The following is a 72,089-nucleotide window of genomic DNA, read 5'->3' on the forward strand; positions in this document are numbered from 1 at the left end:
GATCAAGTTTTTAATGATGACATGCAAGAGATCTGTCATGCATCGCTATGATCATTGATCACCTGAAGAAGCTATCCATTTTCCTTTCTTTCTGTGCCCACAAATGTTTGCATACAGTATATTGGTAAAGTTACCAGTTGTTAGCTAGCTAGGTAATGAGGGAACACATATGACTGAACAAGGTGTAAAACAAATCCCAGGTAGCATATTTGGTTCCTTGGAAGTTGTGGAAATTTATGTTTTTGGTTTCATGTTGGTTGTGTGAACTAAGTCATGTTTTGGGAACAATCATTTTTAGGTTGCAGGGAGGTTCTGAGAACATTTTACTCTGGTTCCTTGACATTTTTGTTGGGAGCTTTTATTCATTAAATAAACGACAGGTTATTTGGAGGTTTTTAAAGAACTTCGTTAAAACCTTCACTGAATGTTTCAATAAGACTTTTAATAACACTACTAACTTATTTGGGGTAAACTTCGTTTACTCCAAGCACACATGGAAATTAATTTCCTTTTGCATAATCATGCAAACACATTTTTTTTTATTGTGACATGGGATCATTGACATTCAAACCTATAATCTTCTGTTCTCTATCCATGGAATTAGTCCACTGCGCCACCGGAACGGAGCTAGTTTTTTATGCATACATAGCAGTTAATTTTTGTCTATTCAGATGGGCCCAATTTCAAAGGAATCAAGCACATTCAGATCAGGTGTGGCCAATTAGTGGGTGCAGTCAACACACCAGATCACACTTAACAAGATAGAGGCTAGAGAGAGTTCTGTTGATGCTGAGAACGAAATGTATATGTTTTTAAATATCATTCTTAGAATGTTCTCTGAATATTACTACATTTTTCTTGTGGTTTTTATGTAAAGAGTTCTTAACGTTCTCGGAAACTATTTTAGAACATGACAAATAGAACTATGAGGAAACCTGTAGGAAACGGTATGCTGAAGTACTGACATTTCCACAGAAGAACATTGTTTCTAAGTGTTCTCTGAACTATTTGAGAACATTCCCAATGTCAAACCAAATTGGTCACACTTTAGATTCCTGGATGTCTATTTCCCCCATCCCCTTCATTCTGCTACAGACTACACATGGCTTTCATCAGCTGAGGCAGTGCAGAAGTGTGTGTGTTGTGTGTGTGCGGATAGTGTTAATTGCAAACACCTGAGTGACAAGCTTGGCTTGAGTCTTAAAGCTGCTAGGCTGTCACTTTGGGTGAGTATAAAAGTGTCACGATACTCAGTGCCTGCTTTCACTGCAGTGACACACATTTGACTCCTGACCCCCACATTACATGACAATGCCTTTATATATTTTTGCACACTCTCATTCATTCACAATGATTTACAGTAAGTACCCTAAGCCCACATTTAAATAAAGATACTAAAGCAACTATATTAAACCTTCACCATAAAGTGTTATACCTACAGGAGACCATAGAGGGCGGTGGAGCGCAATGCTGAGTGGGGAGCTCTATGGTGAAGACATAGCTGCAGAGACAGAAATACAGAAACACACACACACACACACACACACACACACACACACACAGACAGACAGACAGACAGACAGAAGACAGACAGACAGACAGACAGACAGACAGATAGACAGACAGACAGACAGACAGACAGACAGACAGACAGACAGACAAGGGACAGACAGACAAGGGACAGACAGACAGACAGACAGACAGACAGACAAGGGACAGACAGACAAACACACATGGGACAGACAGACAGACAGACAGACAGACAGACAGACAAGGGACAGACAGACAAACACACATGGGACAGACAGACAGACAGACAGACAGACAGACAGTCTGTGCTCTGGTCTTAGAGATCGTTAGGTTTCAGGTGGCGAGCGTGGGTGCTAAAGGGAGAGGGGCTCGGCTTACAGCGCCGTGCAGAGAGAGCTGCCTATCGGCCCCTCAAAGAACTGGGGACAGACAGACACACTGACTCACACACATACAGGGGGGCTCGAATGTACACACACACACACACTCACGCAAGCACTGAAGCACTCACACACACAGGCACGCAGACACACACCACACCTGCATGCACACAGACCACACACATGCAACACACACACACGTACACACACTGTACACAATCACACAGACATACACAAGCACACAAACACACATGCATACATACTGTACACATACAAGCACAAACAGTATACATGTGTTGTCTCTATGTATGTGGGAACAGACTGGGAAAGCAGAGGACACCAAACTCAACCAACCCTATGCTAATTGGCTGAACTCAACAAACCCCATGCTAATTAGCTGACAAACATCCATCTGAAATAAACACATCAGCTGAACAATTAACTTAACAGCCCGGGACAAAGACAGTCTAATTGTTAAGAGATGTTTCAAACGTGTCTATGGGCTGTTTGTCTGCATTTAATACTCTTGCATTTTGCTAATGCTAAGAATTTACAAACACCCCATCCTTTGGGGTAAAATAGAGAAAAAATAAAGATCTTTGAATAGATTTCGGAGAATAGCTGTGGTTACATTTCATTCCGAAACCCGACCAACCACAGGGAAACCACGTTGATTACACAGTCATTTTGTGTAATGACCTGTGCAATAAAACGAGACATCTGATATAATATGATATTGACATAATTAAATGAAAACCATGAGTAATCACTAGGGGAGGGAATGAGCTATTTCAGAGCACATTACTTTTACAAGACCAGGTTACTCGCTACACTTATTCTCCAGGTGGTACGATCATTGAACCCATTGAGATGATGCACTGCATATAGGAAGTAAAATACTACAAACACATGTCCTTTACCACATTCTGCTTTCCCTCAGCTAATTGAGTACATACTGAAGAACAGGCCTCCAACAAACACTCTCACGCATACACACACACACATGCACACACAAACACGCACACACGCACGCATGCACGCACACACAATGAACAGGCCCCCAACAAATACTCTCACGCATACACACACACACATGCACACACAAACACGCACACATTCACGCATGCACGCACACACAATGAACAGGCCTCCAACAAACACTCTCACGCATACACACACACACATGCACACACAAACACGCACACATTCACGCATGCACGCACACACACACACACACACACAATGAACAGGCCCCCAACAAATACTCTCGCGCATACACACACACACATGCACACACAAACACGCACACACGCACGCATGCACGCACACACACACACACACACACAATGAAGAGGCCCCCAACAAATACTCTCGCGCATACACACACACACATGCACACACAAACACACACACATGCACACACAAACACGCACACACGCACGCACACACACACACACACACACACACAATGAAGAGGCCCCCAACAAATACTCTCGCGCATACACACACACACATGCACACAAAAACACGCACGCACGCACGCACGCACGCACACACACACACACACAATGAACAGGCCCCCAACGAATACTCTCGCGCATACACACACACACATGCACACACAAACACGCACACACGCACACACGCACGCACGCACACACACACACACACACACAATGAACAGGCCCCCAACAAATACTCTCTCTCTCTCTCGCTCTCTCTCTCTCACACACACACACACACACACACACACACACACACACACACACACACACACACACACACACACACACACACACACACACACACACACACACACACACACACACAGACAGACAGACAGACAGACAGACAGACAGACAGACAGACAGACAGACAGACAGACAGACAGACAGACAGACAGACAGACAGACAGACAGACAGACAGACAGACAGACAGACAGACAGACACACACACACACACACACACACACACACACACACACACACTTTCACACACAACAAACAACAGAGAGGAACAACAATGGTCCAATTGACTGACCAGCTGACCAGCCAGGGAAGAAGTATGGAGCAGAGCCACAAGTGGACCTGGAATGTTTTGAATGTGCTCCAGAAATTCAGGCATGCAAACTTTTCCACCTGCTCTGGAAGCCAGCGATTCACACAGGGACAATAGAGACAAGGCTGGCCACAGAGGAGACAAGAGCAATGCAACTCATGGAGACAGCTAGAGAAAAGACACACGCAAACACACGCACGCACGCACGCACGCACGCACACAGACACACACACACACACACACACACAGACACACACACACACACACACACACACACACACACACACACACACACACACACACACACACACACACACACACACACACACACACACACACACACACACACACACACACACACACACACACACACACACACACACACACACACATACCTCCTATCTCACTCTTCCTCTAAGCTAGGGGATTTCTCTGTCATGGTGAATTAGGAGCCAGCTCTGTACTTCACAAGTTAATAGGAAAAAAAAAACTCTCGATTAGATAAGTAACAATAACAACTTTAAAGGTTCACATTTGATCAATCTGGGTAACAAGTCTTTGAGTAGAGGAAGCATGCATGGCAAATGCTGAAAGCTGAATTTCCCCGAGAACGGGGAAGGGTCAGCATTCCTCATAAGTTACGATTACAGAAACGCATGAATAGCAGACGACTGGTTGTGTACATATGCCAGTCTGTGTGTGTGCCTACGTGTGTGTGTGCCTACGTGTGTGTGTGCCTACGTGTTTGTGTGTATTGCACTGTTTTTCACCCTCCGGACTATCACAGGCCGTGTAATGCACACCACACGCCAAACGTGGCCAAACTTGGCGCATCGCCGGAACGTCTATTAATGTTAGCAGGTCCCACTGGCACTAAGCAACAGAGCTCACCCTGTCCTGTCCTGTCCTGGCCATCCCATAGACATAGACCAATCTGAGGGGTATTTATCACACTCTCCCTCTGAGCCTGTCCCAGTCTGGGTCTACAGGCTTAGGGACACTAATCCTTTACAAAAGGCATCCATCCACTGAATACACACTTGAGGAAAACTTGGGATGCTGTATACAACTATCAATATCAACTGGTGGTCGAGAGCGTAAAGCTCAATGCACTCTTCTGGATTCCTTTTATACATAGCCAACCCAGCAACAACTGACACTAGTGTAAAACAGTCCAGTGTGTGTTTGCAATAATGCAATGTTCATGTGTTGCGTGCGTAGAGGCTTTGATAACCGTGATATAGCCATGAACCCAATAGGAGAGAAGAGAGAGACGTACCTGGTGGGCAGGAACACTCTTGCGGGACGTCCCTTGCCGTGCGCAGTTTGGGCATCACTTCACTCACTCTCTAGGGAGAGAGAGAGGGCGAGAGATAGGGCGAGAGAGAGGGCGAGAGAGAGAGAGAGAGAGAGAGAGAGAGAGAGAGAGAGAGAGAGAGAGAGAGAGAGAGAGAGAGAGAGAGAGAGAGAGATATAAGGCTCTGAAACAATGCAAACTGCGTGTGCAGTAGCAATAACCATAAATTCACCATAAAAGGTTTAGTAAATCCAAACTTGATCTGGAAACATTCATTTATCTGAGTTAGAGGGGAAAGTGAAGCCCAGGAGAAATGTTTTGGGACTAACATTATGGAGAAGATTACTGCACATTCCAGTTGGTTTGACTCAAGTCAGTCTCCCGTCGATAGTTTTAAGAGGGCCATATAAAGCAACCACTATGCAATGAGACACACTAGTGAATTTTGTGGGTTTCTAACAAGCAGTATAAGCAGTAAGATAAACTTAAATAACTTAACGTATTGTTATAAATGGACATTAACCACTATAAGCAATACATCAATCATTATGTAGCACCTTGGTAACATGAATATAATACTGTAAAAATGATAAAGTGATGTAATTATAATTTTACCAGTTCAGGTAAATAATGTACAAAAACCTAACCAGTTTTTCAATGACCTGTCCATAGTTATTTTTTATCAAGAGGGGACTTTTTGGGAGATAGCCTACAACATATTTTCCCAAAGAGATATGGCGAAATACTCTCACAGCACAAACAGACAGTTTGTGTAAAAGCCAGCTTGTGTATCACCAAGCTTTACATCACTTATCTTTCATCAGGCGATACCTGATAATATCTAGAGACAGAAGGAATCGCACAGCGGTGCCTTGACCATTAGAGTCAGTCGCTTGGGGAATCAACATCTTCAGACATGAGTCAAATACTGTCATTACGCGCAACATTACGCACGGCATTTAGTCTACTCCGGCTACATATTATGGAGACCCAAGCAGGAAGCTGCATGAATCAAAAATAAAGAGAAATACACTATGATATATATACAGTGTTACATTTTAAATGTCCCCCCCTCCCCCCCAAAAAACGGTGTGTAGCTAGCTACCTCTTGCAGGAGCGTCTCGATAGAACTCCTTAGTGCCGGTAGTACAGTCCCATCCTCGCGCGTGAAGGCGCTCTCCGGAGGGTTAAACACTGTGTTTTTCTCCAACTCCAGCGCATCCAGTCGGTTCTCCAGTTGGTAAGTCTTGAAGCTCATGAGCAGGCAGATGGCTATGGAGCTCAGGGACAATATGAAACACACCACCGTAGGGAAACCGACCAGACAGCGCAGGAGAAGAGACCTGGGCGCGCATGGACGGAGTGCTGCCTTGCTCTCCCCGTTATCCTCCGTTGAGTCCATAACTTTAAATTCCGGTATGAAACAAATGGTCTTGATGAATTTCTGAATAAAAAAATGTTTAATGATGAAATACGCGCATTTAGTAACTAAACTACGTCAGACTTTGCTGTGTGCTGCTGCTACACATTCAACTCACCCCAACACGGTTTCCTAAATTAGCCTTGGAACAAGAGGCTGAAATGCTGAGCGCGTTGCGCGCGGTTTGCATATGGCAGGGTGCAATCTGGATGCGCACGAGATAAATTGAGTCCTCGATCCCAGATCCTTTTGTTCCTGCGCTAGAGAGTATGTGGATGGGATGTGGATTCAGTCAACAGTCAAATTTCTTTCAACAAAAAAAAGTTGCATGTTCGGCAAATTGAGATGCGCCCGCCCGGTTGACCATGTGGGGGAGGGAGATACAGTCGACAGAGGGAAAGAAATGTTGGCTGTAGATCGACAACTTCCGTGAAAGCGTGACGTTATAAGGCTGTGAATGTGTATAGACTATAGCCTGGATATGTTTTGAGTTACTTTGATTGGGCTCAATCTCGGGCAGTCAACATTGAATTATAGTTTGAGGTGATCGTTTTACTACAGGGGTTTGAGACTTGGATTACAACCTCTAAATGATATTTGGCCCCACAGCCGTAATTTGGCCCCAGAGAGTCATGTTTTCTGTCCTTGGTGTTGAAATCAAATCAGTTTAATAATAGATCTGCCAGTCAAGTAGCCTACGCCTCGGTTGTTTACTCTCTGAATAAGATCTCATCTACTTTATCCACACTATAATACTGTAGTCGAGGCTATTTAATTACTCTTCAAATTCGTCAACATGAAGTATCAAGATGATGCTGTTGAGTGTCATGGGTGTTGAGTGTCATGCCGGGTAGACTCTCTCTATCGAGAACCTAAATTGACCTATATTTTAAACAATTTAAAATACAATTGTTTTCGTGTTTGCACAGTATTTAGCTCACTGCAGTTCCTCAACCTGGTTCCTGAACTTGTCTGCCTTACCTGACCGCCGATTCATCCAATTGCGTTATTCTAACATATTAAAACAGTTGCCTATATATCAACGGAAATATATAATCTAATAGATATATATCGATGGAAAATGTATGACACTCACCAAGTCTTCAGTTAAAGTGTGATAGGCCTGGGCCGTGAGATGTCGATTATTGCGCAGCAAAGCACAGGTTGTGGCACAGCTCTCTACTGCCACCTACTGCTCATCATAGCTTAGGTGTCACTCCACCAAACCATTAGGATTTGGACTTTTTTTAAACTTTTTACCCCAAATAAATCATATTTTCTGAACACCTCACGACATGAAGTACATATTTAATCTCCAAGAAAACATATTTTCCCATCTCAGGCATCAAAGGCTATTATTATCGGCCATTTTCTTTTGATATGTACACCACTTGTCTTCAACCCTCTTATGGACACTATGGAAGTTGTCTGACAAATATTATAAAAACACTTGTAATAAAATCAAAATTTCCCTATGAATCATAAGTCCCTAAAACTAATTAAATAATTTCAAATTTAACATGTATATAAAATCTCACATTTTTGCTATACTAAATCCTGAAATGGACACCGTGTCAGCGGCCTTATCATTTTTTATCAAAAGTATGGTTTCATTCCAGAATTTGAACAAAAATTATCATGATTGGTCTAAACATTTCAGACTGAGCTGAACAATCATTAAATTCATACTTCCTAACCTTTGTATAACAAAGTAGAAACAGGGTCTTGAAACAGGGTTGAGACCTGGGTAACAGGGTTGAAGATGCGGTCTGGCCAACGCATTACCGGGGGCAAACTTACCACCCTCCAGGACACCTACAGCACCCCATGTCACAAGAAGGCCAAAAAGATCATCAAGGACAACAATCACCCGAGCCACTGCCTGTTCACCCCGCTATCATCCAGAAGACGAGGTCAGTACAGGTGCATCAAAGCTGGGCCCGAGAGACTGAAAAACAGCTTCTATCTCAAGGCAATCAGGCTGTTAAACAGCCATCACGAGCACATTAGAGGCTGCTGCCTATAGGCATAGACTAGAAATCACTGGCCACTTTAAGGAATGGAACACTAGTCACTTTGATAATGTTTACATATCTTGCGTTACTCATCTCATATGTATACTGTATTCTATACTATTCTACGGTATCTTAGTCTGTTCCGCTCTGACATCGCCCTTCCACATGTATATAGTCTTAATTCATTCCTACATAGATTTGTGTGTGTTGAGTATATGCTGTGTAATATGTTAGGTATTACTTGTTAGATATTACTGCACTGTCGCAGCTAGAAGCACAAGCATTTCACTACACTCGCAATAACATCTGCTAATCAAGTGTATGTGACCAATAAAAATGTATTTGATTTGATTTTGATGGTAAATTGGTTTTGTTTACTCTCAAAATTAATTTGTATTTCATAAATATAACCATGTAGTGAGGACAATAGATATGAATTTGAATCAAACTGAGTTTAATTAACCAAACTTCATTAAAACATTTTTTTTTTAGCTAAACATAACAGACATGAATAACATTGAAGAGACTCTGTTAAAACACCACAGGCTGGGTTCCCACTGGGTACACATCGTATTGGCAGGCTGAGGCTTTGGGGTATATTGTATTGTATTGTATTGTATTGTATTGTATTGTATTGTATTGTTGTGTGTGTGTGTGTGTGTGTGTGTGTGTGTGTGTGTGTGTGTGTGTGTGTGTGTGTGTGTGTGTGTGTGTGTGTGTGTGTGTGTGTGTGGACATGAAGACACTCCGGGGAGACGGCTGCTGTGCTATTTGTTACTATTTGGCTACCTGCCAGACTTTCTTGCTTTCAATAACCGTTTAATCAAACTCTGCATTTAACAAGTTGACCAAATTCTTAGTTTTGTCCTCACACAACTTTTTTCATTCAACTTTTTTACACCGGACCTTCTATGTGGGCCTGGATCTGCAGGACTTCCTCCGGCCGAAAAAAGCTAACTAACATTATGCCTTCTCATTGCAGTCGCTGTACACATAATGTACATAACTATCACATTATGGTGAGAATAGCCAAGATGTAAGCCCAGACGCAATCGTTAGGCAAGGGCAATTGAAGTGTAGGAAAGTATTATACTGGGCCAACAGTAAATACAGGTAGTAGTGTTAAGCACAGTCTCCGCAGCCAGACAATTTTCTCATGGCTTCTGGAAAGAAATTCTGTCGGCATGCTAAACCGGTGTTGCTCATTCTGTCTCAGTCTCCAATATCTATGCTGCAATAGTCTATGTGCAGAGGGGCTATGGTCAGTCTGTCTTATCTGGTGTCTCTTGCTCTTTCTCCCCTCCCGGTGGACCTAAGCCCTAGGACCATGCCTCGGGACTACCTGGCCTGACGATTCCTGGCTGTTCCATCCCCAGTCCACCTGGTTTTGCTGCTGCTCCAGTTTCTGCTGTTCTGTCTGTGGCAATGGAACCCTGACCTGTTCACCGGACGTGCTACCTTGTCGTGCTGCTGCTCCAGTTTCAATTGTTCTGTCTGCGGCTATGGAACCCTGACCTATTCACCTGATGTGCTACCTTGTCGCGTTGCTCCCCCAGTTTCCGCTGTTCTGCCTGCGGCTATGGAACCCTGACCTGTCTCCCGGACCTGCTGTTTCGACCATCCCCCCCTCCCTCTCTACCGCACCTGTTGTCTCAACCTCTAAATACTCAGCTTTGAAAAGCCATCTGACATTTACTCACGAGGTGCTCACCTGTTGCACCCTCTACAACCACTGTGATTGCTATTTGACTCTGCTGGTCATCTATGAACATTTGAAAATCTTGAAGAATGAGCCTGGTTCGTCTCTAGGTTTCTTCCTAGGTTCCTGCCTTTCTAGGGAGTATTTCCTAGCCACCGTGCTTCTACATCTGCATTGCTTGCTCATTGAGGTTTTCAGGCTAAGTTGTGTATAAGCACGTTTCGACATCTGCTGAAGTAAAAAGGGCTAATAAATACATTTTATTGATTGAATGGCACCCTGGAGCAGGTCTTACAGGTAACTAGATACTTTGGTGTGTGTGTGTGCCTCTTGCTTCATGGTGTTTATCCCAAAAGTCTGGCCGACACCACTTTCAAGATCTCTACGTGGCAGGATGTCACAGTCTGTGGGGGTGGAATGATTTCAAGAACATCATCAAACAGGTACCAGTGGATGTCATCACGAGCAGGCCAGAAGAATCTGTTTGATCCAACGCGATACACTGTACTTAGACATGCGTTTCATCGTGTTAAGTATGATGCCTGGATATTGTTCTTCGTCGTATCCGAGCCTACACCACAGCCCAAGCAGCCCTGGACTTTCCCACTGGATTTCCTTCAATGGCTTGTGGCCTTCCTTCACTGTCTGGCGCAGCAGTTGGCACATTCTTGCTGAAACAAAGGTTGTGTGTTGAAGCACTTGCAGTCGGGTTGCTTCTGTGTTGAGCACATATAGCTGACATCACAATATATCAGATGTCATATCCACATACAGTCTTCGGAAAGTATTCAGAACCCATGACTTTATCCACACACAGTTAGGTTACAGCCTTATTCTAAATGAATTAAATCATTTTTTCCCCCTCGTCAATCTACACAGAGTACCCCATAACGACAGAGCAAAAACAGGTTTAGACATTTTTGCAAATGTATTCAAAAAGAAAAACGGAAATATCACATTTACGTTAGTATTCAGACCCTTTACTCATTACTTTGTTGAAGCACCTTTGGCAGAGATTTCAGCCTCGAGTATTCTTGGGTATCACGCTACAAGCAAATACACCTGTATTTGGGGAGTTTCTCCCATTCTTCTCTGCAGATCCTCCCAAGCTCTGTCAGGTTGGATGGGGAGCGTTGCTGCACAGCTGTTTTCATGTCTCTCAAGAGATGTTCGATCAGGTTCAAGTCTGGGCCACTCAAGAACATTCAGAGACTTGTCATGAAGTCACTGCTGCGGTGTCTCGGCTGTGTGCTTAGGGTCATTGTCCTGTTGAAAGGTGAACCGTTGCCCCAGTCTGAGGTCCTAAACGCTCTGGAGCAGGTTTTCATCAATGATCTTCGTTCTTTGCTCTGTTCATCTTTACCTCGATCCTGACTAGTCTTCTAGTCCCTGCCGCTGAAAAACATCCCCACAGCATGACGCCTCCACCACCATGCTTCACCGTAAGGATGGTGCTAGGTTTCCTCCAGACGTGATACTTGGCATTCAGGCCAAAGAGTTCCATCTTGGTTTCATCAGACCAGATAATCTTGTTTCTCATGGTCTGAGAGAATTTAGGTGCCTCCAAGTGGGCTGTCATGTTCCTTTTACTGAAGAGTGGCTTCCGTCTGGCCACTCTAACATAAAGGCCTGATTGGTGTAGTGCTGCAGAGATGGTTGTCCTTCTGGAAGGTTCTCCCATCTCCACAGAGGAACTCTGGAGCTCTGTCAGAGTGACCATCGAGTTCTTGGTCACCTCCCTGACAAAGGCCCTTCTCCTCCGACTGCTCAGTTTGGCTGGGTGGCCAGCTCTAGAAAGAATCACGGTGGTTCCAAACTTCTTCCATTTAAGAACGATGGAGTCCTCTGTGTTCTTGGGGACCTTAAATGCTGCAGAAATGTTTTGGTACCCCTAGACACAATCCTGTCTCTGAGCTTTACAGACAATTCATTTGACCTCATGACTTGGTTTTTGCTCTGACATGCAATGTCAACTGTGGGACCTGATATAGACAGGTGTGTGCCTTTCCAAATCATGTCCAATCAATTTCATTTACCACAGGTCGACTCCAATGAAGTTGTAGAAAGGTCTCAAGGATGACTATTGGAAACAGGATGCACCTGAGCTCAATTTCAAGTCTCATAGCAAAGGTTGTGAATACTTATAGAAATAAGGTATTTCTGTTTTTGAAAAAATGTCTAAAAACCTATTTTTGCTTTGCATTATGGAGTATTGTGTGTAGATTGATGAGGATATTGTCACAGGCCGGCTAGTAGCCTGTGACAAAAATGAGGGGACACAAACAACAGGTATAGGCCAATTAAAAAGGTTCTTTATTCTAAACCAAAACTATTAAATTTAAACTAATAAAAAGGAATGAGGTGTGGAAGTATCATAATGTAAGGTGTATGTAAAGTGCATGGATGCGTTATTCTGTGTGTGTGAATATGACTGAGTGAAAACTATGTAAAACTACAAAGGAACAAACAAATCAGGATCATACCTGGAGGAGCAGAGCGAGAGAGAAGTGATTAGTGAAGCAAGTTTAAATACCCTGAGCCCAGGTGGCTCCAATCACTAACGACCCTCCTCTGCCTGCAGGAGGAACCGCCCCTGCAATGCAGAGGAGGAGCCGTGACAATATGTTGGGGGTATAATCCATTTTAGAAAAAGGCTCTAAAATGTGGGAAAAGTCAAGGGTCTGAATAATTTCCAAAGGCACTCTATATACATATTTTCAGGACAATTTACTTAGACTGAGATGTGATGATCTAAGCATAAATGTATATTGACAAGAATAAAAATGCTTTTTCCAGTGACGTCACTCTAATAATCAGGGCCGGTCCTTGCCTTTCTGCCGCCGCCGCAAGAATAGAATAGTCCCAGTAAGCAAAATTACATTCCAGACGTTGAAGTTAGGTTCAATTTAGGTTCTGAAAGAAAGATGAAAAGGTATTTTCCATATGTTTAAAATACATAATGTCCAGGATGTTGAAAAGGCCTCTTTTTCGGACTTTGAAAATATGTCTTTTTTGGATGTTGAAATTTTTTGTTCTGAATTAAAGTTGAAAAGAAGGGAATTTATAGACATCTATGCTTGGGCCAAATCCAGGCTGTTCCAGACTGGACAACATCTAAAACAAACACAGACTGCACCAAAAACAGACATCCAAAAGGCGTTGGTCCGGGCTTGCTGAGGTGTAGCCTACAGTGTTGCCTGACATTTTATTTTAAGGATGCCCATCTACATGATAAGCCTACCGTCTGTAAAACACACAAAAAAAAGACATTGGCTCATGCTTAATGTGGTGTAGCCTACTATGTTGGCCTGCAATATTTAATTTTTTCGCTCTGATCAGCTTGTCAAAAAGGTACAGATACAAACTTGAAACCACTGATCATGACAATAGGGTTCAAATCCTGGACAGTGTGATTGTCCATTCCATATTGTCCATTTACCTTTGACCTGTCCTGTTTTTAGAATATGTTGTTTGTTAACATGACTTGACTTTTTTTTTTTTGATTGAGCGCCATTTAAACTAGGCTATTAGATCGGAGAAACAGTTTAGCTCGGAAAGTACTGCCCTCGTCAATCTAACGTCACAGGCGGCAGCCTAATCCTGCTAATAAACCTATTCATGACGACTACTGTACATATTCTTAACATGGACAACATTGCAGTCAATATATGCACGTGGTTATGAGAATGAAGATAACAATAATAATGAACTTGAATAACTGGATAACTTCACAAAGTGACAAACTCAACCGTGTCAGTCTCACAGCCCGGTTTTGGCTCAAATACCCACTGATGTCACTTCCGGTTGATATCGCATAAGGATAAATTCACAATTTTTATGGGGGCGTTGGCGTAACTGGGTTGAGGGTAGACTGAGTTATGCAACTAAATATTGTGATTTTAATCAATAATCCCACATTTATTTGGCAACATTTATGGGATTATGTGCACATTATTAGTAATATCCGAAATACAAATTCAGTGAAGGCCATGAGAAAATGATTGGTGTCAGTGTAAAACAAGATAGTTTCTGATATTAAAGATGACATTTATGTAACGTTTCTTACACTTCATTGCAGGGGACATTTTAAAACCAGAACCTGGAACTGGAGCAGCGGTTCCCAACCTAAGGATCCTGAGTTTCCTGGGGGGGTCCCAAGGCCTTATTGATTTGAGGGATTAGGGGTCCTTGGGGGGAAAAGGTTGAGAACCCCTGAACTAGACACACTGCTGTGCACAGGGTTATCTTTGTTGTTGCACATTATCAGTGGGGTCCAGAATTATTGGATCCCTTGATAAAGATTAGCAAAAAAAACTGTATAAAATATTGTATGCAATTTTTTTTTTGGGGGGGGGGGGGAATTCTAATATTTTATACTAATACAATTGCTCAGAGAGAGATCATGTTTAAGATGTAATAATAAAAATCTAAAAAAAGAGGTCAAAATGATTGGATCATGTTTTCAATACTCCTGCACACTCCCCTTGCGAGGATAAAAAATATGAGATTGGAGAACACATTGGGAGGGATCCTCCATACAGAAATCTTCCAGATCCTTGATATCCGTCATCTGCGCTTTACAGATTGTCCTCAATTCAACTCACAGGTTTTCCAGTCCAGAGGCTGACATGGCCATTGCAAAATGTTGATTTTGTGGTCAATTAACCATTTCTTTGTGGATGCATTGTTGGGATTGTTGCCTTGCTGGAAGATTTACTTGTGGCCAAGGTTCAGCCTCCTCGCAGAGGCAACCAGATTTTTAGCAAAAATGTATTGTTTCTTCATGAAGATCCAGCACCATATTTTACAGCAGGGATGAGATATTTTCTGACAACGCATTGTTCTTTCAGAGGCAGAACCCACCATTGGTGTGCGTGACCAAAGAGCTCTATTTTCATGTCATCTGACCATAGAGCTCTTTGGCTACGCACACCAATGTTGGGTTTGGCCTTCAAAATTACACATATGCAGAAAATACCTCATATGAATAAGATTTTAGCAAACAGCTGAGTTTGGTTCACTCACAATGAGAGGGTACTGGAGTATTGAAAACATGGGATGCAATTATTTTGACACCCATCTATGAAAATTCTGGACCCCACTAGATACTTTCATATTTCAGAAGTTTTTATTAAGAAATGTACACAGCGATATTCCAAAAGTTACAAATCCAGCCAAATTGAAAAAAGGGACTTGAACAAAAATTGTACAACTCAATAATGCATCAGATTAATAAGTACAAACAGTTGCTACTACAATACAATAAATTAACACTAACTAGCATGACAGCGATGGACTTTGTGACATCGGCTGATGTAAAAAGGGCTTTATAAATACATTTGATTGACTATGGAGCCACGTGGGCAGACTGATACAGTCATTGCTAAACAATCTCTCTCGGAGAGTCAGAAAGTATTGCCACGGCGATAATCAATCATCATGGTTGTCATGGCGATGGCCATTGCCCCAACTGTTGTCACAGTGACAGCTAGGGTCAGGTTGGGGTGGAAGGTCAGTTTTTGGTGGCCTTGAGTAGGCAGGTGAAGAAGGGGTGTCTGAGAGCCTGGTCCAGGGAGAGGCGTTTAGTCGGGTCATACTCCAGCATCTTCTGGACCAAGTCAAACAGCTGCTCGTGGTCTGCACTCTGGGCCGTCATGTATTGCTGAGAGAAGAAGACAGAGGAGATGGTTAGATTCATCGATATCAGCCAACACAGGACACACCAACACTCGATTCAGATGGCTTTATAAAATTCGCAATACAAAATAGGTTCCCCCATAATGCAAGAGGCTCCCCTTACCTTGAGTGGTTTGCAGTGTTTCCTCACATATCTGCCAGAAGAGCTGTGTGCGTCCCAGTCCAGCTTGTAACGATGGACGTACCGACGCTTCCTGGTTTTCTGCAGGAGGTGTACAGGTATGGGGCCAAGGACCCTCTCCATCATAGCCAGGTGTTCTTTACTTTCGTGGGTCTGGAGGAGAGAAGAGAGACATGGAGATGAGGCTACATCTAGGACACACTGATCTACCCTTGCATAGAAAGAAGCCTGAACACCTTAAGATGAATGTACGATTTAGAAGGCATTCTAGTATGACGCTGTTGATGTGACAGCAGATAGTCACCCACCTGGAAGAGAGTTGACCCCAGGTAGTACTCTATGAGGATACAGCCCAGACTCCACACGTCACAGGCATGGTCCCAGCCCAAACCTACACACCGAGAGAGAAAAGCACTATATCACTAACAGAGAAACGAAGGATGCAAGAGCCCCATGTGGCCCCATTGATTGTGTATTATTCTGTGTTTTAAACTATGTACTTTGTCCTTCTAAGCAAATGACCAAATTACTTTCCCCTGGTGGGATAATAAAGTTGATCTAATCATGACTTGGCGTTGTGGCAGAGTGGCAAAGTTGATATCTTACCCAGAATGACCTCTGGGGCGCGGTAGTGGCGTGTGGACACTACGGAGGTGTGGTGGTCGTGTTCATACGTGGCATTGCCAAAATCAACCACCTTCACATCCGGGTTCTTCAACGTCCTCTTGTCACGTCTCTGTAGGGCAGAGACGAGCCAAGACAAATATTCCTTTGAGTTAGTCAGACAGTACACAAAGTCAAGTCATGTAAGGCTTGACAACCAAATCAGTGAACTTCAGCTAATTTAAGGTGAGTCAGTGTTTTGTCAATAGGAGAGCAGGTAGATAAGACTCGTACCATTTTGGCATTGTACTCGATGTCGTACTTCGAGTCCACAAACAGAATGTTCTCCGGTTTCAGGTCAGTGTGTGTCAGCTTGTTCTTATGCAGGACTAAAACAAACAAAACACAATCAACACAGGCAGGAAAGTAGACAACACTCATTTCTATTACACCATACAATTGAATACACTCGTACAAGGGATGTGCATCTTTTCCTTTCAAGACAACTCGATAAGCATCTAGATAAATGCAGCCTTTGTTTTTTGTTCTCCCACTTTGGTTCTGAAACCACTATCACCCACGAATGAACTTGTAATTTTTGCAGAATAACTTCTTTGGGGTAGGGGGCAGTATTTTTAAGTCCGGATGAAAAGCATGCCCAGAGTAAACTGCCTGCTACAATGCCATAAAAGCTAGAATATGCATATTATTAGTAGATTTGGATAGAAAACACTCTGAAGTTTCTAAAACTGTTTGAATGATGTTTGAGTATAACAGAACTCATATGTCAGGCAAAAACCTGAGAAAGAATCCAACCAGGAAGTTGGAAATCTGAGGTTGGTCGATTTTTAACTCAGCTCCTATTGAAGATAGTGGGATATTGGTAATGTTGCACTTCCTAAGGCTTCCACTAGATGTCAACAGTCTTTAGAACCTTGTCTGATGCTTCTACTGTAAAGTGGGGGCGAATGAGAGGATTGAGTAAGGTCTATCATGACATGAACATGTGCTGACCATGCGCGTTCATGTGAGACTGAGCTCTGTTCCATCGTACTTCTGAAGACAAATTAATTCTCCGGTTGGAACATTATTGAAGAACTATGTTAAAAACATCGTAAAGATTGATTCAATACTTCGTTTGTCATGTTTTTACAGACTGCAATATTACTTTCCGCTGGACTTGCCCACGCGTCGTGAGTTTGGAAAGTGTACTGAACGCTAGAACAACAAGGAGGAATTTGGACATAAATGGACATTATCGAACAAAACAAACATTTATTGTGGAACTGGGATTCCTGGGAGTGCATTCTGATGAAGATCATCAAAGGTAAGTGAATGTTTATAATGTTTTTTCGGACTTATGTTGACTGCACAATATGGCGGATATATTTGTGTCTTGATTGGGCTGAGCGCAGACTCAGATTATTGCATTGTGTGCTTTTTCCGTAAAGCTTTTTTGAAATCTGACACAGCGGTTGCATTAAGGAGAAGTGCATCTAAAACTCCATGCATAACAGCTGTATCTTTTAGCAATGTTTATTATGAGTATTCCTGTAAATTGATGTGGCTCTCTGCAAAATCAAAGGATGTTTTGGAACTTCTGAACGTAACGCGCCAATGTAAACTCAGATTTTTGGATATATGAACATTACCGAACAAAACATACATGTATTGTGTAACATGAAGTCCTATGAGTGTCATCTGATGAAGATCATCAAATGTTAGTGATTAATTTTATCTCTATTTCTGCTTTTTGTAACTCCTCTCTTTGGCTGGAAAAATGGCTGTGTTATTCTGTGAATAGGCACTCACCTAACATAATCGTTTGCTTTGCTTCGTCGTAAAGCCTTTTTGAAATCGGACACTGTGGCTGGATTTACAACAAGTGTATCTTTAAAATGGTGTAAAATACATGTATGTTTGAGGAATTTTAATTATGGGATTTCTGTTGATTTGAATTTGGCGCCCTGCAGTTTCACTGGCTGTTGAAGAGGTGGGACACTACCGTCTCACGTACGTACCCTAGAGAGGTTAAGTGTTTGAGCTAGTAATGTATCAATATTAATCATTTACAAATGAGCTATGAGAAAGCCAATGAATATACAGCACAACTTTGGATTTCAACCCCATCTCAAAATCAAATATAAAAAAATACTGGTGAAAGCAAAACTAACAAAACTATTGCTGATGGTGAACCTGAACAATCAAAATAAAATATATTTTAAGTCCCATTCAGCAGGTATAGCCAGATGAGTCATCTCCGGTAGTTTACTTCTATTCCGGCAAAATATTTTTCAACAGTTGTCACACTTGTTGTTTGGCATGAAAAATGACTTGTAGATCAATGACTGTCAACGCAGTCACATGCAGTTCGTCACTGAAGGAGAGAACTTATATCAGTTGTCACAAAATATTAGGTATTTTCAGAAGGTAGAAAAAATGTAATATGATTGGTTACGGGTGATGCGTAACGTTTGAATTGATTTTCTGACTGAGGCATGCTACATTTGGATCCGTTTGGGGTCTGCTGCGTATCTGTGAATCGTTACATTCCTAAGTCGAATAACAATCTCTGTAGTCAACACTATTTACAATGTCTGCCTCTCAAATGACAGCCATATTCCCCCCAAAAATGCACCGCATAGAGAAAAATGGGGTGCAATTCGGGACACGCACAATAGTTCAGCTGTGACATTTAGCAGTGGTCTCATCCAGAGTGGATGGTGGTTACTACCACAGAAATCCTATTCACTGACTACTCCCAATACGTTCTAAAATGTCATTTTATGGTAACTACTCACATCGTACGGCTCTGATGATCTGGTAGGCCATGATTCTGATGTGTTCTACGGGGAACGGCTGGAAGTTGTTCTGCTTAAGGAAGTCGTAGGTACTGAGCCCTAGCAGCTCAAACGATATACACACGTGGCCATGGTGGTCGAACCAGTCCAGCATCCTCACACACGCACTAAGACGGAAAGGGGGAGGAGAGAGTGGGGAAGGACAGAGACAAAAGAGGGACTTACATTTACATTTTTGTCATTTAGCAGACATTATTCAGGATGACTTAAGGCAGCTAGCTAGGTAAGATAATGTCTGATACTGATGACAAACACCGATATTTGATATTTAAAGTGAGATATTTTAGCGATAGTCCATAATTAAAGTGTAAGCCTGGCAGATAGCCTCCTACTGCTGTGTAGTCTACTGCTGCATGTGTGACTGCTTCTCATCCTCGTAATGCAGGGCCAACCTGATTTCTGCTAATGTATGTGGCTTGTTCTAACTGTGTGTGAGACCTACTATCTCCGGTCACAGTCCAGAGAGTTCATCTGCTCCAGCACCTCCACCTCAGCCATGGCCGCCTCGCGGTAGCGGTCAATGTTTTTAATGATCTTCAGTGCCATGCGAGCACCACTTCTGGAATCACAGACAACACAAACATCCAACAGTTAAGTCTAGAGAAGGGAGGGGCTTTCAAACAAGAAAGTGAAAACAGAGATTGAGTTTGTGAGAGCATACTGTACACATTCGAGCGGGTCATTCATCTCGGCTCGAGGGAGGTGCTCAAAAGTCAACAAAGAGAGAAGGGCGGGGGGGCAGAAAGAGTAGCACAGTCACCGTGACATCCAGACGTTTCCAGTGAGCGACTTACTTAGAGTGATCGATGCATTCCACGACTTTCCCAAAGGCTCCTTCTCCTAGAGTGGACACAATCTCATCTACAGGGAATAAAGAGTACTAGTTAGAACCAGAGGAGTGACGACTGGCATCCACTACCATGACACCTGATCTGCCACAAAATGGCTGCCGCTAGCACTGATTTGACCTAAGCTGCTTTGTTTGATATGGATTTAGCATTATACTGTCTGCAACTAGAACAGAACAGGGCTCCAAGCCAACAGTACATAAGACACAGTACACACATCACACTAATAATGATGTTATGTAGCAAGGTGTAATACTAATCAACATTTAACAATACAGGGATACACCCTACCCGCCCAAATACAATACATGCCTACAATAGAATGGGTATTTTGCAACAGTACGCCATATCAAAACCAAACTGTAACAACAAAAGAGATATAGATAGTTGACAGAGAAAAAAGGGGAATATATTCTATACATCTCGCTCTCAGCATGTCTCCCCTGTGATAGATCAGGTGACCCTCGTCATCATCCACAACACTCCTGGATCTTTTCCTGCTCCTGCGATGATGGCTCCTCTGTTGTCCCATCACGACCATCACCACCATCATCAACCATCAACCACCATCATCATCGACCCAGAGAACATCAGGCCAGGCCACCACAACCGGACGGAACGTGCCATTCATTCATTCAGCGGGCGGAGAGGGGGGAATCGGACGTGGGGGAGAGATTCGGATGGATCGGCCCATTCAGAGTGGGTGGGTAGTAGCGAACCAGGCAGCGCCAGCGGACCACAGCGGGAGCAGCACATTCAAATTCAGCCCCACCAGAGAAAGGCATAGGGGGCGTCACCACATAGTGGGTGTTACAGAAGAGAAACACGGCAACAAGAATGTTCATGTGAGAGACTTTCTCAAAGTAAACGGTACAAAAAAAATGATAAGCTATCACAGTGTTGAATAGGCTAATATGAATTTGTCTCCTTCAAGTTACAGTTCTTGGTTCTGACTGTGAATGATACATATAAAGCTTCCCTTGACTATTCTTATTGAAACCTCGTAAAGGTGTTTGCTCCTAGTCTTAAAAGTTATGCCTAGATGATCTTCACTGAATTTTGGTACTAACATAGGATCCAGTCTTTTTTACTGTGGGTGTGGTACATACGGCGAGAGATACACACACACAATGCTAACACCATTAATAACCATATTAAGAAGGAAAATGAGAGAGAGTGGGATGTTCTCATACCGAGTAAGAGGAGCGTAGGTGAGAAGGGCTGCGTCTCCGCCCTCGGCGGCTACTGCGTCTGCTGCGGCCGCTCTGACCAGATGACTTGCTGTAGTGGTGCCACTCCTTGTCCCTCTCGCGGTCTCCGTATCTATCCCTGGAGGCGCCCCTGCTGTCCACGTCGTAGCCCATCTCCAGGCTGGCTACTCTGGTCCCATTGTCCTTAGACTCTAGCCTCTGCTGGATCAGGCTGCGCTGGATCAGGCTGCGGGTCTCCAGGTAATGCCTGAAAGGGAGAAACACAGCTTAGCGACTGACTCCTCCTCCTCCTGCCTACTTAGTCACTGCTTGGTTCCAATGGCTTCACCGACACCCGATCCCAAGGGGCTTTACAAGTATTAGGAACAAGCTGATTTACGACTACAGGGTGCTACATCATGATTCCAGTGTTCTTGGTGTGAAAGCCTAGAAGTTTGGCATTCGAGCATATGGTAGATTCATAGTTCTAGGGGTAAACTGACGCAATAAACTGGACAGACAATGTCTCACAAGAGCTGTCAGAACAGATCATGACATGTAGGGCAGCAGGTAGCCTAGCGGTTAGTTACCGAAAGGTAGGTAGTTCGAATCCCCAAGGCGAAAAATGTATGGTTCTGCCCTTGCGCAAGGCAGTTAACACTCCACAACAACATCTCGTCGATTTAGGATTGGGTTAAAAGCGGAAGTCAAGTTTTGGTTGGACCTCGTGTGCAATTGACAAAAATAAATGTTACCCTTTCATTTTAAAACCTTTCACATGTATCTATCATAAATATGAGATGCCAGCTGAATGTATATATTAATGCACAACCCCCTCCCCCACTCCAATGTGCACACTGGAAAGCACAGGTGTCCACTACGACAGTTATTGATGTGGCTTAGTGAGGAATCCGTGAAGCCCTTTCAGGAGAAGCTTTGAGGAATGCGGTCTGAAGCAGACCTTCAGAGCCATGATGGCACCCTGGTGGGTGTCAGGTCTCTTCCAGGAAAAGGTCTGCGTCGCTGGGAGACTTATTATTAGAGCTGCCCTGCCCTTTCCTCCTGCCCTGGAAACTTCCACCGTGAACTTCGCTCACATAACATACAGCTCAGGGACAGACACAGGAACTGGAAAGGTTTTTTACCTTCCAGCAACAAAAAAAAAAAAACATTGAAAGTGTCCAATGACTTCCCATAAGAAGAGTTACAACTTTGAAAATATAAAGAACAGGGTTCATACACATTTTAACAAATGGAATTCCATGACTAAGGAATATTTCAGGATATTGGCAGAGGCCCTTTATCTACTTCCCCAAAGTCAGAAACCATTTTTTTAATTATACAGCTGAAGTCGGAAGTTTACATACATCTTATCCAAATACATTTAAATTCAGTTTCACTATTCCTAACATTTAATCCTAGGAAAAATTCCCTGTCTTAGGTCAGTTAGGATCACCACTATTTTAAGAATGTAAAATGTCAGAATAATAGTAGAGAGAATGATTTATTTCAGCTTTAGTTTCTTTCATCACATTCCCAGTGGGTGAGAAGTTTACATACTCTCAATTAGTATTTGGTAGCATTGCCTTTATATTGTTTAACCTGGGTCAAACGTTACAGGTAGCCTTCCACAAGCTTCCCACAATAAGTTGGGTGAGTTTTGTCCCATTCCTGCTGACAGAGCTGGTGTAACTGAGTCCGGTTTGTAGGCCTCCTTGCTCGCACACGCTTTTTCAGTTCCGTACACAAATGTTCTATAGGATTGAGGTCAGGGCTTTGTGATGGCCACTCCAATACCTTGACTTTGTTGTGCTTAAGCCATTTTGCCACAACTTTGGAAGTATGCTTGGGGTCATTGCCCATTTGGAAGACCCATTTGCGACCAAGCTTCCTGACTGATGCCTTGAGATGTTGCTTCAATATATCCACATCATTTGCCACTTTATGTTTACACTTTATGTTTACATACCCTACAGTACTCATCTCATAGGTATATACCGTACTCTATACCATCTACTGCACCTTGCCTATGCCGTCTGTACCATCACTCATTCATATATCTTTATGTACATATTAGTAGTTGCGGAATTGTTAGGTTAGATTACTTGTTGTTATTACTGCATTGTCGGAACCAGAAGCACAAGCATTTCGCTACACTCGCATTAACATCTGCTAACCATGTGTATGTGACTAATAAATTTGATTTGATTTGATCATTTTCCTTCCTCGTGAAGCCATCTATTTTGTGACGTGCACCAGTCCCTCCTGCAGCAAAGTACCCCCAAAACATGATGCTGCCACCCCCGTGCTTCACGGTTGGGATGGTGTTTCATCAGACCAGAGGACATTTCTCCAAAAAGTACAATCTTTGTCCCCATGTGCAGTTGCAAACTATAGTCTGGCTTTTTTATAGTGGTTTTGGAGTATTGGGTATTGGTTATGTCGATATAGGACTTGTTTTACTGTGGATATAGATACTTTTGTACCCGTTTCCTCCAGCATCTTCACAAGGTCCTTTGCTGTTCTTCTGATAGGGATTTTGACTTTTTGCACCAAAGTACGTTCATCTCTAGGAGACAGAACACGTCTCCTTCCTGAGTGGTATGATGGCTGCGTGGTCCCACGGTGTTCATACTTGCGTACTATTGTTTTTACAGATTAACTTGGTACCTTCAGGTGTTTGGAAATTCCTCCCAAGGATGAACCAGATAATTTCTTCCCCTGAGGTCTTGGCTGATTTCATTTTCCCATGATGTCAAGCAAAGAGGCACTGAGCTTGAAGGTAGGCCTATAAATACATCCACAGGCACACTTCCAATTGACTCAAATTATGTCAATTGGCCTATCAGAAGCCTCTAAAGCCATGACATCATTTTCTGGAATTTTCCAAGCTGTTTAAAGGCACAGTCAACTTAGTGTATGTAAACTTCTGACCCACTGGAATTGTAATACAGTGAAATAATCTGTCTGTAAACAATTGTTGGAAAATTACTTCTGTCATGCAAAGTAAATGTCCTAACCGACTTGCCAAAACCATAGTTTCAAAACGAGTCTTAATGACACCAACCTAAGTGTATATAAACTTGACTTCAACTATACATATACGCACACACACACACTCAAAAGTTTGGGGTCACTTGGAAATGTCCTTGTTTTCCATGAAAAAATACATGAAATGAGTTGCAAAATTAATAGGAAACATAGTCAAGACATTGACACGGTTACAAATACTGATTTTTAATTCAAATAATAGTGTCCTTCAAACCTTGCTTTCGTCAAAGAATCCTCCATTTGCAGCAATTAAAGTCATGCAGACCTTCGGCATTCTAGTTGTCAATTTGTTGAGGTAATCTGAAGAGATTTCACCCCATGCTTCCAGAAGCACCTCCCACAAGTTGGATTGGCTTGATGGGCACTTCTTACGTACCATACGATCAAGCTGCTCCCACAACAGCTCAATAGGGTTGAGATTGGGTGACTGTGTTGACCACTCCATTTTTGACAATACCAGCTGACTGCTTCTTCCCTAAATAGTTATAGCATAGTTTGGTGCTGTGCTTTTGGTCATTGTCCTATTGTAGGAGGAAATTGGCTCCAATTAAGCGCCATCCACAGGGTATGGCATGGTGTTGCAAAATGGAGTGATGGATCTTAACTTCTTTGGGGTAGGGTGCAGTATTTTCACATCCGGATGAAAAGCATGCCCAGAAAATCCAACCAGGAAGTGGAAAATCTGAGGTTGGTCGATTTTTAACTCAGCTCCTATTGAAGATACAGTGGGATATTGGTAATGTTGCACTTCCTAAGGCTTCCACTAGATGTCAACAGTCTTTAGAACCTTGTCTGATGCCTCTACTGTGAATTCGGGCCGAAGCAGAGAGGAATGAGTCAGAGGTCTGCCAGCAGCCACGAGCTGACCATGCGCGTTCACATGAGAGTTTGCTCCCATTCCATTTGCTTTTCTGAAGACAAAGGAATACTCCGTTTGGAATATTATTGAAGAATTATGTTAAAAACATCCTAAAGATTGATTCAATACATCGATTGACATGTTTCTACTGACTGTTACGGAACTTTTTGACCTTTCGTCTGCTTTTAGTGAACGCGCTTCGTGACTTCGGATTTGTTCACCAAACGCGCTAACAAAAGTAACTGTTTGGACATAAATGGACATTACCGAAAAAAACGAACATTTCTTGTGGAAGTGGGAGTCCTGGGAGTGCATTCCGACGAAGATCAGCAAAGGTAAGTGAAGATTTATAATGCTTTTATGACTTTTATTGACTGCATAATATGGCGGCTATATTTGTGTCTTGATTGGGCTCTGAGCGCCGACCTCAGATTATTGCATGGTTTTTGCTTTTTCCGTAAAGCTTTTTTGAAATCTGACACAGGAGTGCATCTAAAATTCCTGGTGTTTGGCTCAATGAGTTCAGCTGGGAGGAGAGAGTGGAGAGCCGAAAGCATCTAAAATTCCATGCATAACACTTGTATCTTTTAGCAATGTTTATTATGAGTATTCCTGTAAATTGATGTGGCTCTCTGCAAAATCAAAGGATGTTTTGGAACTTCTGAACGTAAGGCGCCAATGTAAACTCAGATTTTTGGATATAAATATGAACTTTACCGAACAAAACATACATGTATTGTGTAACATGAGTGTCATCCGATGAAAATCATCAAAGGTTAGTGATTAATTTTATCTCTTTATGCTTTTTGTAACTCCTCTCTTTGGCTGAAAAAATGGCTGTGTTATTCTGTGAATAGTCACTCACCTAACATAATCGTTTGGTTTGCTTTCGTCGTAACGCCTCTTTTTAAATCGGACGCTGTGGCTGGATTTACAACAAGTGTATCTTTAAAATGGTGTAAAATACATGTATGTTTGAGGAATTTTAATTATGGGATTTCTGTTGTTTTGAATTTGGCGCCCTGCAGTTTCACTGGCTGTTGACGAGGTGGGACGCTAACGTCTCACGTACCCTAGAGAGGTTAAAGGCTCCTTTACCCTGTACAAATCTCCCACACTACCACCAAAGCACCCCCAGACCATCACGTTGCCTCCACCATGCTTGACAGATGGTGTCAAGCACTCCTCCAGCATTTTTTTTTGTTTGAGTCTCACGAATGTTCTTCTTTGTGATCCGAACAGCTCAAACATAGATTCGTCGGTCTATAACACTTTTTTCCAATGTTCCTCTGTCCGGTGTCTGTGTTCTTTTGTTAATCCTAATCTTTTCTTTTTATTGGCCAGTCTGAGATATTGCTTTTTCTTTGCAGCTCTGCCTAGAAAGCCAGCATTCCGGAGTCACCTCTTCACTGTTGACGTGGAGACTGGTGTTTTACGGGTACTATTTAATGAAGCTGCCAGTTGAGGACTTGTTTGAGAAACGGATGCCGCACTATACACTAATGTATTTGTCCTCTTGCTCAGTTGTGCACCGGGGCCTCCCACTCCTCTTTCTATTCTGGTTAGAACCAGTTTGCGCTGTTCTGTGAAGGGAATAGTACACAGCGTTGTACGAGATCTTCAGTTTCTTGGCAATTTCTGGCATGGAATAGCCTTCATTTCTCAGAACAAGAATAGACTGACGAGTTTCAGAAGGTCTTTATTTCTGGCCATATTGAGCCTGTAATCGAACCCACAAATGCTGATGCTCCAGATACTCAACTTGTCTAAATAGTCTAAAGAAGGACAGCTACTTTGAAGCAAGGCATGCCTCATAATGTAAAATAAAACATTAAGAGTTCAAACAATTAAGTATGTTTTCAAAATGCATACACCCTGAACAGGTGCGCTTCAATCAATTTTTGGAGAGAAAATAGATATATTTTTTAAATCATACACACCAAAACAATACACAATGGCATTTAGAATTGTTGTGCAATGAATGGGCTTATAAAAGCATCAATTACTCCAGCATCAACCAGCTGAGGAGCTTCAGGAGAAATCATGCTCAAAATCAGCTCTGTATGCAGTGCGCATGTTATAGTTGTGTTGGATGAACCAAATTAACCTACAGACCGATAAGCATGATAGTCAAATGCATCAAGGTTACACCAAGAACATTGAAGGACTGATGATAAACACGCAGTCGACAATTTTCTAGGTGTAACAGTTGGTATAATGGGTCAATTCCATAAAGAACATTTTTCATTCCTGGATTGAGGTACATTTCCTGAGCCATATCGCTTGTCTCAATGTAAACTGGATTGCCTTCTGACCACAGTGCAGGTCAGTTGAAACAAGGGTGATGGGATTTAAAAAAAATGTAACCTGGCAAGTCGGTATGGTCAGTATTTCTAGTAAGTAAAAAGGAGAGATCTAGTTAGGGGTTGCTTGTGGATAGGTGGAGCATCTGATAGTTCTGTTGGCGACTACAGTGATGTGATGACAGAAGGGGTCACAATATTTACCCTTCATTTGTTTCGAGGTTAAGTCTTCGAGATTTGTTCTCCCTTTCACTGCTGTACGAATCATCTTGCCTCTGTCGCTTTCGGCTCTCCACTCTCTCCTCCCAGCTGAACTCATTGAGCCAAACACCAGGGGAACGCATTCGCCTTGACTGCCGCATCTGCCACACAAGTGATGCATTTTCACATTAGATACATAGCTAGCTAACGTTAAAGCTAGCAACATGGCTAGCTGCCAACTAACGTCGAAAATAATTCAAATCTAAATATAGCTAACGTGAAATTAGCTAGCAAGCTAAATATTCTTATACATGCAATATAGTGAATTCAACCATACAATAGGAGTCTATTGAAATTATTATTTTGCAAGCATTGTCTAGGTAAGTTAGCTAGATAAACATGGTCAATCTATTCTCTTTGTTGCCACTGACTGGCGACGTCTTTGTTCTATATTGCTAACAAGCTACAGTCGTTAGCTTTCTAGCTAACGGTAACTAAAGTTAACTAATAACAAAAATAAGTTAAACGTAACGTTATCTGGCTAGACTTCAGATAACGTTAACAATAGCAGAGACAAACTGTAGCGTCAACACAAAAAAACGATCGTCAATATTGATATTCGGGTAAAAAAAGAAGTAGGGATAGCCAGTTATAGTAACGCTTTAGCTAGCTAGCTTCCTGGTTCGTCGACGAAACGTGGAGGCTAGCAAACGGCTTAACATTGAACGGATTATATATGGTTTCCGTTCATCTAAGACACATTACATAATCTGTCCTCACCTTATCTAACGATTGATGTATCCCAAAATACGAATTAATAGGTAAAAAAAAAATGTATTTTTCAGTAGCTACTTCTGTACACTGCACAAACTAACCTCCCTACAAAATGGCGAACTCCGCTGCTGGAACTTTCCATGCGTAACTAAATAATTTACGTCAGAAGCTGTACTACGCCCAATGCTGGGAATTTTGGAGATTGTAGTTTTTTAAGAAAACGTTTCCTGTAGGCATTGAGGAAGCGGATGTAGGTTTCCCCTTTTATCTGTGCAGCAGGCCTGAAATCCAAACCATTCCTCACCTCAGTAGGCCCATTCTGATGAAGGTGTCCCACGCAGAAACGTAAGCCTGTTTGTTTGTCCCGTAAATAAACTCAGACACCGACATCCATGCAGACACCCAGTGTTCGTATTTCGTTATTTTCCCTTCCTGGATAGTCACCTGTTGAACTGTCCTGGGCTAAGTAATAAACGTTTTTAGATTATCAAGTCAAACAGTATTTCCTGATTCTCTTTCCCCCTCCAAGCACGGTGGGGTACGCTGACAAACTTTTATCGAGAGCATCCTGTCGGGCTGTACGGCAACTACACCGCCCTCAACTGCAAGGCTCTCCAGAGGGTGGTGTGGTCTGCACAACGCGTCACCGGGGGCAAACTACCTGCCCTCCATGACACCTACAGCACCCACTGTCACAGGAAGGCCAAAATTATAATCAAGTACAACAACCACTGCCTGTTCACACCGCTATCACCCAGAAGGTGAGGTCAGTACAGGTGCATCAAAGCTGGGACCGAGAGATTGAGAAACAGATTCTATCTCAAGGCCATCAGACTGCTAAACAGCTATCACTAACTCAGAGAGGCTGCTGCCTACATTGAGACCATATCACTGGACACTTTAATAAATGGATCACTAGTCACTTTAAACAATGCCACTTTAAATAATGCCACTTTAATGTTTACATTAGAGGTCGACCGATTAATCGGAATGACCGATTTGAGGTTTTCATAACAATCTGAAATCAGTATTTTTTTTTTTACACCTTTATTTAACTAGGCAAGTCAGTTAAGAACACATTCTTATTTTCAATGACGGCCTAGGAACAGTGGGTTAACTGCCTTGTTCAGGGGCAGAACGACAGATTTTTTACTTGTCAGCTCGGGGATTCAATCTGCAACCTTACGGTTAACTAGCCCAACGCTCTAACCACCTGCCTCTTATTGCACTACTGCGAATGCAGTAAGTTGCTAGCTAGCATTAAACTTCTCTTATAAAAAACAATCAATCAATCATAATCACTAGTTAACTACACATCGTTGATGATATTACTAGTTTATCTAGCGTGTCCTGCGTTGCATATAATCGATGCGGTGCATATTTAGCTAAAAGAAATCCAGGTTAGCAGGCAATATTAACCAGGTGAAATTGTGTCACTTCTCTTGCGTTCATTGCACGCAGAGACAGGGTATATGCAACGGTTTGGGCCGCCTGGCTCGTTGCGAACTAATTTGCCAGAATTTTACGTAATTATGACATAACACATTGAAGGTTGTGCAATGTAACAGGAATATTTAGACTTATGGATGCCACCCGTTAGATAAAATACGGAACGGTTCCGTATTTCACTGAAAGAATAAATGTTTTGTTTTTGAGATGATAGTTTCCGGATTCTACCATATTAATGACCTAAGGCTTGTATTTCTGTGTGTTATTATGTTATAATTAAGTCTATGATTTGATAGAGCAGTCTGACTGAGCGATGGTAGGCACCAGCAGGCTCGTAAGCATTCATTCAAACAGCACTTTCGTGCGTTTTGCCAGCAGCTCTGCTGTTTATGACTTCAAGCCTATCAACTCCCGAGATTAGGCTGATGTAACCGATGTGAAATGGCTAGCTAGTTAGCGGGGTGCGCGCTAATAGCGTTTCAAACGTCACTCGCTCTGAGACTTGGAGTAGTTGTTCCCCTTGCTCTGCATGGGTAACGCTGCTTCGAGGGTGGCTGTTGTCGATGTGTTCCTTGTTCGAGCCCAGGTAGGAGCGAGGAGAGAGACGGAAGCTATACTGTTACACTGGCAATACTAAAGTGCCTATAAGAACATCCAATTGTCAAAGGTATATCAAATACAAATGGTAGAGAGAAATAGTCTTATAATTCCTAGAATAACTACAACCTAAAACTTCTTACCTGGGAATATTGAAGACTCATGTTAAAAGGAACCACCAGCTTTCATATGTTCTCATGTTCTGAGCAAGGAACTTAAACGTTAGCTTTCTTACATGGCACATATTGCACTTTTACTTTCTTCTCCAACACTTTGTTTTTGCATTATTTAAACCAAATTGAACATGATTCATTATTTATTTGAGACTAAATTGATTTTATTGATGTATTATATTAAGTTAAAATAAGTGTTCATTCAGTATTGTTGTAATTGTCATTATTACAAATAAATTTAAAAAAAATCGGCCAATTAATCGGTATTGACAATTTTTTGGTACTCCAATAATCGGTATCGGCTTGAAAAATCATAATCGGTCGACCTCTAGTTTACATATCTTACATTACTCAGATCACATGTATATACTGTATTTCATACCATCTATTGCACCTTGCCTATGCCGCTCGGCCATCGCTCATCCATATACTTATATGTACATATTCTCATTCACCCCTTTAGATTTGTGTGTATTAGGTAGTTGTTGGGGAATTTGTTAGATTACTTGTTAGATATTACTGCACTGTCGGAACTAGAAGCACAAGCATTTCGCTACACTCACATCAACATCTGCTAACCATGTGTATGTGACCAAAACAATTTGATTTGATTTAATTATTTCCTGTATGCATATCAGAAAACATTTTGATCTAGTCTAGTAACTACTAAAATGGTTCCATCAAAACATGCCTCCCCTAGCCCTTGATCATGACTCTCAGTTCCATTACATTACAAAATAATAATTGGACGAGGGCCTGCTGAGGGGCACAGAGGTCTAGGGCTCTGCATCGCAGGGCTTGAGGTGTCACTACAGACCCAGGTTTGATCCCAGGCTGTGTCACAGTACCATAGGGCGGCGCACAATTAGCCAAGCGTCGTCCAGGTTAGGGGAGGGTTTGGCCGGGGGAGCTTTACTTGACTAATCATACCCTAGCGACTCCTTGTGGTGGGCCGGGCGCCAACACATTGGTGCAGCTGGCTTCTGGGATAAGCGGGCGGGTGTTAAGGAGTGCGGTCATGTTTCGGAGGATATATGACTTGACCTTCGCCTCTCCCGAACCCGTTGGGGAGTTACAGTGGTGAGACAAGATCGGTAGCAAGATGGCGCCGACAGAGAGGGTCGCCTCACTTCTAGTCCTTAGGAAACTATGCAGTATTTTTTTTTATGTGTTATTTCTTACATTGTTAACACAGAAAATATTAAGTGTTATTACATACAGCCGGGAAGAATTATTGGATATCAGAGCGACGTCAATTTACCAACATTAATCCAGGGATACGACTTTCCGGAAGCGGATCCTTTGTCTGCACCACCACCCAGGGCATTTGATCTGATCCCAGAGGCCGACCAAAAACAACGTCGCCGCAGAAGAGGTAGACGGAGCGGCCTACTGGTCAGACTTCAAAGGCATGCACACCACCTACCGCTTCCGAGTATATTACGAGGCAATGTCCAGTCTCTAGATAACAAGGTAGACGAAATTAGGGCAAGGGTTGCTTTCCAGAGAGACATCAGGGACTGCATACTCTTTCATCATCAGGGATAACATACTCTTTCATGGAGACATGGCTCTCACAGGATATGTTGTCCGAGTCGGTACAGCCACCTGGATTCTTTGAGTCGGGCTGACAGAAATAATCATCTCTCTGGGAAGAAGAAGGGCTGGGGTGTATGCTTCATGATTAACTCATGTTGACTCATGGTGTAATCGTAACAACATACAGGAACTCAAGTCCTTTTGTTCACTTGACTTAGAATTCCTCACAATCAAATGCCGACCATATTATCTCCCAAAATAATTCTCGTCGGTTATTGTCACAGCCGTGTATATCCCCCCTCAAGCCAATACCACAACGGGTCTCAAGGAACTTCACTGGACTCTATGCAAACTGGAAACCATATATCCTGTGGCTGCACTTATTGTAGCTGGGGATTTTAACAAAGCAAATTTGAGAACAAGGCTACCTAAATTCTATCAGCATATTGATTGTAGCACTCGTGCGGGCAATACACTGTGACTATTGGAACTAGAAGAACAAGCATTTCGCTACACTCGTAATAACATCTGCTAACCATGTGTATGTGACCAATAAAATTTGATTTGATTTAATTGAAATTGGGAGAAAAAGGGGGTAAAAAAATAAATAAATCAGACTATCATATTAGCGAGAAATTATTTTCTAAAAACCTAAAGGTTAAATTGATACATACATACCATGTTAGGGTTTGTGTTCCCACACAGCCATGTCCCCATGTTACAGTGCTTGTTTACGGAAAACAAATGAAAGACAAGAGGTAACCTGTGCTAATTAGCTATCTAGCATGCTCCGAACACCTGTGTGTAAGTGTAACTCGGGAAGTGTAGCGCAAGTGTAGTTTCGTTGGATGGAGGGATCCATAGCTGTATGGATCTGGGCAAAAATGCAACAGTAAGTGTAGCTTTTTTATTTGAAGGATTAGTTCTCGCTGATGAAAGATAAGGGCCTTATGTTTTGAAAGCCATATTGCAAAAGATGATTATTGACATTTCTCAACGTTAAAACACAGCGGCGGGATTGTAGTTCACATGAGCCAGTCGTGGGCGAAGCTAATGGCTGAAAAGGGCTGTAGGGAGAAGGCAGAATGCCGTCTAGAGTTTGGGCGCTCATGCCTTCCCTAGATATGTGTGAATAACAAGTTCAATTTTATTAAATAGTTTGGGGCATGACCTTGTCTCCAAGGGATGCTCCTCGGAGTCAGATGATAATGACAGGTAGCCCTATGCTGGGCAGCTGGCATCGAAAACCCTCCGCTGTGCGAAAGGAGTTCCAATGATGGGCCCCATCTCCGACTGTACCTCATACAGAGTACGTAATAACCCCTAGAGTCCGGGGCTAACGATTCCTTAAGAGAGTCATAGTTACTCCAGCCGTTTACCCGCGCTTCATTGAATTTCTTCACTTTGACATTCAGAGCACTGGGCAGAAATCACATCGCGTCAACACCCACCTTGGGCCTTCGTGATGCTTTGTTTTAATTAAACAGTCGGATTCCCCTGGTCCGCACCAGTTGTAAGTCAGCTGCTAGGCGCCAGCCGAGGCAACCCGCCAGAGACCCCGCGTAAACGGGTCCAACGAGCAATGTAGCTGGGGAGATCCGCGAGAAGGGCCCGGGCACACGTCCAGAGTCACTACTGCCAACCACCAGACCCAACCCCTCACCGGTCCGCCTTCGGCCCGCCGGCAGACACCACCCCAATGAACCCCCACAAGCAGCCCCTTGCGAGACCACCAATGAGAGCCCCTGAGATGGGCCACACGACAAACTTCCAACAGTGGCGAGAGGAGGGCGGCAGAGCAACCGTACGTGGCAACCGTACGTGGCTCATAGGAAAGGAGAGAAGAAGCAAGACGCTATGCTGATGATACATCTGTATTCATTCCCACTATGCCTATATTGTCACTCCTGCTCCCGCTTCCCCTCCCTGGCGCTCCAAGGTGCCAGGCTCCCCAGCATTATGCACTCCTGCCACCATCATTATGCACACTTGCCTTCCCCCATCACGCGCATCAGCGATTATTGGACTCACCTGGACTCAATCACCTCTGTCATTACCTCCCCTATATCTGTCTGGTTCCCTGCTCTGTTCCCTGCTTCCGCATTATTTGTCGTTTGTCGTTGTTTACCCATGTGCTGATGCTGGTCCTGGTTTGTTACCTGTCTGTTCACGAATAAATGTTGACTCCACGTACCTGCTTCTCATCTCTGGCATCGGTCCTTACACATATAATAGAAAATAAAAGTGAATTATGTTCTGCTTACTTAATTAAGTTAATTGAGCATTCAGACCAGCCTTCCTGTTTGAACTTTAGTAAACTAAACTTGAACTTTTTCATAAGACTTCAATGTCAGCTAAGAGCCTATGGGCCTACCATGACATCAACACACTGAACAAGGATCCATCTTATTAAAAGCCATTTATTTAAGTCAGTTTCTTTTCAATTTGCAATTGATGGGGCCAGCATCCTGTAAACTGGCCAGTAAACAAATGTGTACCATTGATCTGCATGCTTTAGGGTGACACACATTTACACACACTTCACTGAAAAGACTGCCCCGAAAACAACTACCATGGATGCCTCCTGACCCTACAGGACTGCACAGTGTGGCATGGAATGGGTAGGTAGGTGTAGGTACCCCATTCATAGATGCTAACTGCTTTAGAGCTTACTGACTATAGTATCTTCTGACTGGAAGAGGTTTGTTAAGAGCACCGACGCGTGATCTAAATATGAAAACGCATAGCTCGCGGGTACGATTTTGGAAACATACGGAAAATATATTTTATATCAGCGAGAAATCATTTTCAAAAAACAAAAGGTTAAATTACTACACACCTCTATAAGGTTAGGATTCTATAAGGTTAGGCCATATTTCCAATTGTACAGATCTTGTGTACGGAAAACAGAAGGAAGACAGAATGGACTACCTGTCTAATTAGCTATCTGCGTCGCCAAACACCTGTGTGTAAATGGAGACGAACTACACAAACGTGTTGTCACTGAAAAATACTTTGGCGGCAACTGTGTTAATTAAACTGGTTAAAACAGTGTTCAGTAAGTGTGTATTTTGCATTTGTGATAAAAAAAAAAAACGTGATATAAAAGTAGAGGGATTTATGTTTCTAGAACCATACCGTAATTGAGAATGAATTCACGTTCAGATGTAGTATTTGGCTGTTTTGGCTTTCAGAGACAATTTGCCTTTAAACAGAACATGTTTAAGGTCCTTGGACTATAAGGAGTGACGTTAGGCTCCTTTCATCCATTAATGGGGCTAGAGTGCAGGTAATTGGGTAGGGAAAGAATTCAATAAAAAAAGATTGGTTCTGCAATGAAAATCCAATAAATTCAATAATGTTGAAAATCTGGATGTGTGAAGACAAATGATTTTATATATTTTTTTAGAATAAATAGGGAATTATTTAAGAAAAGTGAAAGGGTGCATATACATTTGTCCTGATACTGTAGAACGCTAGCTAATGAGTCTATCTGAGAAAAAGTAAATTGTAGTGACAGAGAGCAACCTTTGGTTAAATCTAGTTCATATGTAGTAAATGTTGCTATCTGCCAATGAGGGGCCATGTACACACAAACAGAAGCAGGAAGAGAGTAGAAGAATATTGTGTGAATATTAGGAAGTAGTCATTTTGTTTGGTTTCTTGGTCCTTGACACACACACACATATATTTGTGCATAGATACACAGTCACACACCCAGACTCAAACCCTCACATGGCTCCTCATCTCTCCGTTTTCGTCCTCCTCGTCATTTGTTCCAGACTATCAGGTAATGGAAACATGTTTCTATGAAGTGATGAAGTCTCATGCTTCCTTTCAGTTTGCTTACTTGAAGTCAGAGACCTGTAGTTCCTGACAGTATTTGCATAGGGCTTTAGCATGTATTTCACTGAGCAGCTCTGTGTTTTAGAATGATGTATAGTCTGTAACATGTTCAGTTGTTGTTCATGGTTAATTGTCACTGTCGAAAAAAAGTTTATGTACTGAGAAAAACACATTTCTTTATAGAGATAAAATTGAATTAACTTTTGTTTCGTCTCTCAAAGAAAAACATTCTTATTGAATACAGATATTATGCATATATACATACATATATATATATATATATATATATATATATATATATATATATATATATATATATATATATATATATATATATATATGTTATGGTGTCCTTCTTGTGAGGGACATATATTTAGGCTGTTGTCTACAGATGCTGGTCATTTGGGGTCTGTGTCTGTGCAGACAGGAGGCTACATCACCACCTCATGTCTCTATCATCAACATTTCGAAAGCTTGGGACTGTATGTAAGGTTCTATCTGCAAAAAGATGATTCTGAGATAATTGCCTTTAAAGTTCTGAACGCTCATTGGTTTGAATGGTGGCAGCAATTTTTTGCTTCTATTCTTTTGAACTTAACACCATGATTTGGGTTATTTGGAGTACTGAACATTAAACAGAACAAGGCTATGTCAATAACTCAATTTTGACAAAATTGCAGATAGAACCCTATAGTCCCAAATTCTCAATTTCTTAAACTCTGAGGAATTCTGGTTTAAAGGACATTACTTTTATTATTTATTTTCTATAGTAAGCACTGCCCATCCTAGATATGAAAGAATATTGTTCCATCTTCCCACTTCTGAAAAACAGTTTGATATCTGAAGTTTCTCAAAATCTAACTGAAGTCATTTTTCAAAGTATCACCCTGAAAATAATAGACCTAGATTTCATGCTTTACTTCCTCACATAGACACCAGTATGTGAAAAACAATAATTTGTTTCCTCTACAGTAATGTCAATGTCGTCCACCGAAGACACCGAAGACTCATACTTAACATCAGCGTACAGCACGTACAGATCTGAAGACGTCATTAGGTGAGTGTGCATAAACAATCAGACATTGTGTCCATGATTTAATATGGGATTACTAATAGGGTCGTTTCATTTCAGATAGCCATGACACCCACCAACTCAGATGGTTCTGCAATTGTTTCTGTAGTCAGAAACAGATAAGATTAGCATTCCTACAACGTTATTTTGATGAAATATTATCTGATCTCTGAGAAATGAAGCTCATTGATTGCACCCAAATCGACAATTTTAAATTTACAGGATGTATATAATATTCAATAAATATAGTACCTAACATCTGTTTTGGACCAAAACAATGAGTAAAGCATGAGGAATTGAAAGAAATTGTCAAAAACCACCCACAGACCCCCCACATGCCATGCAAATCCCAACCCAACACCATACAGTATCAGCTCTCTATGTTTGACACCATAGGAGGTTGGTGGCACCTTAATTGGGGAGGACAGGCTCGTGGTAATGGCTGGAGTGGAATAAGTAGAACGGTATCAAACACATGGTTTCTATGTGTTTGATGTCATTGCATTAGCGTCGTTCCGGACATTATTATGAGCTGTCCTCCCCTCAGCAACCTCCTGTGTTTGGAGCAGTATGGAATTGCGGTTTCTTCATCCTATGTAATGTATTTTCAGTGAATTTGGTTATGCTTTGTTTAACCTTGTTCAGATAAATTAGTAGTTGAAGTTGTAAGGTTTATGTCCCATCCTACATCCTGATATTACCAGGTTCTGACCACTAGATGGTGCTGTCCCTGCTGTTATTGTAATATATTTTTTAAGAACACCCCCTCTCGATGTTAAAGGGATAGTTCACCCAAATTACATTACATTACATTACATTTAAGTCATTTAGCAGACACTCTTACAAACGTATATTTGGTTTCCTTACCCTGTAAGCAGTCTATGGACAAGGTATGACAGCAAACCATATATATATTTTTTTTACCTGGCCACAGTTTCAAATGCTATCTATATGGTACCTATATTATTATATATATATATTATATATGTTATATATTATTATATTATATTAGCATTTTCACGCTTCATATCTAAATCTTCTTCAAGTAACATCGTTGAATGAATTACTCAATCCATTTTTTAAAAATAATTTAGGATGATTTGAAAGTCCCCTATCCGCTTCAAACATTTTGTCGAAGTGCTGTTTGCTGAAGAGTCCTCAAAAAGCAATGTTATTCTTCTACAGATTACTCTACAGATTGGAGCGAACACTCTTCTACCTGATGAAAATTGTTAATGCAATCCTCTTCCTCCTGTGCACCATCATTGCTGTGGTGAACTTCAAGGTTAACCGACTTCGAGGCGAAATTCAGGATAGTTAGAAACCAGACAGGTCTCTCTGGTGAGAACAGATGTTGTGTGACCATACAATTGTGTTTTAAGGTCCAGTATTCATCCAGCGAGATGTTTTTTTTTTTTGTTACAGCCAAACATTTATTTCAATCGGAATCTTTTATTCATTTGTTTTACTGGTGATTGAAGCTAAAACTACACTGTGTGCACGATTATTAGGCAAGTGAGTATTCTGATCTTATGATTATTTCTATGCACATTTTCCAACTCCAAATCATATAAAGTTGAATGCTTATTGGATGTAGTCCTTTTCAGGTGATATGTATTTGTGTTTTATGAGGGAGGGTGTGGCGAATGTGAATAACACCTTATATCAAGGTGTGCATAATTATTAGACAGCATCATTACCTCAGGTAAAATGGGCCACAAAATGTATTTAACTGACACTGAAAAGTCAAAAATGTGTAAAATGCCTTTCAGACGGACGCAACACTCTTGAAATAGCTCAACTATTGAGGCGTGACCACCGGACAATCAAACGTTTTGTTGAGAATATTCAACTGGGGCGCAAAAAACCAATGGAGAAAAAAAGGTGCAAATTAACTGCAAAAGACTTGAGAATAATTTAACGTCAAGCTACCAGGAAACCATTATCCTTCAGTGCCACCATATTCCAGAACTGCAATCTACCTGGAGAGTCCAGAAATACAAGGTGTCACGTGCTCAGAGACATGGACAAGGTCAAGAAGGCTGAAACACGACCGCAACTGAATAAGATTCACAAGTTGAAGCGTCAAGATTGGGCAAATAAATACCCGAAGACAGATTTTTCCAAAGGTTTTATGGACAGATGAAATGAGTGACTCTTGATGGACCAGATGGATGGGCCCGTGGCTGGATCAATAATGGACACAGGGCACCACTTCGAGTCAGGAGCCAGCAAGGTGGAGGAGGGTACTGGTATGGGCTGCTATTTATTTTATTTCACCTTTATTTAACCAGGTAGGCTAGTTGAGAACAAGTTCTCATTTACAACTGCGACCTGGCCAAGATAAAGCATAACAGTGTGAACAGACAACAACACATAGTTACACAAGGAGTAAACAATAACACAGTAGGGGGAAAAAATGAGTCTATATACATTGTGTGCAAAAGGCATGAGGAGGTAGGCAATAAATAGGCCATAGGAGCGAATAATTACAATTTAGCAGATTAACACTGGAGTGATAAATCATCAGATGATCATGTGCAAGTAGAGATACTGGTGAGCAAAAGAGCAGAAAATTAAATAAATAAAAACAGTAAGGGGATGACGTAGGGAAATTGGGTGGGCTGTTTACAGATGGACTATGTACAGCTGCAGCGATCGGTTAGCTGCTCAGATAGCAGATGTTTAAAGTTGTTGAGGGAAATAAAAGTCTCCAACTCCAGCGATTTTTGCAATTCGTTCCAGTCACAGGCAGCAGAGAACTGGAAGGAAAGGCGGCCAAATGAGGTGTTGGCTTTTGGGATGATCAGTGAGATATACCTGCTGGAGTGCGTGCTACGGGTGGGTGTTGTTATCGTGACCAGTGAACTGAGATAAGGCAGAGCTTTACCTAGCATGGACTTATAGATGACATTAAGGATGAGGTAGTTGGACCTTTTCGGGTTGAAGATGGTCTGAAACTCAACTCCCAAACCTACTGCCAGTTTCTGGAAGATACTTTCTTCAAGCAGTGGTACAGGAAGAAGTCCTCAGCATTCAAGAAGGCCATGATCTTCATGCAGGACAATGCTCCATCACATGCATCCAAGTACTCCACTGCTTGGCTAGCCAGCAAGGGCCTCAAAGCTGCCCGAATAATGACCTGGCCCTCTTCCTCACCTGACTTAAATCCTATTGAGAACTTGTGGGCCCTTCTCAAGCGTGAGATTTACAGTGAGGGAAGACAATACACCTCTTTGAACAGCATTTGGGAGGCTGTGGTTGCTGCTTCAGTGAAAGTTGATCGTGAACAGATCAAGACACTGACAGACTCCATAGATGGAAGGCTCATGGCAGTTATTAAAAAGAAGGGTTGCTATATTGATAACTTGAATAGTTACTGAATAAAGTCCAAAAATGTTATTTAATTGTCATTCTGCATTACTTATTTGTTACACTTACTCTAAAAATGTAGAATAAACAAGTGAGTTTGGAGAAATTATTTTTGTAATTTAGTTGCCTAATAATTGTACACACTAATAGTTGCCTAATAATTGTGCACACTTATATATTCCCCTGAGAAAGACAGAACTCAATGTTTTGGGGATTGACGGAGAGCATTGTGTTTGTTCAACAATCCTAAGGAATACAATTTGCCTAATAATTGTGCACGCAGTGTATTTACCACAACCCCACAAACATCTCCTTCCTCTCCCCAATCTCCATAGGCTACCAAATATCTCTAGGTTCATACATGATTAACCTTTCAAATATTTTTTTAATTTTATTGATGCAGTATACAAAAATAAAAAATTGAAGTCTCTTTTTTTCCCTCCAAAATATAAAGTTGCCACATGGTTTTATTTCTTAGTCTCCATAATATTACTGGACCGCAGAAATATATGAACAAACTGATTTTTTGTTTTGTTTTGCTCGTTTGTTGCTGATTTAACTCAATTACCAGTGTTGAATTGTTTTGAATGACTAATTACCACTGTTAACCTACATAAATGGAACACATGCATATTTTGCTAATAAAACGTTTTAAAGACACTTTAGGCTACTTTTGTCACTTTATATTACAGTATATTAGAGTTTGATGTGGAAAAGGGAGCAGAGAAGAGCATATATTACCACCATTCAGTGTTATTTGTCAGCCAAACAGAACACATCCGGGATGCTGGCCTTCTAGGCAGAGTTGCAAAGAAAAAGCCATATCTTAGACTGGCCAATAAAAAGAAAAGATTAAGATGTGCAAAAGAACCCAGACACTGGACAGAGCAACTCTGCCTCTAAGGCCAGCATCCCAGAGTCGTCTCTTCATGGTGACATTGAGACTGGTGTTTTGCGGGTACTATTTAATGAAGCTGCCAGTTGAGGACTTGTGAGGCGTCTGTTTCTCAACTAGACACTCTAATGTACTTGTCCTCTTGCTCAGCTGTGCACCGGGGCCTCCCACTCCTCTTTCTATTCTGGTTAAAGCCAGTTTGATCTGTTCTGTGAAGGGGGTAGTACACAGCGTTGTACGAGATCTTTAGTTTCTTGCCAATTTTTTTGCATGGAATAGCCTTAATTTCTCAGAACAATATATTGACAAGTTTCAGAAGAAAGGTCTTTGTTTCGGGTCATTTTGAGCCTGTAATCGAACCCACAAATGCTGATGCTCCAGATACTCAACTAGTCTAAAGAAGGCCAGATTTATTGCTTCTTTGATCAGAACAACAGTTTTCAGCTGTGCTAACATAATTGCAAAAGGGTTTTCTAATGATCAATTAGCCTTTTAAAATAAAACACTTGGATTAGCTAACACAATCAGGATTGATGGTTGCTGATAATGGGCCTCTGTAAGCCTATGTAAATATTCCATGAAAAAGCTGCCGTGTCCAGCTACAATAGTCATTTACAACATTAACAATGTCTACACTGTATTTCTGATCAATTTGTTGTTGTTGGAAGGGACAGAAAATGTGCTTTTCTTTCAAAAACAAGGACATTTCTAAGTGACCCCAACCTTTTGAACGATACTGTAGTTTTACATAGCCTATTCTAGAATCAGACAGTTTAGACAAGTAGAAATGTTTTCGGTTCTTATGGGTATCTACAACTTCAAGAAGTACAGCATCATTGAAGTACAGTAAAACTCCCTGTACAGTATGCCATGTGCACACCAATGGTTTACCTGGATATACTGGTACCGCAGCTCCTTCGCTCTGTCACTATTCCTCTCAAGTGACACCTTGTAGAGTTGTTTCATAGTCAACCGATTTTTTTCAAAACTCTGTCTATAGTGGAAATGCTGACAGAATTGATATTTGCGAAGATATTGTTGTCATTTGTGATTGCACTTTGGATCTCTCTTAGCCTGGTGGAATTGTTGGCTATGAACATGTGGCACATTTCTTGTTCTTGCTGATGGGTGAATACTGCTGCTCTGTCACCAGCATGAGTTCGTTGTGCAGTCCTATATATGACATGTAGAATTCACAAATAGACCATGTCACAGATAGTACATTGTATTCAAATTGTGATTTATTGCTGTATATTCCTCATACATATCTTACGGCACATTGTGATTTTCAGACTTGCATTTACCTTTCCAATAGTTGCTGTATTGTTGTGAATGAAATGCTGTAACAAAAGTACAGAACGTGTACATATTTACCTATTTTCCCTACGGAACGTTTGCACAATTGATGACACTGTGGACCTGTTTACATTAGGCTGTGCTCTCCGACCAGCCACTGGTTTATGACATGGTCCACAATCATGGCTCTGATTTCATCAGGGGACTCTTATTCTTTGTCTTCTACCTCTTCCTCTATTATGTCTTCCCCTAACACCACCACCACGCATTCTTACACATCTTCTTATTTCTCTTCCACGAGCATGTAGCTGCTGTTCAGGGTTGTGATGTTCCTCCATGTTCACAAATGGTAGTGATTGTGCTGTGGGCGAGCTCCGTATATACGCTTCCAAGCTCCGTATATACGCTTCCAAGCTCCGTATATACGCTTCCAAGCTCCGTATATACGCTTCCAAACTCCGTATATACGCTTCCAAGCTCCGTATATACGCTTCCAAGCTCCGTATATACGCTTCCAAGCTCCGTATATACGCTTCCAAGCTCCGTATATACACTTCCAAGCTCCGTATATACACTTCCAAGCTCCGTATATACGCTTCCAAGCTCCGTATATACACTTCCAAGCTCCGTATATACGCTTCCAAGCTCTGTATATACGCTTCCAAGCTCCGTATATACACTTCCAAGCTCCATATATATACTTCAAAGCTCCATATATACGCTTCCAAGCTCCGTATATACGCTTCCAAGCTCCGTATATACACTTCCAAGCTCCGTATATACACGTCCAAGCTCCGTATATACACTTCCAAGCTCCGTATATACGCTTCCAAGCTTGATTGGTAAGATTGTGATTCCTATTTCATTACGATGTCACCTGGCAGGTAATTTGCCAATTTAGCAGACAACAAAAACATTCCATGTCATAGATATTTATGGAAGATACATGTACGTCTGACCGATTTTGTTAATTTAACGGATCGTTTTGCATGTGACGGCTCACACGATGAACGAATGTTTAGAAGTTGTGAAGAGTATGGCAATTTCACTGAGAATCAACTCAGCAGGCCATGTGCGTGTAGTTATTGTGTAAATTGTAGACAATTGTATTTACTCTTTTGCACATGTGCCAAAACACGTGCAATTTTCTTAAATAAATAAGAAATTCAAATCTGGAATGAACAAGAAACGAATTGCTCATTTGAACTTATTGTTTTGAAAAATATATATTATCTTTCGAAAATTGAGCCGAAGCGATTGAGAAAAACTGTAATATGGTTGCTACACCGACAACATCTGTGAGTATGCATGTGTGTCCATTTTAAAGTGAGAAATGAGAGGCTGAAACTGTGTGTGTGGTGTTACTTTCGCCTGCATGGCTGTCTTCTGTGGTTGTCACAGGCCCTGTCTAACTGGGGAGGACAGGAGAGAGATGAGAGGGCAGAGTACACAGGATGTTACAGCAAAAACCTTTATTTTACTAGGCAAGTCAGTTAAGAACAAATTCTTATTTTCAATGACAGCCTAGGAACAGTGGGTTCAGGGGCAGAACGACAGATTTGTACCTTGTCAGCTCGGGGATTTGAACTTGCAACCTTGCGGTTACTAGTCCAACGCTCTAACCACTAGGCTACCCTGCCGTATGTGTGTGTGTGTTTGTGTGTTTGCTCGGCTCTGTTTTAACTAGTTAGGAAAGGGGAGAAATTATGGGGACAGAGGACGCAGTATATAACAGCTGAAACTGTGTTGTCTTCGCCTGCATGGCTGTCCAGTGCTGCTGCCTGTGTTAGTCAGTCTCACTATTGTTCATAGGCTCGGTCTTATCTGGGGAGGAGAGGAAAGAGATGAGAGGCCGGAGTTCACAGGATGTAACAGCAGAAACTGTGTGTGTGTGTGCGTGTTGTATGAGGAACAGTGACAAAAGGAAATAGTACTTACTATCATAAATCCAACTCAATGAAAGGGGTCGTACTTGGAACAGAAACCAACTTGATCGTTGTTAAACATCGTTATTAAGCCCATATATGCGGTATTACTAATAGGCTGTCAACTCAGTCACATGGGTAATGAATAGCCTATGTAATGATATACTATTAAACATGTTACAAAAAAACACTGAAGACATAACTTCCTTTTTCCTTTTATTAAATATCTTTACTCTCTATGCTGAAAAAAAAAGTATGTCTCATTGGTCTGAACCATGCAAATGGCCTCATTGAAGTGACAAAAATGGAGGATAATAATGGCGCCTGAGGGAATGGCTGCCGTTTTACAGGCTCCTAACAAACTGTGCTATTTAGTGTGTTTTTTCGCATTGTTTGTAACTTATTTTGTACATAATGTTGCTGCACCGTCTCTTATGACCAAAAAGAGCTTCTGGATATCAGAACAGCAATTACTCACCTCGAACTGGACAAATATTTTTTCTTTAAGGATATACTGCTTCTCTGAGACCAGGCCCAAATCCCTGTCATTCACGTGAAGAAAAGATGGAAATACACGAGATCGGGGAGCCTTGTGAGAATTCGTCGGCGAGTGGTTAACCCGCCCCTACCATCCGTTCTATTGGCCAACGTGCAATCACTGTAGAATAAACTTGGTGATCTCCGTTTGAGACTATCCTACCAACGGGACATTAACCTTTACTGCTCCAGCGTTCCGCCAGCGGAACTCCTCCCACATTCCACTGAAAAGGCAGAGCGCGAAATTCAAAAAATATTTTTTTGAAATATTTAACTTTCACACATTAACAAGTCCAATACAGCAAATGAAAGGTACACATCTTGTGAATCCAGCCAACATGTCCGATTTTTAAAATGTTTTACAGCGAAAACAGCACGTATATTTATGTTAGCTCACCACCAAATACAAAAAAGGACAGACATTTTTCACAGCACAGGTAGCATGCACAAAGCCAACCTAACTAACCAAGAACCAACCAAACTAACCAAGAAACAACTTCATCAGATGACAGTCTTATAACATGTTATACAATAAATCTATGTTTTGTTCGAAAAATGTGCATATTTGAAGTATAAATCAGTTTTACATTGCAACTACCATCACAGCTACCGTCAAAAATAGCACCGAAGCAGCCAGAGTAATTATAGAGACCAACATGGAATACCTAAATACTCATCATAAAACATTTCTGAAAAATGCATCGTGTACAGCAAATGAAAGACAAGCATCTTGTGAATCCAGCCAATATTTCAGATTTTTTAAGTGTTTTACAGTGAAAACACAATATAGCATTATATTAGCTTACTACAATAGCCTACCACACTACCGCATTCATTCATCAAGGCACGTTAGCGATAGCAATAGGCACGTTAGCGTTAGCGAATAAACCAGCAAAAGATATTAATTTTCACTAACCTTCATAAACCTTCCTCAGATGACAGTCCTATAACATCAGGTTATACATACACAAATGTTTTGTTCAAAAATGTGCATATTTAGAGCTGAAATCAATCCATTATGCTAACGTAGCTTCTTTTTCCCAGAATGTGCGGATATTTCTATTAGACTCTCATCTATTCTGACCAAATAGCTATTCATAAACATTACAAAAAAATACATGTTGTATAGGAAATGATAGATACACTAGTTCTTAATGCAATCGCAGTGTTAGAATTCTAAAAATATCTTCATTACGACATAAGGCTTATGTTATAGCGAGAGAGTGGCCAAAACCTGGGCGCAAAACTACTAGTACACAGTTCGACAGATATATGAAATAGCATCACAAAATGGGTCCTACTTTTGGTGATCTTCCATCAGAATGTTGGACAAGGGGTCCTTTGTCCAGAACAGTCGTTGTTTGGATTTAGAACATCGTTTTTCCCTCTTGAATTAGCAAGCACACTGGCCAAGTGGCGCAAAGCTCTCCTTTCTGAACAAAGGCACACAACGCAACACGCCTAACGTCCCGAATAAATTTCAAAAATCTAATAAAACTATATTGAAAAAACATACTTTACGATGATATGGTCACATGTATCAAATAAAATCAAAGCCGGAGATAGTAGTCGCCTATAACGACAGCTTTTCAAAAGGCAATCCCACTGTCCTCCTCGCGCCTTCCTGAAAACAGGAAATCGGTGACACGTCATTCCAAGAGGACGTATTCCATCTCAGACCAAGATAATCACTCCATTTCTTCTCTTACTGCATCTTGACATCCAGGGGAAGGTGTATGACGTGCATGTATACTAATAGGTATCATGCCCATTTATAGGCAGGACCCAGAAGAGAGCATCGATTTCAGATTTTCCACTTCCTGGTCAGGAAGTTTGTGCCAAATGAGTTCTGTTTCACTCACAGATATAATTCAAACGGTTTTAGAAACTAGAGAGTGTTTTCTATCCAATAGTAATAATAATATGCATATTGTACGAGCAAGAATTGAGTACGAGGCCGTTTAAATTGGGCACGTTTTTCCCCCAAAGTGACAACAGCGCCCTCTGTCCTCATCAGGTTAAAAACTGTGATATCATATGTTTCACCGAGTCGTGGCTGAACGACGACACGGATAATATACAGTATTGCTCGCCTGAGGTAGAGTACCTCATGATAAGCTGTAGAGCACACTATCTACCAAGAGAGTTTTCATCAATAGTTTTCGTAGCCATCTATTTACCACCACAAACGGATGCCTGCACTAAGACCGCACTCAGCAAGCTGTATTATGCCATAAGCAAACAAGAAGATGCTCATCCAGTAGCGGTTCTCCTAGTGCCCAGGGACTTTAATGCAGGCAAACTCAAATCCGTTTGACCTCATTTCTACCAACATGTCATATGTGCAACCAGAGGGAAAAAAACTAGAGACCACCTTTACTCCACACACAGAGACGCATACAAAGCTCTCCCTCGCCCTCCATTTGGCAAATCTGACAATAATTCTATCCTCCTGATTCTTGCTTACAAGCAAAAACTAAAGCAGAAAGTACCAGTGACTCACCCAATAGGGAAATAATCAGATGACGTAGATGCTACGCTACAGGACTGTTTTTCTGAGATTCAACCAATGGCAATGAGGAGTGTACCACTTCAGTCACCAGCTTCATCAATAAGTGCATCAACGACGTCATCCCCACAGTGACGGTACATACATATCCCAAACAGAAACCATGGATTACATCCGTACTGAACTAAAGGCTAGAGATGCCGCTTTCAAAGACGCTTATCCAGACGCTTATAACAAATCCCGCTACGCCCTCAGACAAACCATAAAACAGGCAAAGCGTCAATACAGGACTAAGATTGAATCTGTTGGAGTCGTGTTTGGTCACGCAGTCGTGGGTGAACAGGGAGCAAAGGAGGGTACAAAGCACACACTCCTGAGGTGCCCCAGTGTTGAGGATCAGCGTGGCAGACGTGTTGTTGCCTACCCTTATCACCTGGGGGCGGCCCGTCAGGAAATCCAGGATCCAGTTGCAGAGGGAGGTGTTTAGTCCCATGGTCCTTATATTAGTGATGAGCTTTGTGGGCACTATGGTGTTGAACGCTGAGCTGTAGTCAATGAACAGCATTCTCACATAGGTATTCCTTTTGTCCAGGTGGGAAAGGGCAGTGTGGAGTGCGATTGAGATTGCGTCATCTGTGGATCTGTTTGGGTGGAATGCAAATTAGAGTGGGTCTAGGGTATCCAGGATGATGCTGTTGATGTGAGCCATGACCAGTCTTTCAAAGCCCCTCATGGCTACCGACGTGAGTGCTATGGGGTTTCATGGCTACAGACGTGAGTGGTACGGGGCGGCAATCATTTAGGTAGATTACCTTCACTTCCTTGGGCACAGGGACTATGGTGGTCTGCTTGAAACATGTAGGTATTACAAAGTCGGTCAGGGAGAGGTTGAAAATGTCAGTGAAGACACTTGCCAGTTGGTCCACGCATGCTTTGAGTACACATTCTGGTAATCCGTCTGGCCCTGCGGCTTTGTGAATGTTGACCTGTTTAAAGTTATTGCTCACATCGGCAAACGAGAGCATTATCACACAGTCGTCCGGAACAGCTGGTCCTTTCATGCATGCTTCAATGTTGCTTGCCTCGAAGCGAGCATAAAATGCATTAAGCTCGTCTGGTAGGCTTGTGTCACTGGGCAGCTCACGGCTGGGTTTCCATTTGTAGTCCGTAATAGTTTTCAAGCCCTGCTACACCCAACGCTCATGCTACACCCAACGCTCATCCTGTATTGACACTTTATCTATTTGATGGTTCGTCTGGATTAGTGTCCCACTCCTTGAAAGTAGAAGCTCTAGCCTTTAGCTCAATGCGGATGTTGCCTGTAATCCATGGCTTCTGGTTGGGATATGTACGTACGGTCACTGTGGGGACGACGTCGTCGATGCACTTATTGATGAAGCCGATGACTCAGGTGGTATGCTCCTCAATGCCATTGGATGAATCCTGGAACATATTCCAGTCTGTGCTAGCAAAACAGTCCTGTAGCATCCGTGTCATCTGACCACTTCCGTTTTGAGCGTGTCACTGGTACTCCCTGCTTTAGTTTTTGCTTGTAAGAGAATAGAATAATGTCAGATTTGCTAAATGGAGGGTGAGGGAGAGCTTTGTATTCGTCTCTGTGTGTGGAGTAAAGGTGGTCTAGAGTTTTTTTCCTCTGGTTGCACATGTGACATGCTGGTAGAAATTAGGTAAAACTGACTTAAGTTTGCCTACATTAAAGTCCCCGGCCACTAGGAGTGCCGATTCTGGATGAGCATTTTCTTGTTTGCTTATGGCCTTATACCGCTTGTTGAGTGCGGTCTTAGTGCCAGCATCGGTTTGTGGTGGTAAATAGACGGCTACGAATAATACAGATGAGAATTCGCTTGGTAGATAGTGTGGTCTACAGCTTATCATGAGGTATTCTACCTCAGACCAGCAATACCTCGAGACTTCTTTAATATTAGACATCACACACAGGCAGTTATTGACAAATAGACACACACCCCCGCCCCTCGTCTTACCAGACGTAGCTGCTCTGTCCTGCCGAAACACAGAGAATCCAGCCAGCTCTATATTATCCGTGTCGTTGTTCAGGCAAGTCTCAGTGAAACATAAGATATTACAGTGTTTAGTGTCCCGTTGGTAGGACAGTCTTAATCGTAGATCATCCAGTTTGTTTTCCAATGATTGCACATTGGCCAATAATACCGAGGGTAGTGGTGGTTTACCTACTCGTCTGCGAATTTCTACAGGGCAACCCACCCTCCTCCCCTTTTTTCTCCGTCTTTTCTTCACGCTGATAACGGGGATGGGCCTCAACAAAGGAGAATATCCCTCGCATTGGACTCTTCGTCCAGTTCGAGGTGAGTAATTGCTGTTCTGATGCCCAGAAGCTCTTTTCGGGCATAAGAGACGGTAGCAGCAACATTATGTACAAAATGAGTTAAAAACAATACGAAAAAATAAAAAAAATAGTACAGTTGGTTCAGAGCCCGTAAAACGGCAGCCATTCCCTCTGGCGCCATTATCAGTCAAGTATTGAATTTCAAGCACAGATTCATCTACAAAGCCTCATAAAGAAGAGCAGTGATTGGTAACAATAACAAATCAGACATTAAATATATCTTTAAGCATGGTCAAGTTAATTTAATAATTATACTGTGGATGATGTATTAAATCACCCAGATGCAGTCATCCTTCTGAACTGAGCTGCAGGATAGGAAAGAAACTGCTTAGGGATGTCACCATGAGGCCATTGGTGATTTTACAGAGTTTCATGGCTGTGATGGGAGGAAACTGAGGATGGATTAACACTGTCATGACGTTGGCCTGGGGGTAGGTTTATGACAGTCATAAATACCTCTCCTCCCCCCCTTTCCTCTCCCTACTCTACTGATGTGACATTAGAAAACCCCTTTGGTTAACATAGAGATTCTGGGAACATCAGAAGTTGGGGGGAAATGAACTATATTCTGGTAATCCGACCATATGCGGTGGTACTTAAGGTATATTATGTCAGTTCGGTTGTCATCTGGCACATTCTCATCAATGATAGAATGACATAAACTCTACTGTGGAAAGTCTGCACATCAGAGGTATCAGATTCACATGGAATTGTTGTTTAATTCAAATGTTTGAATATTAAATTATTTGTGAAAAGATGAAATGTAATTTTAGCTTCCAAATGAGAGATTTGGGTTTTCATAAGTTTAGGGCTCTGCTCAACCAGTGGCCCGCCCCTGTGAAGAGACATGGGTTATAAACTTTTCAGACACACCCTTCTCCCTCCACTATATAAGCCATTGACGAAAATTGAACTATCTTTTCCGAGGATGTGAGGACGACGGTCCGATGTCAGAATGGTTCAGATAACATGTCAACTACAGAACTAAGCCAACCTCAGCATGAACTTTGAACTCTTATTCACTATAGAAGTGATACCTCCTAGACGTTGAGTTAGCAACAGCAGCTGCAAATGTAAATTAGGACAGACAGAGTATCCCGTCTACCACCCAGCAGCAGCAGCAGAGACATTTTTCAAAGGACAAAGGACCCAGTTGGGCAACACGGCCTTCCATCTACCACCAACCTACCGGAGCGCAGCTCAGAGTAAATATTTATTGCATTTTCCTTTTCCAAATGGGCGGTAATTTAGAATGCATAAGATATTGTCTTTACGGTAGCACAGCTTCGCCCTTTGTTCCTCAGTCTTCCCGCTCTTTCATTCAAACCCAGACCCTTTTCTTTTGTGTAACAAGCTGTCATATCTGTTCCGCCCGCTAGGGACGTTTTCCCTTATGACGTAATTTGTAATCAAGTTATGATTAATTATGTGTATGTGTGATTAGCTAGGTATTTAGTAAATAAATAATTAAACCCAATTTTGTATTGCTGATTCAACTTGTTAGCCAGGGTTCGTGAAGATAACCAAGAATTTACAACTTTCAGATGAGACTGAAATAAGGTGACGATTAATATTGACTGCTATTGATGTAAAATATTACTAGGTCTTTAAGAGTTTATTCGGAAGATAACAGCTCTATAAATAGTCTTTCGTGGTGCCCTTCCTCGCTAGTTAATTACATTTACATGATTAGTTCAATCAGGTAATATTAATTATGGAGAAAGTATTTTATAGAATAGCATGTCATAACACTTAATCCGGCATAGCCAAAGATACGACAACAACATTGTAGTGACTCCACAATAATGACCTAAATGAAAGAGTGAAAAGAATACAAATATCCAGAGTAATGTAATACAGCAAAAAAACACGGCAAAGGAATACACTTTTTGAACTAAATGCAAAGCCCTATGTCTGCGGAAAATCCAACACATCACTAAGTACCTGCCTCCTTATTTTCAAGCATGGTGGTAGCTGCATAATGGTACGGGAAGGCTTAATATTGGCAAAGACGGGAGTATTTCAGGATGAAAAGAAACCGGATGGAGCTAAGCACAGGCAAAATCCTAGTGTAAAACCTGCTTCCGTCTGCTTTACAACAGCAGGACAATAACCTACAATTTAAAGCCAAATCTACACAGGAGTTGCTTACCAAATAAAATAAAATCTAATTGTATTGGTCACATACACATGGTTAGCAGACGTTATTGCAAGTGTAGCGAAATGCTTGTGCTTCTAGTTCCAACAGTGCAGCAACATCTAACAAGTAATATCTAACAATTCCACAACAAAATCTAATACACACAAATCGAAGTAAAGGAATAGAATAATACATAAATATAAATATATGGATGAGCAATGACAGAGCGGCATAAGCTAAAATGCAATAGATAGTATAGAATACATATGAGATGAGTAATGCAAGATATGTAAACATTATTAAAGTGGCATTATTAAACAACTTCTTGGCGCTACGGATCCAGTTACCGGGATCATTTTTATAAACAACCACTGAATTGCAGAGCGCCAAATTCAAAAATAATCCTACAAATATTTATAATCATGGAATCACAAGTGAAATATACCAAAACACAGCTTAGGTTGTTGTTAATCCACCTATCGTGTCAGATTTTGAAAATATGCTTTACAGCAAAAGCAATCCAAGCGTTTGTATCATTCAATGCTAGAACAGTTAGCCTTATATTAGCTTGGTCACGAAAGTCAGAAAAGCAATCAAATTAATCGCTTACCTTTGATAATCTTCGGATGTTTGCACTCACGAGACTCCCAGTTACACAATAAATGTTCTTTTTGTTCGATAAATATTAGTTTTATAACAAAAAAACGCCATTTGGGTTGCGCGTTATGTTCAGAAAACCACAGCCTCGTTCTGTTCCTGAAAGGCAGACAAATTCCAAAAAGTATCCGTAATGTTCGTCGAAACATGTCAAACGTTTTTTATAATCAATCCTCAGGTTGTTTTTAACATACATAATCGATAATATTTCAACCGGACGGTAACCTATTCAATAAAAGAGAGAAAGAAAATGTCGAGCTACCCCTCTCGCGCGCAGGAACTAATCAAAGGACACCTGACTCGTTTTGAAAAATCTTGCTCATTTTTCAAAATAAAAGCCTGAAACTATGTCTAAAGTCCGGTCACAGCCTGAGGAAGCCATTGGAAAAGGAATCTGGTTGACAAGCCTTTAAATGGAAGAGGGGAAGCCATTGGAATTAAAACGAATTAAAATAAAATAAAAAGCACTTCCGGGTTGGATTTCCTCAGGTTTTCGCCTGCAGAATCAGTTTCGTTATACTCACAGACAATATTTTGACAGTTTTGGAAACTTTGGAGTGTTTTCTATCTGTAAATTATATCTGTAAATTATATGCATATTCTACGATCTGGGCCTGAGAAATAGTCCTTGGGAATGTTATAAAAAAAAATAAAAAAAATCTGGCCCCTAGCGTCAAGAAGTTAACCATACCACGTGGTTAAACTCTTAGACTCTTAGACTCTTAGACGATACCGACAGAATAATAACAAGTCTTTGATATTAATTACTAGTCTGCAGCTAGTATCATTGAATGCGAAGAACGACAACCACCGAAACATCCATTCTACAACAACACGAATGAATGTCACTCTGAACTAACCACTCTAACCACGACAGAGAGAGAGAGAGAGAGAGAGAGAGGACGGAAACTCTCCAACAGAAACTAACTTTTCAACAGCGATCAAGACGACACACTGAGCGAAAATATATACACTGCTCAAAAAAATAAAGGGAACACTTACACAACACAATGTAACTCCAAGTCAATCACACTTCTGTGAAATCAAACTGTCCACTTAGGAAGCAATACTGATTGACAATAAATTTCACATGCTGTTGTGCAAATGGAATAGACAAAAGGTGGAAATTAGAGGCAATTAGCAAGACACCCCCAATAAAGGAGTGATTCTGCAGGTGGTGACCACAGACCACTTCTCAGTTCCTATGCTTCCTGGCTGATGTTTTGGTCACTTTTGAATGCTGGCGGTGCTTTCACTCTAGTGGTAGCATGAGACGGAGTCTACAACCCACACAAGTGGCTCAGGTAGTGCAGCTCATCCAGGATGGCACATCAATGCAAGCTGTGGCAAGAAGGTTTGCTGTGTCTGTCAGCGTAGTGTCCAGAGCATGGAGGCGCTACCAGGAGACAGGCCAGTACATCAGGAGACGTGGAGGAGGCCGTAGGAGGGCAACAACCCAGCAGCAGGACCACTACCTCCGCCTTTGTGCAAGGAGGAGCACTGCCAGAGCTCTGCAAAATGACCTCCAGCAGGCCACAAATGTGCATGTGTCTGCTCAAACGGTCAGAAACAGACTCCATGAGGGTGGTATGAGGGCCCGACGTCCACAGGTGGGGGTTGTGCTTACAGCCCAACACCGTGCAGGACGTTTGGCATTTGCCAGAGAACACCAAGATTGGCAAATTCGCCACTGGCGCCCTGTGCTCTTCACAGATGAAAGCAGGTTCACACTGAGCACATGAGCACATGTGACAGACGTGACAGAGTCTGGAGACGCCGTGGAGAACGTTCTGCTGCCTGCAACATCCTCCAGCATGACCGGTTTGGCGTTGGGTCAGTCATGGTGTGGGGTGGCATTTCTTTGTGGGGCCGCACAGCCCTCCATGTGCTCGCCAGAGGTAGCCTGACTGCCATTAGGTACCGAGATGAGATCCTCAGAGCCCTTGTGAGACCATATGCTGACACATGCACATTTGTGGCCTGCTGGAGGTCATTTTGCAGGGCTCTGGCAGTGCTCCTCCTTGCACAAAGGCGGAGGTAGCGGTCCTGCTGCTGGGTTGTTGCCCTCCTACGGCCTCCTCCACGTCTCCTGATGTACTGGCCTGTCTCCTGGTAGCGCCTCCATGCTCTGGACACTACGCTGACAGACACAGCAAACCTTCTTGCCACAGCTCGCATTGATGTGCCATCCTGGATGAGCTGCACTACCTGAGCCACTTGTGTGGGTTGTAGACTCCGTCTCATGCTACCACTAGAGTGAGAGCACCGCCAGCATTCAAAAGTGACCAAAACATCAGCCAGGAAGCATAGGAACTGAGAAGTGGTCTGTGGTCACCACCTGCAGAATCACTCCTTTATTGGGGGTATCTTGCTAATTGCCTCTAATTTCCACCTTTTGTCTATTCCATTTGCACAACAGCATGTGAAATTTATTGTCAATCAGTATTGCTTCCTAAGTGGACAGTTTGATTTCACAGAAGTGTGATTGACTTGGAGTTACATTGTGTTGTTTAAGTGTTCCCTTTATTTTTTTGAGCAGTGTATATTGATTGCAATTGTTCCCGAATGAGTGAGCGTTCATGTGCAAAGGATTAGCATTTCAATTGTTATAATTATTAACTCTGTAGTGACTTCTCAGTCGACCCCCACTTCCCTTTGGTCTAACAAGCCGCCATGCCGGTTTAGCCCACTAGGGCACATTCTCCTATCATTTCTTGTAACCATATGTACTTTGTTTGTTTGTTTATGCATTTCTGTGAATTACTTAGTAATAAATAAATAATTTAAGACAATTGATGTATGGATGACTCATAGTGAAGAATGGGTTCGTGCAGATAACCAACAATTTACGACGTTTGGAATGAGACTAACGTGAGGTAAAGTAAATAATTAATTAATTAAGAAGACTATTGATCAGATATGAAAATATCTGAAAAGTTATTTTAGGAAATTAAAACTTTGTGATCTGAATATTTTCCTTGGTGCCCCGATTTCTTAGTTAATTACGGTTACATGATTAATCAGTCTAATCGCGTAATACTAATTACAGAGAATATTTGATAAAACTAAGTAGTCAATTTAAAGATAGTAAAGACACGACATAAGCATGGTGGAGGCAATGTGATGGTCTGGGGGTGCTTTGGTGGTGGAAAAGTGGGAGATTTGTACAGGATAAAGGGATCTTGAAAAAGGAAGGCTATCACTCCATTTTGCAATGCCATGCCATACCCTGCAGACGTCGCTTAATTGGAGCCAATTTCCTACAAGAATAGGACAATGACCCAAAGCACAGCTCCAAACTATGCAATAACTATTTTAGGGAAGAAGCACTCAGCTGGTATTCTGTCTGCAGTCGTGGCCAAAAGTTTTGTTAATGACACAAATATTAATTTTCATGAAGTCTGCTGCCTCAGTTTGTATGATGGCAATTTGCATATACTCCAGAATGTTATGAAGAGTGATCAGATGAATTGCAATAAATTGCAAAGTCCCTCTTTGCCATGCAAATTAACTGAATCCCCAAAAAACATTTCCACTGCATTTCAGCCCTGCCACAAAAGGACCAGCTAACATCATGTCAGTGATTCTCTCGTTAACACAGGTGTGAGTGTTGACGAGGACAAGGCTGGAGATCATTCTGTTATGCTGATTGAGTTCGAATAACAGACTGGAAGCTTCAAAAGGAGGGTGGTGCATGGAATCATTGTTCTTCCTCTGTCAATCATGGATACCTGCAAGGAAACACGTGCCGTCATCATTGCTTTGCACAAAAAGGGCTTCACAGGCAAGGATATTGCTGCCAGAAAGATTGCACCTAAATCAACCATTTATCAGATCAAAGAACTTCAAGGAGAGCGGCTCAATTGTTGTGAAGAAGGCTTCAGGGCGCCCAAGAAAGTCCAGCAAGTGCCAGGACTGTCTCCTAAAGTTTATTCAGCTGCGGGATCGGGGCACCACCAGTACAAGCTTGCTCAGGAATGGCAGCAGGCAGGTGTGAGTGCATCTACACTCACAGTGAGTCGAAGACTTTTGGAGGATGGCCCGGTGTCAAGAAGGGCAGCAAAGAAGCCACTTCTCTCCAGGAAAAACATCAGGGACAGACTGATATTCTGCAAAAGGTACAGGGATTGGACTGATGAGGACTGGGGTAAAGTAATTTTCTCTGAATCCCCTTTCCGATTGTTTGGGGCATCCGGAAAAAGCTTGTCCTGAGAAGACAAGGTGAGCACAACCATCAGTCCTGTGTCATGCCAACAGTAAAGCATCCTGAGACCATTCATGTGTGGGGTTGCTTCTCAGCCAAGGGAGTGGGCTCACTCACAATTTTGCCTGAGAACACAGCCATGAATAAAGAATGGTACCAACACATCCTCCGAGAGCAACTTCTCCCAACCATCCAGGAACAGTTTGGTGACGAACAATGCCTTTTCCAGCATGATGGAGCACCTTGCCATAAGGCAAAAGTGATAACTAAGTGGCTCGGGGAACAAAACATAGATATTTTGGGTCCATGGCCAGGACACTCACCAAACCTTAATCCCATTGAGAACTTGTGGTCAATCCTCAAGAGGCGGGTGGACAAACAAAACCCCACAAATTCTGGCAAACTCCAAGCATTGATTATGCAAGAATGGGCTGCCATCAGTCAGGATGTGGCCCAGAAGTTAATTGACAGCATGCCAGGGCGGATTGCAGAGGTCTTGCATCAACTTCAACTTGCATCAACATCAACTTGCATCAACTTCATGTAATTGTCAATAAAAGCCTTTGACACTATACTTCAGTATTCCATAGTAACATCTGACAAAAATATCTAAAGACACTGAAGCAGCAAACTTTGTGGGAATTAATATTTGTGTTATTCTCAAAACTTTTGGCCACGACTGTATAATAGTGGCCAGCACAGTCACCCAATCTCAACCCTATTGAGCTGTTGTGGGAGCAGCTTGATCATATGGTACGTAAGAAGTGCCCATCAATCCAACTTGTGGGAGGTGCTTCAGGAAGCATGGGGTGAAATCTCTTCAGATTACCCCAACAAATTGACAACTAGAATGCCAAAGATCTGCAAGGCAGTAATTGCTGCAAATGGAGGATTCTTTGACGAAAGCAAAGTTTGAAGGACACAAAATTATTCGAATTAAAAATCATTATTCATAACCTTGTCAACGTCTTGACTATATTTCCTATTCATTTTGCAACTCATTTCATGTATGTTTTCATGGAAAACAAGAACATTTCTAAGTGACCCCAAACTTTTGAACGGTAGTGTATATGAATACTGGTACATAAACAATATGAAGTTCATTGTGTACATTATTGACATATATATATATTTTTTATGATTTTATTGATTTAAGTACAAACAACAGTAACAATATCATTTTTGGGGACCAGATGTGTCCCTTATCTGCTTAATTGTTTTTGTTATAGTGCTGTTTGGTAACTTGTCTTCAAAAAGCTGTTATTCTTCTACAGATTATACAGATTGGAGTGAACACTTTTCTACCTGGTGAAAACTTTACAGTAATGCAGTGCTCTTCCTTCTGTGCACCATCATTGCTGTGGTGAAGTTCAGGTTTAACCACCTCCGAGGTGAAACTAAGGATGAGTTGAAACGAGACAGGTGACCACAAAATTGTGTTTTAAGTTCTAGTATTCACCAACAAGATACTGTGTGTTTTTAGATTCAGTACCCACAGACAACGCATATGCTTACAAGGGTGTTTTGATTATTGCTTGAACAGTTGCTAAGGTTATATTTGTTTGTGATCTTTGCAAAACAACTATTTTGGGTGCAGCACTTATTTGCTAGAATGCTAACGCTTATTGACATAGGCTGTAGCAAAATCTAGCCAAAGAGCCATTTTACTGGTTAAAGTTGAAGTGTTTTTTAAGTATAATACAGTTTACATTTTTGATGATGACACAAACATTATATTAAGCAGGACATTCATACAAGCCTTAAAATCCAATTATAATCGAAAAGATGTGTGAAATGCACTCATAAGCAAAATGTTGTGTTGTTGTTGCTGGCATTCTATGAGAACTCCCCCATGTTCTGCTACCAACTTGAGCACATCGCCCTCATGCGACAATGTTTGTAAACACAGAAAGGGGTCTATAGAGAAAAATACTAATAGCGTATTTTTGTAGGCACCAACTCCGCCATGGTTCGTTGGACAAAGCCTGTGGGGAAATTAATTGTGTTTCTGTAGGGTATTTGTATAAATGCCAAAAATAAGGTCTGTGGTAAACACAGGCTTAGGAGATATTGTATGTTTTGTTCAATGAAAATCGTCATAAGCTAACATCACTTTTTGTGAATAAAAAAAAAGAAAAGCAAATAAAGGCTTCATAACTCATAAAGGTCATGTTAACTCTCTGATAATATCTCATAGGACAAAACGTATAAGATCTCCTAAGCCTGTGTTAACATCTTACCTTATTTTCAGTATTGATCCCAAAACCCTATACTTTCCCCATAGATATGCCTAAGGAACCAGAGGTAACTAATTTCTGGGTTTTAGGACTACAAGCTGGTGAGCTCGATTCATAGGTTGCATCTCTGTCACAAGGTTGCGTCATGCCATTGTTATGAACGTTTTCAAGTCGGTCCCTCTGCTGGCGGCGCAATTGGTGGTGCCCAAAGAATTTTGATAAACTCAATCATTCTAATCTAGACGGAGGCTAAAGGCTGTTTCATCTAACTTACACTATAATGTCCTGGAAATACGATGATGTTACTGAAGTATTCAGATATTCCCGGAGGAAACAACTTGCCATCATTACTAAAATGTTTATTTTCAGATATTAATTTCAGCTACAAAAGATAAACAACAAACAAACAAATAAACAAAAACCTTAGAAGCACAATCCATAACTTGAAAATCACAGCAGCTCTACCAATTTAAAGCTGAGGAAAGGGGATGAAGAAAAGTAAACACTTTACCCTCTACTCACCCAACCCTTACCAGGTATAAATGTTCGATATTAATTCATGTGAAACAACAACCATGAAACATAATGTCTTCTGCTCCAGAGCCTGCCCATTCATGATGGTGAATGCCAGGGAGGAGAGGCGAATGTCCCCGAGAGTCAGAACAAAGAGTTCAGGTCTCTTGTTCTTTTGGTCGCCTGGCGGAGATGATCAGCCATATTGGTTCCAACCTGGGGATTAGAGAATATGATTACAAAATGTTGAATAATAATCAAGACACTCATCATGCTCTTGCACAAGCCCGCACACGCACGCACGAGCACACGCACACACACAGTAGCTCATTTAAAAAGTCAAATTAATTGAGTTACTTTTAAAATAAAAACATTGACCTTGACAATCAGCTAATTTTCCCAAGGTTACCTGAACATTGTTACACATGATCTTTTCCATGCATTCAATTGAAAAAGGAAGAGAGGAAATTCATGTACAGTAGGAACTAAGTTCATTTATTTTATGAGTTACAACAATTATACTATTAAGATTTGAAAATAAATTAAATATTCAAAGAAATTAATAATCAGTGGTGGAAAGAGTACTGAAATATCCATTCTTGCAGAAGCCACCCACAAATTGTGATCAGAACATGTTATCCTGTCTAGGACTGGGGTTCCGCCCCCACATTCCACTGAAAAGGCGAAATTCAAAAATATTTTTTAGAAATATTTAACTTTCACACATTAACAAGTCCAATACAGCAAATGAAAGATAAACATATTGTGAATCCAGCCAACATGTCCGATTTATAAAATGTTTTACAGCGAAAACACCACGTATATTTATGTTAGCTCACCACCAAATCCCAAAACGCACAGACATTTCTTTCACAGCACAGGTACTTTCACAAAACCCCCAAATAGAGATAGAATTAATCACTAACCTTTGAAATTCTTCATCAGATGAGTCATATAACATCATGTTACACAATACATTTATGTTTTGTTCGATAATGTGCATATATATATATAAAAAAAATCTTAGTTTACATTGGCGCGTTACGTGCAGTAATGTTTTGATTCCAAAACATCTGGAGATTTTGCAGAAATACTCATAATAAACATTGATAAAAGATGCAAGTGTTATTCACATAATTAAAGATAAACTTATCCTCTATGCAACCGCTGTGTCAGATTTCAAAATAAACTTTACGGAAAAAGATTAATCTGAGAACGGCGTTTAGAGCACAATTCAGCCAAAGAAATAGTCGCCATTTTGGCGTCAACAAAAGCTACAAAAACACTATAAATATGCACTTACCTTCGAATAACTTCATCAGAAGGCACTCCCAGGATTCCCAGATCGACAGAAATGACTGAAAAGTTCCATAAAGCCCATCATTTAGCCACTTGTTGTTAGCATGTTCAGCCCAGGAATCCAATTTCATGACGCACGAGAAATCCCTCCAGACAAAAACTCAAAAAGTTCCGTTACAGGTCGTAGAAACAGGTCAAATGATGTTTGCAATCCATATTTAGTATGTGTTTAACATTAATCATCAATAAGGATCCAACCGGAGAATTTCATTGTCTGAAGAAAGAGCATTGGAACGAGAGCTCTCTCTCTCTCCCTCGCGCGCAAATCCAGACTGAGAATTCTGACGACCACTCACTAAAACAGCTCCTATGAGCCCCTCCTTTATAGTAGAATAATAAGACTAAAATCTAAAGACGGCGACATCTAGTGGAAGCCCTAGGCAGTGTTTGTTCAGTCATATCTAGAAGTGGTACCATTTGACACTGTTTTGAAAATCGACTTCTCATTTCCTGTTTTGACCTCTTCTCAGGTTTTTGTCTGCCAAATGAGTTCTGTTATACTTACAGAAATAATTCAAACCGTTTTAGAAACTTCAGAGTTTTCTATACAATAGTAATAATAATATGCATGTATTACCTTCTGGGACAGAGTAGGAGGAAATTTCGTTTGGGCACTCAATTTGTTCAAAGTGGAAACACTGCCCCCTATCCCGATGAAGATTCCTATACAAGTCTATTGCTGTGTGCAGGGCGTTAATCTGCATTGAGTTGAGTCCAGCCACTGTGCTTGGATTTCAGCAGGGTAGGAAGAGTACTGAAATAGCCTACTCAAGTAGAAGTACTGTTACTTCAGTGACATTTTACTCAAGTAGAAGTGAAATGACTGACTGAAAAATACAAAAAAAAGTACAAGTACTTGGAAAAGCTACTCAATTACAGCAACAAAAGTATTTGTAATTAGTTAGTTACCACCTCTGGTTTACAGTACTACATATAAAATAGTATTCAGTATTCCACATGTGTACTTACACTACAATATATTTTTTCCCAACTCATTACTGGTGGTGGGAGAAACACTCTCAGGACCATGCTGTCTTTAGTATCTGGGGGCAAAGACATAACAAGTTTTAGGGGACAGCCAAAATGGATTAACATTGATGAACATTGGAGACACTTCTTTCATTTCAATATGTAGCTACCTGCACTCGGTACACTGGTGGTGGGAGAAGCATTCTCAGTGCCATGCAGGGCCATGTATCTGGGCAGTGGGGGACAAAGACATAACGTTAACACGGTTTAAGTGGAGAGTAAAAATGGATAGCCTAAACTTGGATGAACAATTGAGATGCGTCTTTAATTTCAATATGTAGCTAGCTAGCTACAGCTACATAAAGTAACTGTTTCTGCATCCAGACTGAGACTAGCTATCAAGCTAGCTAGCTAACTCAGGAACAATTAGGCATAAAAAAAACATACAGTAACTGAACCACCATAAGAGCATGAGTAATAAGCTTGCTAACTAGCTACAACCATGTTAAATTAACTCAGAGACAGGGAATAGGCTTAATCAAATCTATAGCTAACGTAAACTCACGTGAACTCGTACATCGCCTTGGTCCGTACAATTGCCCTTATTTTGCACCCCAAAAACGTAATACTTCCAGATCAACTGTTGTCACGCCCTGGCCTTAGTATTCTTTGTTTTTCTTTATTATTTTAGTTAGGTCAGGGTGTGACATGGGGAATGTTTATGTTTTGTTAGTTTTGGGTGTTTATATGGTAAAGGGGTTATGGGGTGTAGTATATGGGTTTGTGTTGAGTGTAGATGTCTAGCGTTGTCTATGTATGTTTAGTTGTCTAGGAGAGTCTATGGTTACCTGAATGAGTTCCCAATTAGAGACAGCTGATTTCGGTTGTCTCTGATTGGGAGCCTTATTTAGGGTAGCCATAGGCTCTCATTGGTTGTGAGTAATTGTCTATGTAGAACGTTTGTAGCCTGTATGTATGTGCACAACGTTTGTAGCTTCACGGTCGTTTTGTTATTTTGTTAAAGTGTTTCGTGTTTATTGTTTGTCATCTTTTAAAATAAAAGAAGATGGCTTATTTTCCAACTGCTGCATTTTGGTCCGTCAATCCGCCACACGATCGGGACAGAATTACTCACCATAGGACCAAGCGGCATGGAAGGCGGCAACAGGACCTACCTACACAGGATTTCTGGAGATGGGAGGACGAATTGGAAGGAAAGGGACCTTGGGCTCAACCTGGAGAATATCGCCTCCCTCGTGAAGAGCTGGAGGCAGCGAAAGCCGAGAGGAGGCGATATGAGGAGGCAGCAAGGAAGCAAGGCTGGAGACCCGTGAGTAATACCCAAAAATTTCTTGGGGAGGGGCTCATGAGGAATGTGGCGAGTCCTGATGGGAGAACTGCGTCAACTTCCCGTGCTTCCCGTGCTTCCTCTAAGAGGGAACCTGAGCCAGTCGGGCTGAGATTGGAGGGGAGCAATGGGAATGATGCAGAGACGGTTAAGGATTTATTGGGGAGGTTGGAAGAGAGTGAAATGAGGGAGCTGCTGTGTTGGTGCGTGAGGCACAAGATCCACCCGACAGAGCGTGTGCGGGATGTGAGGTTACCTGAGTCAGCTCTACATGCTCGTCCTGATGTGCGTGCTAACCGTCTGGAAAGGACAGTCCCACGAACCAGGCCTCCTGTACGCCTCCCTAGTCCTGCACCTCCTATATTAGCCCTATGTACTAACTCTCCTGTGACGGTCCCCAGTCCAGTACAACCAGTGCCTCCTCCACGCACTAGCCTTATGGTGCGTGTCTCCAGCCCTTTACCACCAGTGCCTAAATTACGCACCAAGCCTCCTGTGTGTACCCAGAGTCCTGTGCGTCCTGTTGCTGCTCCTCGCATTAGCCCTGAGATGCGTGTCCCCAGTCCGGTACCACCAGTTCCGGCCCCACGCACTAGGCCTAATGTGCGTCCCCAGGGTCCAGTATGCCCTGTTCCTGCTCCCCGCACTTGCCCTGAGATGCGTGTCCCCAGCCCGGTACCACCAGTTCCGGCACCACGCACTAGGCCTAATGTGCGCTCCCAGGGTCCAGTATGCCCTGTTCCTTCTCCCCGCACTAGCCCTGAGATGCGTGTCCCCAGCCCGGTGCCACCAGTCCCGGCACCACGCACCAGGCCTACAGTGCGCCTCAGCCGGCAGGAGTCTGCCGTCTGCACAGCGATGACTGAACTGCCCGTCTCCCCAGCGCCATCTGAGCCATCCGTCTCCCCAGCGCCATCTGAGCCATCCGTCTCCCCAGCGCCATCTGAGCCATCCGTCTCCCCAGCGCCATCTGAGCCATCCGTCTGCCATGAGCCTGCAAAGCCGCCCGTCTGCCATGAGCCTGCAAAGCCGCCCGTCTGCCATGAGCCTACTGAGCCGTCCGCCAGACAGGAGCCGCTAGAGCCGCCAGCCAGACAGGAGCCGCTAGAGCCGTCCGTCAGACAGGATCTGCCAGAGCCGCCAACCAGACAGGATCTGCCAGAGCCGCCAACCAGACAGGATCTGCCAGAGCCGCCAACCAGACAGGATCTGTCAGAGCCGCCAACCAGACAGGAGCAGCCAGATCAGTCAGCCAGCCATGAGCAGCCAGATCCGTCAGCCAGCCATGAGCAGCCAGATCCGTCAGCTAGCCATGAGCAGCCAGATCCGTCAGCTAGCCATGAGCAGCCAGATCCGTCAGCTAGCCATGAGCAGCCAGATCCGTCAGCTAGCCATGAGCAGCCAGATCCGTCAGCTAGCCATGAACAGCCAGATCCGTCAGCTAGCCATGAGCAGCCAGATCCGTCAGCTAGCCATGAGCAGCCAGATCCGTCAGCTAGCCATGAGCAGCCAGATCCGTCAGCTAGCCATGAGCAGCCAGATCCGTCAGCTAGCCATGAGCAGCCAGATCCGTCAGCTAGCCATGAGCAGCCAGATCCGTCAGCCAGCCATGAGCAGCCAGATCCGTCAGCTAGCCATGAGCAGCCAGATCCGTCAGCCAGCCATGAGCAGCCAGATCCGTCAGCCAGCCATGAGCAGCCAGATCAGTCAGCCAGCCATGAGCAGCCAGATCCGTTAGCCAGCCATGAGCAGCCAGATCTGTCAGCCAGCCATGGGCCGTCCCTCAGTCCGGAGCTGCAGTCCCTCAGTCCGGAGCTGCAGTCCCTCAGTCCGGAGCTGCCATTCCTCAGTCCGGAGCTGCCATTTCTCAGTCCGGAGCTGCCCCTTACCCTGGTGCTGCCCCTTACCCTGGTGCTGCCCCTTACCCTGGTGCTGCCCCTTACCCTGGTGCTGCCCCTTACCCTGGTACTGCCCCTTACCCTGGTACTGCCCCTGACCCTGGTACTGCCCCTTACCCTGGTACTGGCCATTAGTCCGGAGCTGTCCCTTAATGCAATGGGATTAATGTGGAGAGGGGTCATTTTGAAGAGGCTAAGGAGGTGGTTAGGGACTGTGGTGAAGTGGGGACCACGACCAGAGCCGGAGCCGCCACCGTGGAGGGAAGCCCACCCAGACCCTCCCCTAAACTGTGTATGGTGCGCCCGGAGTTCGCGCCTCAAGGGGGGGGTTATGTCACGCCCTGGCCTTAGTATTCTTTGTTTTTCTTTATTATTTTAGTTAGGTCAGGGTGTGACATGGGGAATGTTTATGTTTTGTTAGTTTTGGGTGTTTATATGGTAAAGGGGTTATGGGGTGTAGTATATGGGTTTGTGTTGAGTGTAGATGTCTAGCGTTGTCTATGTATGTTTAGTTGTCTAGGAGAGTCTATGGTTACCTGAATGAGTTCCCAATTAGAGACAGCTGATTTCGGTTGTCTCTGATTGGGAGCCTTATTTAGGGTAGCCATAGGCTCTCATTGGTTGTGAGTAATTGTCTATGTAGAACGTTTGTAGCCTGTATGTATGTGCACAACGTTTGTAGCTTCACGGTCATTTTGTTAAAGTGTTTCGTGTTTATTGTTTGTCATCTTTTAAAATAAAAGAAGATGGCTTATTTTCCAACTGCTGCATTTTGGTCCGTCAATCCGCCACACGATCGTGACAACTGTAATGTCAATACCATTGTAAAGCACAATTTCTCCCCTTTCCAACAAAATCAATTACATGACCTAAACACTGCCCGTTTCTGCATAATTCAAGCAGGCAATGAGCCCCGTTGGGTCTTTCTAAAAATGGCGGGTGGGGAAGCGAAACTAATGCGTTATAGTGAGAAGGACAGATGTCATGTGGGAAAATTGCTTTTTTCACTCGATCTGTCCAACTTATCACCTTATCGCCTCTAGAATGTAAATAAAACACTATAAAGAGTTTATATAATGTGTCATTGCATACCTATTTGAAGGTTTGTGTCGAATTTGAATCGGGTTTTTAGGGCGGTGCTAAAGTGATCTTAGAAGTAAACAGCGGCTTTGAGAATGATGATCGCATGCAATGATGACGAAAAAAATGACTAGGTATCCCCCCTTACCCCCGTCACTGTCCATTTCTTGTTTTTAAATGATGAGAGAAGTGCTACACCTGGCGGAGAGAGATTGTAAGACAGAAATAGTTGCTTTATGCGTGCTGTACGTTACGACATGACACGTCAAGATGTAACGGAGGGTCAGTTTTTTCAACTTTTCTCCAATACTATAGAGCCATTACCATGTCGGTCGATCAACGCTTGAATAGAAACCTAGTTCACACCCCCGATTTTGAAGTCAACACAGTCGCTATTTGTACGGAATGGGGTGAGTTTACGTTAGCTGGTCTAGCTTCTATAGCCAAACCGGGTGAGAAACCTAGTTTGAGCTAGCTAGCTACCTGACGTGAAACAATACAACACACAGTAACGTTAACACTAGGCTTACAGAAGACAAGCCTTCTACAGACACTGATATAGCTAGCTAGCCAAACTTCAACAAAAAAAACAAAAATAAAAAAAATGGTTTGGAGAACTTTTACGCACAAAATATATTGATGAATAAAAAGTACAGTGGGTTTGATTCATCCTGAAAGTTGGCATAATCAAGTTCAATCCATGAAATATTGGAAGGTGGAAAAAAGTGTACAATAGAACAGTAGTCCTATAAATCTACCCTAATCCTCACTAATCATAAAACTGTATGACAAAGGTCCAGTCCTCATGAAACGTGTTCCAGGCTCCACTTTTAAACTGTCTGGTCTGAGTAACATAATGATTCAAATAGGCTACATGTCCCAAATTATTGCACAATATTTGCCTAATATGATCCACTAATGCTAGCTACCCCCAGGAACAACTACAAGGATGTGACAGAGGAAAGAAAGGTAAATTAAATTGAATGGAATGAGGCAAAATGTAGGCTACAAAAGGAAGGGAACTAACCCTAAAAGGACAGTTATAAATATATGTGGATATTACTGACAGTGGCTCCCAGTAATATTTAACATGATACAAATTGTCAAAAAGAACAGAAAAGGCGTATAATTATAACATACATCAACTTGGCAGGTTCAGCCCTACAGAAGCCTATTGTTTGGGTCTCCACATTTCATCCATACAAATTATGGGCATACAATTCAAATTCAGAATATATTGGCACAGCTATTTACAGCCTACTTCACTGTGGAAAAGGGGCCGCAATACATGTCATGTGGATATGATTTTCAGTTTAACATTTAACATGGATCATAAAGAAAAATCATCTAAAACAGCAACAACAAAAAAAATTGCTATGCGTATTTACAATCCCCTTCTCCAAATGGATTAATCATTTACCCAGCTTTTATCAATAGCTCTTACCAATTTATAAATGACTGTGCATGGAGAATGATGTTATTTTAATTTTTTAAAAATGTGTAGATTCTTTTTCCACTTGGAACCGGCAGGTTCGCGTGACCTTATTCATTGTTTCCTCAAACGTAAAGGTGGTGGAATTATGAGGGAATTAAGTCAAGGTCAGAATAAGGCATATCTGTAGACACACCTCTGACACATTTTAATTTTGTTGATCTCCACCCCAAACAAATAGCTAGTGAAAAGCATCCTATTCTCATGCTTAAATTCAAGGCTATAATACACATAGAGAGAAAAGTGCATAAAAAGGGAATTAAGTTCCATTTTGCGCACGCTTAACTCTGGTCGGAATTCCCGCCTTAGTGCATTCATTCATCTTAAACTAGCTAGGTGAGACAACCACATAACACAGTCATAGTAAGTACATTTTCCTCAATACCAGATAAGCATATTAACCATGGTTATATCCAGCAATGACAGCTCTAATAAAACCTCTGAGGGACAAGAGGATCAATCAGTCTCCGAGCAGGCTTAACAGAGAGCGAGAGTGACAGAGAGCACATCCCAATCCCATCTGGATCCACATTTGCTGTTCCTGTTGGACCTCAAGGTATGTTGTAAAATGCAATCCTCCAGTCAGTGGGTTTGCTTCAGGCGATTTCACAATAAATAACTTTGATCTTGAAATAAGAGGGTCTAATCTTGATGTTGTGTTTGTACTTTTAGATATGTCACAATCCAGAGTGGTGGAGCCAGTACAGCCTAATATGTTCCCCAGAACACATCAAGGGCAAGGTAACAGGAAGAAGGATTTTGATGCCACATGGTATAAAGACTATTCATGCCTGGAATATTCACAAAGCAGACACTTTTCACTACCCTATGCCACTCAATCTACCTTCACTTCTCTCTCTGGATTAAAACCCCCCCCAAAAATCCTAGAATCGCCCCTGATTTCAGTGTGCTGCTCAGCCTCAGCCAAGTATGTCATCCACCTTTAGAACCTGGAACTAATTACATCAACCCCGCTTACCTCCCATTGAACGCTTCGATGGAGAGTCGGTCACCTGTCGGGCACTCAGTGTTCCCTCATGAGCTGCAGCCCTCCCCCTTCCCCTCGGACCGCTCTGTCCCAGCATTCTGCCCTGGACCTCAAGTTACATCCCTGTGCCTTCGTCTCCAATTGCCTCAATGCAACAGAGAGGAACTATAATGTGGGGAATCGTGAGATTCTCGCGGTGAAGATGGCGTTGGAGGAGTGAAGGCACTGGCTGGAGGGGGCGGAACATCTGTTCATTGTGCACCGACCACAAGAACCTGGAATATCTCCGCACCACCAAGCGTCTCAATTCCAGGCAAGCTAGGTGGGCTCTGCTTCTCACCCATTCAACTTCTCCCTCTCATACCAACCGGGATCCAAGAATGTCAAGCCGGATGCGCTGTCATGCCGCTATAGTCCCACGGCTACAACCCCGGAACCCGAGATCATCCTTCCCACCTCGTGCATTCCCACCTCGTACTCAGCTGGGGAATAGGGAAGCAGGTTCATGGGGAGGCCCTGATAACCGGATGTTTGTTCCTGACGTGGTCAGCTCCTCGGTCCTGGAGTGGGCCCACTCCTCCAGGCTTACCTGCCACCCGGGTTCCAGTCGGACCATGGCCTTTGTGCGACTATCCTTTTAGTGGCCTCCCATGGTTCCTGACGTCTCCGCATTCGTCGCCGCATGCACGATCTGTGCTTAGAACAAGACTCCTCGGCAAGCTCCGGCTGGTCTCCTTCAACCTCTGCCTGTCCCTCACTGTCCCTGGTCTCACATATCCCTGGACTTTGTCACAGGTCTCCCCCATCTGATGGCAACACCGCCATCCTGACAGTAGTGGGCCACAGCTACTCTCTGTCAAAGAGACGGCCCAGCTCATGGTGCACATACAGTATGTACATTTTAATGTACATTCTTATAATAAAACTCACTCTATCTTTTGTCTTAATATAAATATGCATGTGTGCATCAATATAATACAACTCAGTCTTCATCTTTTGTGTTTTCTTAATATTTGCCACGAAATGATGTCATACTGTGTAGAATTGCAGGAAATGCATTTTAAAATGTAAAAAAAAGTCTGTGGTTCTCTTTTGTCACGGATTTGACTCATTTACCAGTGTTGAATAGTTTTTAATTGCTAATAACCAATATTAACTTGTGAAATAGAGGTAACTTCATAAAAACATTTTTTACGATATTTATTTCTTACAATACAAAAAGATACAAAGACAACAGACAACTTAACATTTAAGTACATTCATTTCTACTTGCTTAGACCCACATGTTCCCACCGTATCCAGACCCATCCTACCCGTTTCACAATAATATTTTCTCTCCTTCCTCATCCTTTGAATATCTCCAGTGCTTGTAATATATTTTTATGCCATACGGCATCAAATTGTACTATTTTGTTTCTCTCTGTAGCCCACATTTATTTAATATTTAAATGATAATGCATTTGATTTATCCACTTCCTTAACGATAGAGGGTCATTTGACTTCCAGTTTTTCAGCAAACTTTAAAAAAAATGATTGCCGAGAAAAGTATGGTCCAACCAATTTGGTATCTCACCGCACCCTCATATGCCATGTCTTGAAATATGCAGATAGACAGATAAGTAAACTTACATTGTAAAACTTCTGACAGCCAACTTTCTAACTAGTTGTTCCTTGAGGGCCGTCGTGGTATCGGCTTGAGGGGGAATATAACCAAAGAGAATTATCTTGGGAGGTAATATGGTCGGCATTTGATTGTGAGGTATTCTAGGTTGGGTGATCAAAAGGACTTAAGTTCCTATACGTTATCACAATCACACAATGAGTAGTTAATCATGAAACGTACACCACGCCTTTCTTCTTCCCGGAGAGTTCTTTATTTCCGTCTGCACGATGTACTGAGAACCCAACTGGCTGTATGGACAGAGACAGTATATCAGGAGAGAGCCATGATTCCATGAAGCAGAGTATGTTACAGTCCATGATGTCTCTCTGGAAGGAGATCCTTGCCCTAAGCTTGTCTACTTTATTGTCCAGGGACTGAACATTAGCGAGTAATATACTCGGAAGCGGTGGATGGTGTGCACACCTCCTGAGTTGGACTAGAAGTTCACTCCGAATACCTCCGCTCCACCAGGGGCGTCTTGGAGCAGCCTCTGGGATAAGTTCAATTGCCCTGGGAGGTACGAACAAAGGATCCAATTCGGGAAAGTCGTATTTCTGGTCATAATGCATAATATCCAAAAGTTATTTCCGGCTGTATGCAATAACACAAAAAACGTTCTGGGCTAATAACGTAAGAAATAGCACAGAAAAAAAACGAAACACTGCAAAGTTGCTTAGGAGCAAAAAGCAGAGCTGCCATGTCTGTCGAAGCCATCTTGTGCCAATATCAGTTATTTTTAGCTCTTGGTTCCATAGTTTATATATTTTTCTAAGAGATTGCACACCTTGTATATAGATTAGACGGCCCAGCCTTTTGCACACATTGTATATAGATTCTCTTTTTTTTCCTACCATGTTATTGACTTGTTTATTGTTTACTCCATGTGTAACTCTATGTTGTTGTCTGTTCACACTGCTATGCTTTATCTTGGCCAGGTCGCAGTTGCAAATGAGAACTTGTTGTCAACTAGCCTACCTGGTTAAATAAAGGTGAAATAAAAAAAATAAAAATAAAAATTGTCAGTTGGATAGTCTTTC

General features: G+C 42.2%; 2 protein-coding genes and 1 long non-coding RNA gene across 4 annotated transcripts in view; 1 reads left to right on the plus strand and 2 right to left on the minus strand.

The window, feature by feature from the left end:
- The window catches only part of LOC129857898 (collagen alpha-1(XXIII) chain-like), a 211,474-nt gene extending 204,398 nt beyond the window's left edge, over positions 1–7,076 (minus strand). Inside the window, exons 1-2 of the mRNA XM_055926579.1 lie at positions 6,372–7,076; positions 5,249–5,318 (exon numbers count right to left, since the gene is read on the minus strand). Of these exons, the coding sequence (XP_055782554.1) occupies positions 5,249–5,318; positions 6,372–6,668 (367 nt within the window). The 5' untranslated portion in view covers positions 6,669–7,076. The remainder of the gene's footprint in view (positions 1–5,248; positions 5,319–6,371) is intronic.
- Positions 7,077–15,509: 8,433 nt separating this feature from the next.
- On the minus strand, positions 15,510–29,046 carry LOC129857899 (dual specificity protein kinase CLK4-like). Of its 2 annotated transcripts, XM_055926580.1 has the most exons (12): positions 28,915–29,046; positions 28,138–28,295; positions 21,724–21,988; positions 20,951–21,050; positions 20,477–20,543; positions 20,125–20,241; positions 19,623–19,789; positions 17,116–17,210; positions 16,825–16,954; positions 16,527–16,609; positions 16,201–16,371; positions 15,510–16,062 (listed from the first exon to the last, which is right to left on the minus strand). In XM_055926580.1, exons 2-12 carry the CDS (start codon positions 28,293–28,295, stop codon positions 15,913–15,915), a joined length of 1,503 nt encoding a protein of 500 aa, XP_055782555.1. In that variant the 5' UTR covers positions 28,915–29,046; the 3' UTR covers positions 15,510–15,912. The 2 variants fall into 2 exon arrangements, with proteins under 2 accessions (XP_055782555.1, XP_055782556.1); XM_055926581.1 differs by lacking the exons at positions 20,951–21,050; positions 28,138–28,295; positions 28,915–29,046 and having other exon boundaries at positions 21,724–21,800.
- Positions 29,047–36,341: 7,295 nt separating this feature from the next.
- LOC129856715 (uncharacterized) lies at positions 36,342–41,574 on the plus strand. The gene is made up of 3 exons (XR_008759801.1): positions 36,342–36,456; positions 37,485–37,569; positions 38,770–41,574. It is a non-coding gene; the product is annotated as an uncharacterized LOC129856715 (long non-coding RNA).
- Positions 41,575–72,089: the final 30,515 nt, after the last annotated feature.

This window comes from Salvelinus fontinalis, chromosome 6 (assembly GCF_029448725.1).
Source record: "Salvelinus fontinalis isolate EN_2023a chromosome 6, ASM2944872v1, whole genome shotgun sequence".
Lineage (NCBI taxonomy): Eukaryota > Metazoa > Chordata > Actinopteri > Salmoniformes > Salmonidae > Salvelinus > Salvelinus fontinalis.

Bases quoted from the DNA above. Each gene is read 5' to 3' on its own strand.
- LOC129857899 (XM_055926580.1), bottom strand. From the start codon at position 28,295: ATGCGGCAGTCAAGGCGAATGCGTTCCCCTGGTGTTTGGCTCAATGAG. The intron at 20,544-20,950 runs GTATAGAATATA...TATTCCCTGTAG, and splicing joins AGACATGCTGAGAGCGAGAT to ATGAGATTGTGTCCACTCTA. The intron at 20,242-20,476 runs GTAAGTCGCTCA...CTGTGATTCCAG, and splicing joins GAATGCATCGATCACTCTAA to AAGTGGTGCTCGCATGGCAC.